The sequence below is a fragment of the Alnus glutinosa genome, chromosome 2, assembly GCF_958979055.1.
Source record: "Alnus glutinosa chromosome 2, dhAlnGlut1.1, whole genome shotgun sequence".
NCBI lineage: Eukaryota > Viridiplantae > Streptophyta > Magnoliopsida > Fagales > Betulaceae > Alnus > Alnus glutinosa.
This window is the reverse complement of record NC_084887.1, coordinates 2424855-2485802: the sequence shown is the minus strand read 5'-3', so window position 1 is coordinate 2485802 and position 60948 is coordinate 2424855. Positions and strand designations below refer to the sequence as shown.

At 36.2% G+C, this 60948-nt stretch overlaps 6 protein-coding genes, 3 non-coding genes and 1 pseudogene across 10 annotated transcripts in view; 6 read left to right on the top strand and 4 right to left on the bottom strand.

Moving 5' to 3' along the window:
• The first annotated feature begins 267 nt into the window (after positions 1–267).
• Positions 268–6318, top strand: LOC133859319 (probable plastidic glucose transporter 1). 2 transcript variants are annotated; one of them, XM_062294691.1, is made up of 12 exons: positions 268–536; positions 652–772; positions 2336–2536; positions 2712–2811; positions 3057–3169; positions 3638–3731; positions 3820–3976; positions 4225–4371; positions 4474–4547; positions 5085–5173; positions 5490–5604; positions 5768–6318. In XM_062294691.1, the coding sequence occupies exons 1-12, from the start codon at positions 323–325 to the stop codon at positions 5963–5965; spliced, it is 1623 nt and encodes a 540-aa protein (XP_062150675.1). In that variant the 5' UTR covers positions 268–322; the 3' UTR covers positions 5966–6318. The 2 variants fall into 2 exon arrangements, with proteins under 2 accessions (XP_062150675.1, XP_062150674.1); XM_062294690.1 differs by having other exon boundaries at positions 649–772.
• Positions 6319–8131: 1813 nt separating this feature from the next.
• LOC133861052 (AUGMIN subunit 2) lies at positions 8132–13668 on the bottom strand. The gene is made up of 6 exons (XM_062296748.1): positions 13410–13668; positions 12198–12323; positions 11913–12017; positions 10675–10743; positions 9481–9594; positions 8132–8627 (listed from the first exon to the last, which is right to left on the bottom strand). The coding sequence occupies exons 1-6, from the start codon at positions 13530–13532 to the stop codon at positions 8259–8261; spliced, it is 906 nt and encodes a 301-aa protein (XP_062152732.1). The 5' UTR covers positions 13533–13668; the 3' UTR covers positions 8132–8258.
• Positions 13669–19495: 5827 nt separating this feature from the next.
• LOC133862150 (small nucleolar RNA U49) lies at positions 19496–19561 on the top strand. Its single transcript, XR_009899171.1, has one exon. It is a non-coding gene; the product is annotated as a small nucleolar RNA U49 (small nucleolar RNA).
• Positions 19562–19751: 190 nt separating this feature from the next.
• LOC133862149 (small nucleolar RNA snoR2/U65) lies at positions 19752–19904 on the top strand. Its single transcript, XR_009899170.1, has one exon. It is a non-coding gene; the product is annotated as a small nucleolar RNA snoR2/U65 (small nucleolar RNA).
• An 83-nt stretch (positions 19905–19987) lies between these two features.
• Positions 19988–20075, top strand: LOC133862143 (small nucleolar RNA snoR77Y). Its single transcript, XR_009899164.1, has one exon. It is a non-coding gene; the product is annotated as a small nucleolar RNA snoR77Y (small nucleolar RNA).
• A 1733-nt stretch (positions 20076–21808) lies between these two features.
• LOC133860806 (nucleobase-ascorbate transporter 1) lies at positions 21809–27143 on the bottom strand. Its single transcript, XM_062296431.1, has 14 exons — positions 26911–27143; positions 25918–26015; positions 25482–25658; positions 24853–24953; positions 24698–24773; positions 24139–24198; positions 23863–24050; positions 23687–23783; positions 23509–23595; positions 23232–23290; positions 23036–23127; positions 22711–22788; positions 22461–22621; positions 21809–22278 (listed from the first exon to the last, which is right to left on the bottom strand). The coding sequence occupies exons 1-14, from the start codon at positions 26984–26986 to the stop codon at positions 22066–22068; spliced, it is 1563 nt and encodes a 520-aa protein (XP_062152415.1). The 5' UTR covers positions 26987–27143; the 3' UTR covers positions 21809–22065.
• An 8560-nt stretch (positions 27144–35703) lies between these two features.
• On the bottom strand, positions 35704–42399 carry LOC133859115 (probable transport protein YPL264C). The gene is made up of 10 exons (XM_062294430.1): positions 42096–42399; positions 41253–41406; positions 40890–41064; positions 39814–39929; positions 38146–38205; positions 37152–37302; positions 36763–36829; positions 36402–36473; positions 36222–36287; positions 35704–35962 (listed from the first exon to the last, which is right to left on the bottom strand). The coding sequence occupies exons 1-10, from the start codon at positions 42273–42275 to the stop codon at positions 35828–35830; spliced, it is 1176 nt and encodes a 391-aa protein (XP_062150414.1). The 5' UTR covers positions 42276–42399; the 3' UTR covers positions 35704–35827.
• Positions 42400–45587: 3188 nt separating this feature from the next.
• Positions 45588–46280, top strand: LOC133859256 (17.8 kDa class I heat shock protein-like; annotated as a pseudogene).
• Positions 46281–53178: 6898 nt separating this feature from the next.
• Positions 53179–59848, top strand: LOC133860690 (uncharacterized). The gene is made up of 10 exons (XM_062296267.1): positions 53179–53688; positions 53782–53876; positions 54470–54611; positions 54698–54979; positions 55065–55212; positions 56163–57134; positions 57243–57481; positions 57572–57645; positions 58831–58939; positions 59403–59848. Exons 2-10 carry the CDS (start codon positions 53821–53823, stop codon positions 59433–59435), a joined length of 2055 nt encoding a protein of 684 aa, XP_062152251.1. The 5' UTR covers positions 53179–53688; positions 53782–53820; the 3' UTR covers positions 59436–59848.
• Positions 59849–60051: 203 nt separating this feature from the next.
• The window catches only part of LOC133860691 (small ubiquitin-related modifier 1-like), a 2275-nt gene continuing 1378 nt past the window's right edge, over positions 60052–60948 (bottom strand). Inside the window, exons 2-3 of the mRNA XM_062296268.1 lie at positions 60418–60567; positions 60052–60329 (exon numbers count right to left, since the gene is read on the bottom strand). Coding sequence (XP_062152252.1) covers positions 60264–60329; positions 60418–60567 — 216 coding nt within the window. The 3' untranslated portion in view covers positions 60052–60263. The remainder of the gene's footprint in view (positions 60330–60417; positions 60568–60948) is intronic.

Sequence of the window (60948 nt, the reverse complement as noted above, 5' to 3'; positions counted from 1 at the left end):
ATAAAAAAAATAATTAAAAAAAAAAAATCACATACAAACACTATAGATTGCATATTTTTAAATTTATGGAAAATTTGAAAAAGCGTTGTGGATCATGAATAAGTGAAATATCTCTTAAAATCTTACCATAATTACAATGTTTTCTCTAAAATCTTAACCATAATTATTAATTACAATGTCACTCTGAAAAAAAAAAAAAAAAAAAAAAAAAAAAAAAAATGCATAAAGGCCTTACTATCACGTGCCTCCGACGTGGCACTCATATTTTAATGCCACTCGATGACGATGCCGATGATCACCAAGTCCTCGAGAAGCGAAAAATATGTCTCTCTGTGATCCGATGTGGGCGGCTACCGCACAACCCCAACCTGCCGGTCCGGTTCCGGCGATCACAACCGCTCGCCGAAACTCGAAACTTCCCGGTTCTCTTACGAAACCACCGGTAACGCTTCGTTTCGATATTCGTTTTCAGGTCGGTAAGTCGATAGTTTCGGCGGCAAAGAAGCAGCTCACCGAGTTTGAAACTGGGGAACCAGGTCATCTACACTCACCATATTCTACACTCACCATATTACAATTTCTTTGCTTTCTGGTTAATTTAATAAGATATTAAGTTCGCGTTAATTTTTTGAGTACGTGATATTGCAGAAGAGAGTGAAGAACTATTGGTAAGAGAAAAGAATGGTGAAAGTTCTGATTTTGGATGGCTACCTGCTTTTCCTCACGTTTTGATCGCTTCTATGTCCAATTTTCTATTTGGGTATCACATTGGGTTAGTCTCTCTTTCTCTCTATGTTGGGTTTTTATTTTTTTGGTGAACTTGATGGTTCAATTTTTGGTTATTTTGTGATAGAATGAAAGACTCTGTTCTTGGATGAATGAGCAGCTTTATATATCAACAACTAAACAACTACAACTACTGCAAAAAAAAACACCCGCAGAAGCCAATATTTTGTAACAGACTACAGAACCCACCAAACCAAAACTCAACAATCAAGAAGTCCGGTCCCGGATTTCAGGCAAGGGGAAGTTCAAGAAGAACAGAGAGAACATTAGAATTTGTCATTGTTGGAACTTAGATACTAACCTGCTGGTGTAATACTAGTTGGTTGTTGATTGTTTCTTTGTTGTAAGGTTGCTGGGTGTTTTCCAGCATTGTTTTGTTGTTCTCTGGTTGAGTTTCATGGGCATGTTTTTGCTCTAGTTGTAATGTTTTGTGGGACTAAGTTTGTACAGTTTTGATAGTTCTGGTTTTGTAAAGATCACTTATTCATCGAAAAAAAAAACTAAACAATCAACAGAACATGCAACAACTCAGAAAGTATACGAAAACCCTTATATAGTTATATCAATCCCCCATTTACAACAGATGGTCTCATTGCCCCTAGTTTTCTTGAATTTTCCTTTGCTAATAACCTAGGATCTAACCTCCCATTTGATCCTTTGTAGAATATGATCCTCTGACGAGGGATGAGTGTCATACTTTATCTCGTTCCTATTCTTCCACATATGATAGACAGTAGACCCGAGAGCAAGCCTACACACATAAGCTTTAAGAATTTTCTTTCTCCAATGCTGTACTCCTTCAATGACATCTTCCCAGCAGGTTGGAGGATCTTCCAGGTCGCAAAGCTTCATGATTTCCTTCCAAATTCTTTTGCTGTAACTGTAGCAAAAGAACTGGTGGTCTCTATTCTCAACTCCATAACGACAAAACATACAATTTGTATACCCTTGGTATCCCCATCTCAAGAGTCTATCGCCGGTAGTCAGAGCATTCTTCACTGCCAACCGAAGAATGAAAGAGTGCTTCGGAATAACTAAAGGAAACCATACAAGAATGAAAGACTCACCTTAGTAGAGCAAAATGTTTGTGTTTATTTCATCTGGGTGTTTTATTTGAATGTCTTTTGTGCACACTTCTCATCTGTACCATTGATTTTGAATTAAAGTCAACTTATAGGAAATGACCTAGAAGAAAGGTGCGAACAGAAGGTTTGCTAATAGCAGTATACTTTTTTTTTGGGTTATTATCCACAATCTTGTTTAGTTAGCATTTTTTGAAAGTGAAAACAGTCTTTTTGTTTTTCTTTTCCTGAAAAAACAGTGTCTAAGATAACGAAATACTCAACTTTGACAATATTGGCTCTTAGTTTAGTGCATTTTATTAAGCTTCTGGGGAACCCAAGCGACTTTGATTGAATGTTTCCAATTGTTTGAGTTGGATGTTAAAGAAAAAATTGATGGTTCTTTTGAAAATGACTGACTGACTATCATGATTATTTGGTTTTGATGCTTTTCTGAACTATATGGAGGTGTACTGTGTGTTTTGCAGAGTAATGAATGGTCCTATTGTATCTATTGCACGGGAACTTGGTTTTGAGGGAAACTCAATCCTTGAGGGACTTGTGGTTAGCATATTTATTGTTGGTGCCTTTGTTGGAAGCATTAGCGCTGGTTCGTTGGTTGATAAACTTGGTTGTCGTCGCACTTTTCAAATCGACACAATACCCTTGATTCTTGGTGCCATATTAAGGTAATATATATAACTCTTGGAATCTATTTGGTTCATGTAATCTCTTTCTTGAGGTTTGGCTGTGAACCTCATTGCTCCTTTCTTGCATTGTTTCTACCAATCATAGCTTCGTTGGTCTTAGCTTGTATTTGGTTCAAAAAGTAGTTTAATTTGTGACCCCTTCGATATGTAACAGTGCACATGCCCACTCCTTGGATGAAATACTTTGGGGAAGGTTTCTTGTTGGCCTTGGTATAGGTGTCAACACAGTGCTTGTTCCAATTTATATATCTGAGGTACCACTTTTAATCCATTATACTGTATTTTGAAAGTTCATTTGTTTCAAACACTGATTTTCTTGTAATTATTGATCTTCATCCTAGTTATAATGGGTTTTTTATTCCGATTATTGTGTTGTATTGTGAGCATACTTCTGTACTCAATATATCTTTAGTGGATCTGGACTCTGGAGTGGGGAATTTTTAGATGCATCCGTATTTAGTTCTTTTTACTCATCTTCTTTTGACTGTATTTGTTGTAGGTTGCTCCTACAAAATACAGAGGTTCACTGGGAACCTTATGTCAAATTGGAACATGCCTTGGGATTATTACATCGCTCTTTCTGGGAATTCCCTCCGACAATGATCCACATTGGTGAGGTTCTTCTCCATTTGTTTCCGGGAATTTTGTGATCCATTTGTTATATCTTACCTGCATATGTAGGCATTTTTTGTGTGATAAGAGTAATGAAAATCAATTCGTCTAAAATTTGTGAGAATTTAAAGGTTTATATTACGGCTTTGGAAAAGTAGGTCAGGAATTGCTAGGATTTGTAAGACCTTGTACAGATGATTGTTAATCCATATGCCAATGTTATGTTTGTCAGTTTATCATGTAGATGTAGATGAATGGTGTTTTATGTGCTAGTTATTTCTTACCCACATCTACAGGCATTTCCTTTTGTCATACAACGGTTGGGATGACATTTAAATTTGAAGCAGAAAGTAGTAATTTTCTATTGAAGTTGGAAGATCTTGAGTTTTTAAAGCATAGATTTTTTATCTTCTTGGAACTGTTTTTGATAAGTCTGTTGCATAAACTTTAACAAATTATGTCTTTCAGGTGGAGGATGATGTTGTACATTGCAAGTGTTCCAGGATTTATTCTTACACTTGGTATGCAGTTTGCAGTAGACAGCCCCCGCTGGCTTTGTAAAGTAGGACTCATCCATTCATTATTCCAGATTTTGTTTTTATTTCTCTGTGTGCTTTTCTTAATGCTGTCTTTTGTTTTTTTATGTCAAGGCTGGGAGATTGGATGATGCTAAAGCAGTTATTAATGATCTTTGGGGAGCATCTGAAGTTGAAAAGGCAATTACAGAATTCCAGTCAGTCAGCAAGAATGACGGAAGTGATTTGAATAGTGGATGGGTTGAACTCCTGGAAGAGCCACACTCTAGAGGTTGTATCAAGGTGGTTTTTGGAAATAAAGGAACTTCAATGTTAAGCATAAAAACTGGCCACTAATTTTTTTGAACAGAGGGTGAAGTTGTGATAAATATAAGCATGTTTAAATAGTTAGGACACAACCTAGCTTGGTAATAAAGATGTTTCTTCTTATTTTGAAGTGGTACTGGTTTGAAGCTTTACAAACTTGATATGTCAAATGAATCCTCATTTACGAACATGAATCTTCTTGTCTGGTTGCAGTTGCATTTATTGGAGGTGCCCTATTTGTACTTCAACAGTTTGCAGGCATAAATGGAGTTCTTTATTTCTCATCATTGACCTTTCAAGATGTTGGAGTTACAAATGGTTCTTTAGCAAGCTCTATCATTGGACTTACCAACCTTGCAGGTTTGAGATCTAATCTGTAGTAATATATTTTTTCTGTACTAGAATAAGTTTCTTCTAAGTATAACAGCTTCTCATTCTTTTCCAACTGGTGATCATTTCCAGGTGCACTTTGCGCTTTGTACTTGATTGATAACCAAGGAAGACAGAAGCTCTTGATTGGGAGCTACTTAGGAATGGTTAGTTTGTATGAAATTCTTATAGAAGAAAGTAAGCTAATGATGGGGGGAAGGAAAGACAATATCATTTTGGATACACACACTTGGGTGGAGAGGTTTTATTTTACATTGTTGAGAGATGAGAAAGTTTCTTTGTTTTCTTGAGGTCAGGAATTTTATTTTATTTTTATACCGGGAACCCCTCCAAGGCAGGGTCACTTCGTGTACCCACCCCTGTCAAGTAAACCCGGGACCCATGCCGCGCACCCCTCTCAGCATAGATCAGTTCAGTCGCGGGCTTTGCCCGGGGCTGGCCCCAAGAGGTAGTTTGCACTTGGTGGGTTTCGAACCTGAGACCATGAGGAGCACTCAAAGTCCCAGGCTTCCACCAACTGAGCCAACCCCCTTGGGGTTAAGAGGTCTGGGAATTGGATACATAAAATTATTCATGTTGGTAGTATCCTGATTCCTTAGTATTATCAAACTTATCTATTTTCCTCATTGGTTTTTTTCCACATGGATTATGATACCTGGTTACAATTCACTGTCTCCGTGCAGGCATTTTCAATGTTTCTTGTAGTGTATGCAATCAGTTTTCCATTGGATGAACAGCTCAGTCACAACTTATCAATACTAGGAACTGTACTGTAAGTATTTCTCACTTTGCCACCTTTAAGATTATAGGAATGCTCCTTCACTAGGCATTTTTAGCTTGCTTGGAAGAATAATAAAAGGTGGGTTTCAATGAGCATGGCCACAAATGAATCACGGTATCCTTTTTAGAAAATGAAGGATAATTCTTTGGTTCTTAAGGATGCCTTATCCCTTCATGTACTTAAACAGAGTGGAGAAATCATTTTGATAGCATCAAAATGGTTACTGAATGCTTTCTTTCTTATCTGAATAGTATGATCTGCTGAATAAAACTACATCGAAGCTATTTTATTTCATACATTCTTTTAGGTACATATTTACCTTTGCAATTGGAGCTGGGCCAGTAACTGGTCTCATTATACCAGAGCTTAGCAGCACTAGGACGCGTGGGAAGATAATGGGATTCAGTTTTACAGCTCATTGGGTAGGCATTCATGGCTGTCCAACACACTTTCAGCTGTGGTGAATTTTTTTATTCACACCACTTTCGTATTAAAATGTTGATATGCTTTATTTTGCTTTATCTGCTTCATGCTGCTGCCACTGAATTCTGACTGATTTCATCATGTTTGAGGTCTTTTATTCAGGTTTGCAATTTCTTGGTAGGATTTTTTTTCCTTGACTTGCTGGAAAAATTTGGAGTTGCTCCAATTTATGCTACCTTTGGTGGAGTTTCCTTGATAGCAGCGATGTTTGCCAAATACTTCATTGTTGAAACTAGAGGGCGCTCTCTTGAGGAAATTGAAATGTCACTGAATTCTAATTCCCAGGCTGGAGACAAGTGACAACATTCTGATCAAAGAGAACTACAAAAGATAAACCCTCATGCTTAACTGCATGCAAGCAAATTTTGATTTGTTCTATCATTTACATGTTTGAATATCTAGTGAATAGAACATAAAATTCTACATCCTTGTTTCGTTATTGTTTTCACAACCTTCCAATTTTGTACATGAGGTGCTTTTACCATTTTGGTGCTTCTTCATTCTTCAATGAAGGTATGAGGTATCAGTCCAGTTGAGGCTACCCACATGAACAAATGCTCGAAACCACTTTGTATTTCCCGAAACATGAGTGAGGTCTTTAAATTTTCCATTGGGTTAAATGCATTCTTGCCGTTTGTGGTTTGCAAATTTTATTTTTTGCCCCTTCAGTTTTACTTTTTATCATAGGTGGTACCTGTGCTATGGAAAAATATGCAAATGATACCTCCGTCTATTTTTTCATCCAAAATTAACAGAAATTCACGTCAGCGTCACGTGGTACCATTCAAAATACGACACGTGGCCATCAGTCAACATAATTAGACCATTACAGGGAATGGTTTAATTGACAGGCAAAATCAACAAACAAAATCCAATTATAAAGGATAACATGCTCACCCTTAAAACTCCTGATAATAAATAACCCAATCTCAATAAGACTTCTAATAATAAACACAACGTTCTGGCTTTTAGTATTACTCTTTTGTTATTTTATTTTATTTTTAAGGGCAATAATCATAAATTGTATGCATTCTATTATCAATTTGAGAGGTTAGGGCTTCGGCCTTAAAAAAATGGGAATAGTTTGAAGTAGTGAAATAAAAAAATTAAAATTAAAAAAAAAAAAAAAATGAAAACCAAAACCAATCAAACTTATTTGATAATTTTTTTTGCCTGTACAATCGCATATGTCAAACAGGGCTATACAAAAAAAATGCTTACCGCCTACCGGCCAACACTGCCCAGTTAGCGGTTGATAGGAAGTACTTTTTTTTTTAAAAAAAAAAAAAATTGATAGGCGAAATAGGTTTTAGAAAGCCGATATTTCGATCAACACCAACTCGACATTATCGAGATTACTGCAAATTGAAACGACGTCGTATTTATCTACCAAAATGACATCGTTTTGAGATGACTAAATAGTCATTGCATTCGAGTGAAGTTCTTGAAGTCTCTCATTTGTCAAACCCTAACCCTCTCAACCTCTCTCTGATTCTCCTACTGTTCACACTCACACTACCAGAAAAGACAAAAAAAAAAATTAGGCCCAAAACCTTATTTTTCAACCAAAGATCCAAAACCTTAATTTTGGCCTAGCTCAGACCGACATTACCGACTGCCACCATAATCGATATGTCAGTGACAAAAACTTTGATTAGTAGAAAAAGTTGGTGAAAATTCCAACATTATTAACTGAGGCGGGGCGAATGCAAAAATACTTATTCCAGTACCGATTTATTCGAGTCCTAGCCCTACCATCAACTTGGTCTCGAATGTACATGTAACATTTCTCATGACATTACGTATACTGTTAAATCTATAAAATAAAATCTTGGCTATGGAATGACTTATTTCCATTTCACTCGGAATTAAAAGAATCCTATTCCGTATAACATAGGTCCTAAAAATATTCGAATGCGAGGCAATTATTATACAGATTGTATGATGCTAGTTGTGAAATTAGTTATGGCTTTTTTAAGACCTGTTTCCAAGTAAAAAGCATGAAGGAACCTTAATATACCCCCCTGCTCATGAACCAAGGTTTGCTAGATCTACATTATAGTAAGAGGGTTGAATATTAAGTGTTTCAAGTTCGAATCTGAAGCAAGTGTGAAGAGGTAGAATAGAGGCAAAATACGAGAGAGAAAGTTCTCTTCCAATCTGAGTTGGAGGACGGGACTAAAGGAATTTCTTCAAACTCAATTTGTTAAACTAAAATGTGTCCAAAATGTATAAATGAATCACATGCTCTATTAAAAACGCATGTATGTGACTCTATGTATATGATTCACATACGTACACCTGAATGTATGTGAGAATCAGAGGAACCAGTTTTGGGATAAAACTTTATCCAAATAAGAGCCTATTTGGGAATAAAAAAAAAAAAAAAAAACAAGAAGAAGAAGAAGAAGAAAAGGCCTAACATTACCAGGGACAACACAAGACTATATACATGTCACTTCAAAATTATAGATAAAATAGAAATATGTATTACTGCACAAATGAATGGGTTTTCTTCAAGGTGAATGATGCTGCTATTGAACATATACTACAACAAGACATACAATGATATTCATCTTATGGCTTATGCTGATTAAATTCCACTCTTTTTAACTGAGGGAGGCCAAGACAATCTCCTATGGCTTGTGCCATCAACTTGATTAAAATCAGACACCTCACTGTTTTCATCCTCTGCTTCTTGCCGCTCAATTTCTTGCCTCCTTAGACTTCTACTAGCTAAGTCATCAAAGCTTGGTTCATTTCTCCAAGGAGGTGGAGTCACACAGTCGGACTCCCCTGACACTCTTTGGGAGGCATCCTTGGCAGGTGTTGTGGGCAAAGTGGAATTGGAATGACCCATTCTCAGATTTTGAAGTGTTGCAAACGATTCTCTCATTGCAGACATGGCCTCAAAAAATCGGGTGCATGATGCTAAAGCGACTGGAATAGGGCGAAGCATTTCCTGAATCAATAGAAGAAGATGAAGATCACCTTTTTGCCACAAAAACCTTTCCATTAAGGATAGGGAAATACTATTTAGTAGACTGTTATATGATTGAGATAACGTAAAATCAGATTTTGATTTTTCTTTCCTACAAGTTTTTGATGATCCAAAAGCTGATTTTCACTGTCACATCAACTTAATAGTATCATAGTCGTATAACAGCTTACAATAGTGTTATTCTTAAAGATATTTTTCCCACTAGTGCAATTATCAGAACATGTAGACACAAATCAATTTGACCCACTATACCAAAACATAAATCTAAGTTCTGTATAATGAGATCTTTAGGCTTTCCATGAAAAAACAAAAAAAGAAAAGATCATATCATTATTAACTAAACACCTCATACCTCAAATTCATAGTGGATATGGGGGAAAATCGAAAGAAACAAAAATTTTGATTTCTCAACAATTGGATACCTCCATTAAACTTTATGGCAGATCATTGATATTTCAAGAAACCCCAAGGAGATCATGGAGTTCAACCTTCAGTATTTTGGTTATCATAATCTGTCAATATGTTTTAAAAGATAAATTATCCCTTCAAGGCTATTGACAACTAAAGTGCAATAAGATACCATTCAATATTGTTTCACCTGACCCAAATTCTCCCATGATCTCTCACACTTCATCTAAAACAATACTCTATATAGGGGTGGAATTTAGTCTATACAGCATAGGCATTAAACTCTCCTAGAAAGATGTGTATATATATATATAACATCTGAATGTGGTCCAGAGCTAATAAGGGGATGAAAAATAAGCCATATTATGCACTCTGGAACTTAGAAACAAATGAAATGCATGCTTACCCCCCATACTGAAGGAGGCTCCTTAAAGTTCTGACTCCATTGAAAATCTGCAACTGATGTTGTCAAGGCACCATAGTCACTAGCAGCCTTCATCAGTAATTCAGAGAATTGTTTCTGCAAAAACCCAAGCAAAAGATCTCACAAGCATTAGAAAGTCTTTTTGAATGATGATAAAACTACTATAACCAATTATAGCCCTCTAGCATTAGATAAATTATTGAATCTGCTGTATTTTGAGCCATTTTCCAAGAGCTAGGCTTTGAGTTTACAACTTGGACTTATTTCTTAAGTGTGATTACAATTTACCATAATTCTGTCAATGTTACATTATGTTTTACTTTGAACAACATTTACACATAGAAATACCATGCAGGACTTGGTACGGGCAGTAGTAGATCTCAACTCATGCTATTAGTAGAATTTTATATATATATATATATATATATATATATATATATATATATATATATGACAATATCATTACAAAGCGTAAGGCGCCCCTAAGTACACAAAGAGTATACAAAAGGAAACACCTAACTAGAAAAAGCAAACTATTAGTAGAATTACTAGGATGAAGAAAGAACAATTCAATCTCTCATCCCCTCTCCACATTTTGTGAACCTTACGTTTGGGTGTTCGATTTTTTGAAATCTGAATTCAACTATAATTTAGTGTGCGAATTTTGAGACAAATAAAGTTGAAAAAGATGTTTGGATAGTTTGACTTTCTGAGATGAAATTAGAAAAAGTGAGATAAAATCTGATTTGTTTTTGAAAAAGTGAGATAAAATCTTGTTTTGTTCTTGTTCCCAAACATACCAATAGGATTCTTAGAAACTTCCATTACTAATTTTTTTACTTGTAACAGAGGTTCTGAAAGTATAGAGGGTTTACTGCACAGAATGAAGCCATCACCATGCATCAGGCAGACAGGCACTAACCATGCCAAAGATATATGCTTTCATTCTCATCAGATAATTTGCCACTTCAGGCAATAAGTGATAAAAGCCACTATTTTGCATTCTAACATCAACAGCCCCACGCTATATGCCCCTATGCCCGTGCCTAATTTTTTCTACCAAAAGATGTTAGTATGACCAGCAGAATGGTAACAGGACGGTGAGTGACCAGGAGGAAAATGAGTTATGAGTCTAAGAATGGGTTGAGAGAGAGAGATGCAATTCATTGGACCAACCTGATATTCTGCTTCCACTGGGATGCAATCTAGTGAATATGGCTGTTGAAGACGAGCGATGATGCGATCCTGTAAATATTAAAGATTGAGACATCTATTCACAGTTTAATTGATTCATCTAATTAACTTCAAAAAAAGATATGGTATGCTGACAAAATGGAAATAAATTTCCTCATAGCGGTCACCATAGTTCAATGTGAATTATACACAATAACCACAAAATATGTTAACATAAAATATGGTAGGATTGCATCAGCAGCAATGTTAAAACATTCCATTTCAGATTGCAAGAGAAGTAATATTTAAATATGACAGTTCATTTGCAGACACCCCGAGGCTCTGTTTGTTCTCTGGGAAGTTTTACTCTAGGATTATTTTTCATCAAACAAATAGAATTGACAATAAAAGCTGTTTTTCAAAGATAAATTATAGATCCACGAGGAAAAAAAAAATTGTCTTTTTAAGCAAAATTTTAGGATTTTTTTTTTTTGTTCCGTATAATACACAAATTACAAGAACAATATGGAATGCACACTGTATAAGAAAAAGAAAACTACAATCATAGCAAAAGACAGCCATGTAATAGTTAGACTGCTCACAAACAGGTCAGTTTTAGTCATAAGTCATTAGACGGATAGCAAAGTAAAACAAGGGCATCTCAGAGGGCTCATGGGGATGAATCCAGTTTTGTTTTCTGTAGCATTTGAATACACAAATGCTATTAGTACGATTGAGTCATCAACCTTACCCCTTCCCCTGAACACCAATCCTCACTCCCCTGCTGACCTAAGGGAGTGAGGAAAGGGAAGGAGGAACAATTGCAGAGAATTGTAGTATTAGCCAATTATCATGAAAGCAAAGGCTGATTACCCAGAGGAATCCTTAAATTAACCAATAGTAACATTAGCAACCAAACCATATATTTTGAATAACCCATTCTATTCTCAATTCCAGAGGGAGAAAACAGAGTATGAATAAATGTACACAGTTTTCATATGCGTTGCAGGCACAAGCAAGCTTGTAATTGTATACTTGGCTCATGTTCCACATATGCAAGCACATGTATAGAACGCTGGACGTGGAGATTTTCAAGGAGAAAGACAAGGAGCTTCAGCATGAAGCATACACCATTTCAGGTAACATTTCAAGAAGACACTTATCCAAAACAAAATAAAGTTTAATAAATAAATAAATAAATCAAGATGACAACGATGACAAAATGAAAGCAAAAAGGTTACCTTATTCTGAATGACATCTTTCAATATAGTAGTAATCCTCGCCAAAGTCTCAATCTTCTTTTCCATTTCACTCACATGTGTCAAATGTGCCACGTTTTTGTCATCCTAAAATTTTACCAAAAAAAAAGTTAGTTACATGAGTATTGCATACAAATTGTGATTAAGATGTGTAAAAGTGCTACCCAAAAGAATCATATAGCAATTTCATTTCCTTATGTTACAGAAATAGCCCTCATGCATATTTTGAACCATAACAGGTTACATAATAAAACTAGGATAACTCACCTTTCGACCTTGAAGTTCCACTTGCAGATCTGCTATTTTTCTTTGTACCGTGGTAAGTTCTCTTAAGACCCTTATCAAGTCATCACCCTTCTCACCAGTAGTAGTGGATAAGTTCTGGATTTCTTCCTGAGAGAGAGAGAGAGAGAGAGAGAGAGAGAGAGGAAAAAAAAATGATATTCTTGATCAAAATTACAAAGCTTCCGCATCATAATTTAATAAATGATCAATGTTTTTGTGCCACAAACGTAAATTTTGAACATAGAATCATCTCTATTCTAGTATTTTAACAAACCACCAAAGAAAGCATAAATAAAATAATTCTGTAAAAATAAAAAATAAAAAAGAAAGAAACAATAACTTCAAGAATCAGTTCATGGATTTGATGTGTTCCTGTATGCAGGAGATTTTATTAACTTTATATATTATTTAATGTAATCCTAAAAGTTCAAAAATAAAATAACTAGAAACACACAATTATTCCATAGGTGACGAAGATGGCGCTATCAATTATTCCTTTGTCAATTTTATCAACCATTGAACATAAGATCCCCATCGTACACACTCATATCTCTCTGTGTTTGGATATATCCTCGAAAATAAGATCCCCATCCTCAAAAAAACTCATCCTCATAAAACGTACCAAGTAAAGCAGTGATATGATTAATATTAGGAACCCTCTACCAGGATCCTGTCTTTTACACTTCGACATTTGACTATCAAGTTGCCATTTTCTACTCGAAGACAGTAATTAAACCAGGCAACAAAACAAGTGCCTTTAGTGCCTGCTTTCCCATACCAGCTGATTTTACTTTCACTCTACACCATTTAAGCTTTCCCATTAACAACAAAAGAAGCAACACACAATTTGAACCTCATGTATGACTGGAAGAAATTGATAATGTTCTAGATCCAAAAGAACCCATCTTCAGTTTTCAATTAAACTCCAACATTAACGACTTAACTTCTACACTAAGCGATTAATTCATGACTGGGTGTTTCAAACTGAGCTTCAATATGAAAGAGCCAGCAAACAAAAGTGTGGGTATCACTGCAAATCGAATCTATTGCGCCTAAAAGCAAAACGGGTCTAGATCAGAATCACCCAGAGTGAGCACAGAATTACAAAATAGGACATACATTATACACATAAATTCATACATGCAGAGAGAGAGAGAGAGAGAGAGAGAGAGAGAGAGAGGTGGGGCGCCCAACCTGTGTAGGAGGAGGGGGAACAGAGTAGCCGAGATCGGCAGCGATGGAGAGAGCATCGGACATGCCTCCGATGCGCCTCAGCGGTTTCTTTCCCACCCATGTTGTGTCAGTCCCCATTGACATTTCCTGCAACACCCAAACACAGCCTTCCACCGAACAAACGAATGAAAAAAATGGAGCTCTCTGTCTTCTATGGCTTTTGAGTCGGAAAAGTTGGGCCGGCAATTTGTATTTCTTTCCAAAGGTGGGGAATGTCTTCATAAATCCTAATTACTCAAATTAAATGATTGAAATTTAACTTTTGTACCTACCAACAACATTTTATTCTACAAAGAAAAACGATATTTTAGCACGAAAGATATAATTATTAATTTCTTTTATTTCTTTTAAATTTTATTTAAATTGTCTTTTTTCTTTTTTCTTTTTTTAACAGAAGCTGTATTCTATTATTGATATTGTAGATAGCCCAGAAGTTTACAAGTTGAAAATAAGGGATAAGGCCTCTATTCTCTAAACCAGAAGGATCTGATTTAATAAGACAGCTGCCTAAGCAGAAATACAAATTTTATAAAAATGATAATTGAGTCTTTCTTACATTAACGTTCACTCTCTATATAAAAGATACCTGATCTAGCAATTTAGCCAACAAATATTCCTATAAAATTTGACTCAAATACAAGCAGACTGTGACCGGAGAAACAAGAGAAAAACACAAGAACACTTAAGCAAAAAACCCCCCCCAAAACAAGCTATCGGCAGTGGAGGAGAGGACCAAGATGCCGGACGGCGGCGCGTAAAGGACATGCGCCGACACCGGTGCCACCCAGATGGAGGTCAGACGCCGTATAACCGGTTGCCACCGAGCTCGGCCTGAAAAAGTATGAGCGTGACCCACACACGCACCAAAAAGCAGAGAGCTCCTAGGTGCGTGGGCATCTCACGCCAATCTCCGGCAATCGACACGACCGGATCTTGCGACGGCAGAGGTGGAAGACGACGAAGAATGCGACTGGGTAGTCAGAAGTCGACGATGAAGTGTAGATCTGGCTTCTAAAATCAATGAAAAAATGTGAGAAAAAGAGGGCCAAAACATCCCGCTAACGACACGTTGGCTCGGCCACTCCTCCAAATAAGACATCTTGAGATGAACGATCCTGCCAAAACGAAACGAAAAAAAAAACAAGCCATCATAACCCAAAAAGGTTAGGGGAAGATCAGCCTCCACCGGATCTAGCCGGGAGGAATAAAAGCTATACAACTCTAGAGGTTAGAAGAAGAACTAACCCCACTGAACCAACACAAAAAAAAATAAAAAATAAAAAATTAATAGTTGTGTTATGCAGTGGCAACATATCATCTTCTATAAATTATTTTTCAATGTTGATGTGCCAGTCTTTTAATCGTTTACCAGCAATTTTTTTAAAAAAAAAAAAAAAAAAATCAATATTTTCTTGAGACTACCACATAAGTATTGCAAGATTTTCTCACAAAGGGTCTTTTGATGTTAGTTCTTTCTATAAGTATCTTACTTGCAAAGATGCTATTTTATTTCCCTGGAAAAGCATTTGGCAGACCAAGGCTCCATTGAAAGTGGCCTTCTTCTCTTGGACGGCAGCGCTAGGGAAAATCCTCACCTTGGACAATCTCAGAAAGAAGCGTGTCATTGTGATTGATAAATGTTGCATGTGTAAAATGACCAGGGAGACTGTGGATCACCTTCTTCTTCATTGCGAGGTTGCACGCGCTCTTTGGTATGTCATCCTCAGTCGCTTCGGTTTATCTTGGGTAATGCCTTTTTGGGTGATAGACTTATTTGCCTGTTGGTGGCCGGGGGGACGCTTCCGAAGCGCGGTCGTGTGGAAAATGGTTCTTTGTTGTCTTATGTGGTGCTTATGGACGGAACGCAACGATAGACAGTTTGAGGACAAAGAAAGAACCATAGAGGAGCTCATTTCCTTTTTTATTCATTCTTTGTACTCCTAGACGGCTGCGTATCTCGCACCTCTAGGTAGGGCTGGCAAAACGGGTACCAGACACGACCCGTTAAGACCCGCGACCCATTTAAGCTAGACCCAAACACGACCCGTTTATGTTAACGGGTCGGAGCTCCAGACACGACACGAACACGATTATTTCACGGGTCACCCGACACGACCCGTGAAACCCGTTTAACATAATGGGTCGTATCGGGTTGGCACGACCCGACACGACCCGTTTGAACATTCAAAGCTAAGGCAAGCAATTATCTCAAAACCAAATCAAAATCCACAATCAGAACCTCAAATTTCAACTAAATGTTTCACTTTCAGCAATCAAAACAAAATCAAATGATTCAAATCAACAATCAAATATTTAGATCGCAAAATCCATCAAAAATTAAAACTTTACCTACTTGTAAATATTGAAGTAGAAATTAGAATCAGTAGATATTGAAGAGGACCTAAAGGTATCCGTACTAGAGCCCAAACAGTGCCCTGAGTTCCAGCCTCCAAGCTCTTCAATTTCATGGCGCAATCGGACTCAGGCGTGGGGAGTCGGGGACTGCAGACCAAGGCCCGAGCTTGAATGAGACCACGAGTCCACGACCGGCGACTCGGCGAAGGGAGTTAGCAAAGGGCACTGGGGCTTCGAGGACGAAGAACCAGACGAGGAAGACGGCGCAGTAGAGAGACTGGGAGAAGAAGAAGAAAATGGAAGAAGAAGAAGAAGAAGAAGAGGGGGGGGGGGGGGGGGGGGGAGGGCGTTGAATGAAAAAGAAAAGAAGAAGTTAGGGTTTTTTTGTTTTCTTATTTTAGCTAATAATAATAAATTAATAAATAATAATTTAAATATATATTAAAAAATAAAATAAAAATAATCGTGTCTAGCGGGTCACCCGCGACACGACCCGTCAAGCCAAGATAAACGGGTCGACCCGTTTAGGACCCAAATCCGTTTAAGGTAAACCCAAACCTGCTAATATCGTGTCGTGTTCGTGTCGGATTATCGGATCGTGTCAAAATTGCCAGCCCTACCTCTAGGGATTAGTTATAACGATTTCCTTGTATTGCTTTCTTCTTCTTCTTAATTGTCTCTCTTGTATATCCCCTGTATACTTGATTGCGCTATGCGTTTTTTAATAAAATTCTCTTACTTATCAAAAAAAATAAGTATTGCAAGATAATTATTGAATAAAATACGGTATATAACATTATTTTTATCCAAAAAGGATACTCTTTCCATTTTTAGGTTAAGTGAGATTGAGAGGAAGTATTTCACGGTCTAAATTTTGTTTTATTGCATCTAATAATGTATATGATGTCACGTCATTTAAAAATTTTAAATGACATGACAACATTTTCATCATGTGCCAACATATACTTTATTAGATATGTTAAATCTAATCTGGATTATGAAATAGTTTATCTCTAAATTTTTATTTTATTTTTTCTTATAGACAAAGGAGAAGCCGGCCCTAGACTGCACCTCTCAGAAAACAGATCTGAAACGAGTAGGGAGCAGATCTGCTCCCTACTCCCCTCCATTTCCCTTTATACTCCCCGCTCCTACTCTTCCCCTCATATTATGGTTTTTTCTTTTGTTTATAGATATTCTTTGACCAGATCAACAATTTTGACATCTTCATTATGCATCCGTTCATATACCTCCGTGCTATACCATTCATCTCCTCCCTAGTCGCTGCTAAAATTGTGTTTTTGCTTTGAATAAAAGTTTTATTCTCTTTAAATCTGCCATCATGGACGATCTATAGGTTGAAGTTTAGTTAGGTGTAAAGAGTTATTTCTTACGGCCTGAATAGTACGATATTAGGGGTTATTTCTCGTGGCCGATTTAAATTAATTTTTCTACGAGTTTTGGCTACCCATGTCTTAGACATAGTATGCTCGGAGCAGATCTGCTCTTTATTTTTGTACATGGATTAACAAAAGATGAAAGTCATTGATAACACTTTATTATAAGAATTTTGTTTATATCTATAACTATGTAATCTCATAGCATGTAGCTATGATTTTGCAGACCTTTATGCTTTGTGATGTGAGAGCTTTATACTCGTGATCTTTGATCAATGAAATACTCAAATTTTTCGCTTAAAAAAAAAAATCTCCAATTTTTTTTTTTTTTTTTAGTGGATCTTCTCTATTTTAATTTAGATGATGAGGATAGTGATATGCATTTATCACTTTTATTTTTGAAAATGGTAAAATACAATAAAGGAAAAACTTCACTTATAACTTTTGATCTTTTATCATTTTTGAAAATAGGTACCAAAACTTTAAAAAGTGTTAATTTAGGGTATCCATATTTCTTTATTTTCTTTTTTATTTTTTTCAATTTCAACCATCGATTAGAATTTTTCGTTAAATCCTATCAAAATTCCTAAAATACCCATGTGTTTATTTTTAATTCCTTAAAAAATATGGGTATTTTGAAATTTTGACAGAATTTAACGGAAAATTTTAATGAATGGCTGAAATTGAAAAAAATTGAAAGATGGACACCTTAAATTAACCTTTTAAAAGTTTTGGTACATTTTTTTCAAAACTGATTAAAGATCATGAGTTATAAGTAAAGTTCTCTTAACAATTAAATATTGAAACCCCAAAATGCATAGTCTAACATTTTGCTGGAAATGAGATATCATATCGTTCGAGAAGCTCTAAATTGTGTGAGAGTAAAGCATCATCAATAGAAGCATTATAGTGAGGTGTAATATTTTTTTTTTAAAAAAAATAAAAAATAAAAATAAAAAATTACAAAACTTGTATATTTTGACGATGTCATGTAAATTATTAGAAGAAAAATGTTAGATTTACAACACAAATACAACAACAATACAACAACTGTACAACAATCCCTCGCATGAGGGTGGGTCCCACATACTGGGGCCCACCTTCATGTAAGGGATTGTTGTACAATTATTGTACTGGTGTTGTACAAGAATCAAATCCCTTATTAAAAACATGTAAAATGTATAGCTAAACCTTATAACAAAAGTTTTGTAAGAAAACATAGGCTACCATGAGACAAGACATTTTTGTCAAAAAGATTCAATTTGGAACTACTTTATGATAAAAATTGAATTGATAAAATTTCTAAATACTGACACATGATAAAAATAAATGGTTTAGATTTAAAGATTTTTATATGGTAGAGTACCTAGGAATTCTAGAGAATCTTAGGCTTTATTTATTTTGAAGTAAATGTTGTAAAATATTTTAAATATTTTTTTGATGTTTGGCTGGACTTGAAAAACTTGGTCAATCATAAAGTACTTTTGGTCAATCATAAAATGGCCCATTGTTTTTCCGCAAAATGGTTTGTATTTCTTTTTTTTTAATAAGTGTAGGCATAAAACATTTTTCATCCATTGCTCTTCTTCAAGTCCCCTCCCAACAAAAACCCACACCACAAAGAATTTGGATCCCCGGAGAGGAGCCGATAATTTTAAACACGAGAATAAAATTGTTAAAAAAAATATAAAATGACTATTTTATCCTTATTTTTTTAAAAACACGACTCCTTTTTCGTTCATTTGATTTGGAGAAGATTTGGTTTCAATCACAACATACTCTAGGCACTCTCTTTCTTTAACATCAATCGGGCCGAAGCTACCCGCCATCAAAAATTGTTTTAAAGAAAATATTTTTTGTATGAAGTAAATGGTAGAAAAAATGTTTTTTGAAAAAACACTTTTAAAATGACAGCCAAATAATTTGTTATAAAAAATCACGAATCTTTTCAAAATATATTTTGGGATGAAAACGTTTTACGGATATGGAATAAACGGGGTTAGTCTGGTTAGAGTTCATTCAATTAGGCCAGGCCCGGCCCGGCCCAAAATAAAATCTTAGCCCAATTGGCCCAAAAACCAAACAACCGAAAAAAAAAAAGGCCTCACGTGCGCCGCTACTCAGGAATTAGGGTTTAAAGTTCCTCTTCACTATAAAATACCCCTCCTCATCCTCAGCTCCCACATCTCCTCTTCCTCTTACTGTCTGTCTGTCTCCGTTGAAGAATTCTACCTATGCTTTGTAATTAGGGTTTCGTTTTAGGGTTTTCTGAAATCAATATTTGTTCCGAAATACTCCCGATGAGGAAGCAATCCCCTAAAATTGATAGGAAGTGCCGTATGACACTCTATCAGCGCACAGATCGGGGCGCAAGCCCCATGCGCTTCCTATCCACCAATGGGCAGCCCTTGCGGCCCGTTCCTTCCTCGGAACGATGTCGTAGGGCGCTTGCTCATCGGTCGGGATCGCGTCTGTGCGTGTGTTTGATTTGAAACGGGTCTCTGAGGGTTTCTTTTCTATTTATTTATTTATTTATTTTTGGTGATTTTAAGGTCCGATGCCACGTCGCCGATAGCTTTAACAGCTTTTACCGGCGATGCTATGATTGGACCGAAAGTGATTCCATGTTTCGCATGCTGATAGGAACCTGTGGATCTGGTTCTTACACCGTTGGTCCACGGAGCCGTTTTCTGCGATTACATTTTTATTTTTATTATTTGCTTAATTTATTTTGTTTTTGGGTAATTTATAATTGTTAGTAATATTCTCTTTTATTATGTTTACGTGAAGCCGATGATGATTTTTCTTTTTAGTTGGAATTACCGGCTGAATTTCATTTTGATGTCAAATTGAGACTGGCTGTCTGAGGCTTCATGATTAGGTTTTTAAATTCTTTTTTTGTTACTAAAGAAATATAATTAATAATTTAGGAATTTTAAGTATTTAATAAATTTTATATTCGTTTTTTCATCAAATTGATTTCTTCGATCCGGATTGATAAATTTATATTTTGTCTTTTAATATTAAATAAGATTAACATATTGTCGACATTTTCACTTCAAAATGAACATATTTATCTTTGCTTTTAAGATGTTAAAAAGAAAAATTGACAAACAATTTTAAACCCAAAAAAGAATGGGTATCAATTTTTTATCCAAGTAGTTGGATATCTAGGCTATATTTCAATATAAAGATATTGATAATTGTTAAAAATTGGGTTTAAGGAATTATTTTAATTAATGTTCTGTTTGTTTTGTTGAAAACATTTTTCGGTATTTGTTGCCTATAGAAAATCACATATATTTTTTATATTTTTATTCAATCATATTAACTTATAAAAATTAATTTTTATTCAAAACATATAAATATTAATGTAAAATAATATAAAAATTACCGGAGACAAGATTCTTCATTGATCGAAAGGATTTCAGCCACTTTTATTGGATTCTGACTATAGGATAAAGGCTGGAATCCGGACAGTCTTGTCAAAATCTGGGTTGGTCAGATTCCAGCCAAAACTGCAGGAATCCGGCCCAGAACGGCTGGGCTTCGACATACTGGCTGGAAACTGCTAGAACCGTTGGAATCCAGCCGTTCTGGCCTGGATTTTCCAGCCAGTTGGCCGTTCTGACTAGGTGGCCGGAATACGATCAGTTTGGTTGCCAGAATTTGGGCCGATTGGATTCTGACGAAGATGGCTGGATTTTGTTGCCGGATTTTGACGAAGATGGCCAGATTCCGGCGACATTGACCTGAAGCTATTGGATTTCGGTGATTTCGTCCTTACCAAACACCGGAAAATGCCGAAACCATTTTACGCTGAAACAAACGGAGCATAAGTTCATTAAACTATGTGTTTAAAATGCATATAGTTTTGAACACATGTTTTTTGACATGAATTTAAATTTAACAAGAAATTAATGGAATTATTTTAAGTTGGAGTTTAGACCAGAATATAAGATAATATTTGACATTTAGGGATAACAATTTTTGTTATTATATCCCAATATGGCCAATACGAAATTAGACTTGATTAAGTTAATAGATTTAGTTATAATTGACCCATATAACGCTAATAGATTTGGTTATAATTTATCTATATAGTTTGATCAATCTACGAACAGGTGAAAATGAATTGCCACCTAATAAAGAGAGTTGGAAAAGAAAATGCAATCCAGTGTATTGGAAAACTCTTATTTTCCCATCTAGTAAGCTATTTAATAATGCATAATACTTGGAAAGTTGGAGTCCTATCTCTCAAGTTGGATTAAGTCCCTTTGGGTTTTTAATTTCAAAAAATACAATTTAAAATAGTGATTTTTAAAATTACATATTAGCCTTTAAAATTTTACATTTAAAAAAGAAAAAACACACTTGCCTTTAGTTTTCTGCATTTTCAATTCTCAATTTTTTTAAAAATGAAATTTCCTAACGACTTATTTCTACGATTTGATTTAAAATCGCATTTTTTATCTACAGAATCGCTATCCCGAATTCAAGGGATCATACACATACTTTAAGATCTAATGGCAGCCCATCTAAGCTGAGGCATTGGCAAAATGAGGAAAATACTAATATATATATATATATTTTTTTTTGGAGAGACGATTTCCCTTCTTTCTTATTGCATCTACAAAAGAGCATGGATCAAATGATGAAACTACAATTCTAATTCTGGACCCTCCTACAACGGTTGGCCCACAAAAAAGAAACAAAAAAATTGTGATGGTGAAGAAAGGACTGGAAATTTCCTAAGATATTTGGTCAAGTGATCTTAGATTTACAAAATCTTGAGGAATAAACTAATTTATCATGTCAATTGACTTGGCCTGATTTGGTTTGCTGCTTCCTCCTCCTTGAACTTTCTAAGTTGGTGGGAAAAACCTGTTGAGGTTGAATGGCAAAGTGTAGAACTCTTCATTTCTGTTATCACCTTTAAATGATCTGAACTTCACCCACCATGGCATCCCTCTGTCTTTCTTTGACTTCTCCACTTCTATTGTATTGTCAAGAAACACGGCGACGATCAAACCCACCGTTGGCGGAGACGAGAATATCGTATTGAGGAAGGCATTAAACTGCAAAGGTGTAAGATTTGACAGTCAGGCTAATAATCTTAACCGGGGACGAAAATGAGACTTAAAAAGTAAGAAAATTATCTTCTAGGTGGGGAATTTTTACAACAGGCAGAGTTTTTAGAATTTGACAATGTCAGATTGTTAATAGGCCATTATTGGGTTATATCAATGACTGTACTCACCCATCCGGCATTCGTATGAACAAGACCACGGCGTGAAGGATTCCAATATTCATTGAAAAATTGAGGGACAGATATCCCAAGGAACAGCGAAAGCCCGGTAATAATGAGATTTCTCATTGAATTCATGTTCGTGAATTGAAGAAACGATAATCCGACCGAAGCTGAAAATCAAGAAACAGAATTATTATGCAGTGACAAGAAGAAGAAAAAAAAAGTAGAAAACTGAATTCACTTATAGCTAATGACATACCCACAAGGCCGAAGAGAACACAGTACAATGCAGCAAATATTGGGAAGGGTATAGATGCAAACACAGCTCCAAATTTTCCTGCAAAGATAGCAAAGTATTTGTTATTGCTAAAAGAAATGGAAGAGACAAAAAATGTAACCACAAAGGCTTCAATTCCAGTCTGTGAACAGATCAGTGGAAAAGGATTTTTCATCACTTGGTATGTTATCACAATTCTCAAAACAAATCCCTTATGTACCACATGAATTAAAAAGGCAAACAAGAAAGGAGGTGCTCTCCTTTTCAAACATGCACAAACTGCCTTGTCCAAAAATATAGTACCAACCTAGGGTAGCGAAGAATATCATGAATCCAGCAGAAATTTGAACAACTCTGCGACTTCCAACTCTGGTTAATCCAAGGAGTCCAACATTTTCCCTGAAAAAAGCGACCAAAGTTATCACGATTACTGTAAGGCTATATTTGTATGCAAAAGAACAGAACAAAAGCCGGCAGCTTCGGTTCATCTAAGTGTGTCTTACACAGAAACAGTAGAACCAGTGCCTGTTCCAAAAAGACCATCAAGCAAGATTCCTATTCCCTGCCAAAGTAAGAAAGCAAAACTATTCAGATCTTTCAAAGACACATGAAAGTGATGACACTATATATAACAACATGTGACCATGATAATTGTGCATGATACATGCAAATTCAACTGTGATATACAAGCAAAAGGGTGAAACAGGGAGGAAAATCTACTTGCATTTGTTAAAGCATGTGAATTTGGACTAAGGGAGAAGTGCATCTGCAACAAGGTACCTGCCAGCCAATGCCCCGGCTCAATACATAAGCAGGCGGCGGAGTGGCAATTGCCAACCTAGATGTTGCCTTGTATGCAGCAGTTGACTGCAATTGAAATATACAAGTTAGAACCACATAAGGAATGTCACAGCCAAAAGAGAGCTGTTGACTTGGGGACATATGATTGGATACGTACCTCAACCATAGAAACAAGGACTGCAGACATCATAGCAAATGAATGACCAGCTGAAAATGTTGGAGGACCCCACTGCAAAGGGTATGGGAACTTGAACCTGAAATTACACAAAAATTTAAACCAGCAAAGAAACACAGTGCAAAGTAAGTGAAGCTGAAGTTGGTTTTTGATAATACCATGGGGCAGTAGATATAAGATTCGCTCGGTCAGTACGGCAACTGATTTGAGTTCTGAAAGGCTTGTCTTCATAAGCCCCACTAGCAGTCAAGATAAGGGAATAGATCCAAATGATTGAAACACAGAACAATACTGGGAATCGTTCAAAAATAGGGACATCTCTAAATGGCCTGACATGCTTCAGATACTGCAATTCACAAAATCATACTTTACATTCAATGAAGGAAATTATTAGAATAGTGTAGACTACCCAACAATTATCCTGAACCACTTACTTGTGACAATCCAATGACCAACAACAGCATCGGTATCCCAATTTCCACACAATTGCCTAACTGAAACAGATATTCCAGTAATTAAGTTGCATAAGTCTAAAGATAATGGGTGAAACAGTAAGTTAAAAGAGGAGTATAAGGTATCCATCCAGCATAGAGAGCACAATTAAATTTGAGGTGTGGTTCTCATTAAGAAAGAGGCAGATAATTTCAGCATTCAGCAGGCTACATTGAGTTTGGCATACCATGCCCAACTTGAAATTGAAAAATTGCACAACATTTTTTTAAAAAAAAGGGTACATATTTTCAAGCATGAAGTCAAATTTTCAATTTCGCTAAAAATTGAAACTAGACACTAAAATTTAAAATTCTAGTTCCTAAGAAAGAGAAATGATGATATGATTGGTGCAGGGAACTAAAATATGAAGCCTCTGATGTTAGGACTTGGGATCATTTCGAATAAAATTTTGGCCCGAAGAAGTGCACACCACATCAAACGGAAGCTCCTCTTTGAGGATCAACCCAATGGATACCCTAAAGACTTCATAGCAAAACATACCGCAGGAAATCCTCGTTGAAACAATCCCAATCCAACCAATCCAACCACAGGTGCCATTCCAAGAGGACTAAAGAATCTGCAAACAAAACCCATATCATGGTAAATAAAGCAATTGAATAATTATCTAAGTACACTTTTGAGTGCTATCAACCTACCGTGAAAAGAGACCCCAAACTTGGCTGTAACCCAGTATTATTTGTATGCTCGAGGCTACAATTAGAGCTCCTTGGATCGCTCGCATAGTTTGTATAAATCTCTGCAAACCAATCACATGGGAAGATCTCTTTCAATACCCTACCAAATAAGAAAGTTATTAAGTAAAATTCCTGAGAAGGGAATCAAACTCAGACTCTAAGAGAGATATCTATCATGGGACTGAGGTTCATACTGAAATGAATTGCAACATTGAAGCCACAGATTTATGGGGCATTTGGGCACCACATGCAAATAAAATGATTTCATTCTTCTATTCATTGCAATTAAGAAAAACCTTTGCTTCCATTCTCTCTGGGAAGCTTGCATTCTTAATAAACAATTTGCCTAGGTACATTCATTTGAAGCAGGTCCAACAAAAAAGTAGAACTTTGGCCCTTCCAATATAGTGTCTCACAGATTGACATCTCCAATTGGAAGACATGAATTACCCCCCCAGTTTTATCAACATGAATTCATCTTTAATTAGTTTTATGTATCTGAATACTATAGAATAAACTTGACACATTTATTTCCATGTGGTTCCCAAAGACCCTGCTAATAGAGAGAAGGGGAACAATGGGTGACTTACTTCTTGAGGATCAATAATCCGTTGCAAATGGGAGTCACCTATGATGTAAGCTATAGGAATGACATAAGCAAAGGAGCCTCCAACTACCGCAGGCAACCTGGTTCCAAAAAGTGCTTGGAGAAGTGTGTTAATGCCAGCCACAAAGAGGAGAGTCTGTATAACTCGTGCTTTGTCTCCCTGGTTGTGAGCAGAGAAAATGATTGAAATAGGGAGTAAAAGACAAGAATAAGTGAAATTAAGATAAATGATCAAATTTCTAATCTACCATATAGAAATAGTTCTACCAATATCTTTAGGCCAAAACTAAATCATATAAAACTAGCACAAGCGTGCAACCTATCTGTATGGCATGCTTCCAAAATCAATTGAACTTAAATGAAAGAATAGTCCTTAAACTGAGAGGAAGTAGAGATAGTTAAGTAGAAAACCAGCTTACATCACTTCCACCCATTGCAGGGACGAGCACTGTTGGGATCATTACACTTGTTCCCAGCATTAGGATGTAGTTTTGAAATGCTAACGCGATGGTTTCAGCTGCAAGACAAATACTTTATTATGAACAAGAAACGGAAAGGTGAATCGAGCAGCTTCCCATGAATCACAATGTAATGCCACCATATCAATGGCATGATCATTAGCATGTGCATCACAATGTAACGCCACAATATCATGGGCAAAAGTGTGACTACAATACGCCATTAGGTCCATTGCTTAAGAAGTTTGTAGACTCGTGATGGCTATGAAAGTTATGTTTGATGACTGAGAAATCCTACGAAAGGAGCACAAAACATAAAAACACTTGGAATGTCGCAACGGACTTCGGACCCCAACCCACTGCTAGATTTATTAAAAAAAAAAAGATTATTTTTTATTTATTTTCTTATAGTTTCTTAGCAACCGAACAAAATGTTGAGTTTTCAAAAAAGAAAACTGATTCAGAGTCCTACTCACAGTCAATGACTCAATGCCATACAAGTTCAAATTTCAAAAAATTCTTATCAACCAATGAAGATAAAACCAACACCATAATCTTCCAAGTTCTGTCGACATTCATCCAAGAAAAAAAAAATTCTCCATCACCCGCTTGGTATCAACCATAAACTTCAAAACCAACACTAAAATTTTCTTTCGGACACTGAAAAATATATATAAATGGATCAACTTTTCTGGGTTCAAGTTGATATAACACAGTGCCTCAACTTCTATTCGCAGAAACAGCGATGATTCCCACAGTACTCTCACTCACTACTAAAGCTACACTGCTCTACTTCTAGACCCACAAGGCCATTTCTCCAAAAAAAAAAAAAAAAAACACTGGAGAGACCCACAAATCCATTTCACTCTCACGGTGCCTTGACAAAAGAAAAGAAAGGACACCCACATAAGAATGTGTCTATATATATAGATAAACAGAGAGAGAAAGGGCTACCCCAAGGAGGGTTGGAGTCTATGCAGTACTCAAGGTCTTGGAGCTGTTCCATGGGAGGGTGGCTAATGTCTGCCATTGGTGAAGCTTCTGAAAAGAGCTTCACAGAGCTCAGACTTGCCAAAGCAAGATGAACAAAGAAGAAGAAGAAGAACTAAAGCAGAAGTACAGATATAAAGTGAACAAAAAAAAGCAGCAAACAACGAAAGGAAGAAAATAAAGGGAATAATATGCAAAGCACAACAAGCCTCTCTGTGACGCCCCCTCTATGTCCTCGATAAGCCAGTTTTTTGAATCAGTGTTTAGATTCTCAAAACAACTGCCCTCTTTTCTTGATATATTTGCGATACAGCCATCACAGGTTGTTCAAAAAAAAAAGCCATCATAGGTCGGTGTGTCATCGTGGCATGGGAGAAGCAGACAATGTGATACGAAAATGTTGTACTAGGAATTGTTCTTTGGTCGTACAAAATGAAAAGTCTGGCCCTCCTATACCTATGCAGCTATGCTTTGCCACTAACATTTACTATATAATACTTATAGCATAGTAAGATTCAATGAGTGAGTTGAAGTTATTAAACTTCATTCAATAGAGGAAAGGAATGGATTCATCAACTCCTGTTCTTGAAAAGGAAAAAAAATTAAAAGTCCAACTCTCAAGGCAAATGAGATATTAATATTGTCAAAGAGTCATAAGTGTGTGTACAACAAATACATAGCTTTGACCAATAAATGTTCACTTTTTTAGGTGAGACCATCTCATGCATGCGTTCCTGTCTAATTTATTAGGGCAAAAGGGTTGAAAAAAGCATTTGCTTGTTGTAGGGGAAAAAAAAAATGTATAGTTGGTAAGCATTAAAGTCCCTTAAGATCAATATCGGAAAATTCGGCTATGTTGAGATTGAGACACGTAATTTTTTTAATTCGGCTATGTTGAGATTGAGACACGTAATTTTTTTGTTATGTTATCGTACACATATCTCAATCTTAACGGACAGATGGTTTGTAGCTGGAACTCAAAAACTCGACCCGAGCCGAATCCTATTGCATCTACTTCAACTAGGTTTTTGTATTTTGTTTTCTTTTTGTGTAAGAGAGGGAAAGAATATTTGCTGGCCAAGCTGGAAAAACAGTGGGGGGGTGCTTTTTCTGAATCTGAGAAAAAGGGCAAGCGAGTAAAGTGAGAAGGAGAAGAGGTAATGTCAATGTAGGAAGGTTGGTGACGTTGCTACGTGTGGCTAAACCCCTTATTCCCACCACGATCATGACCACTTCACCCACAAAGTCCGATTCCCATGGGAAACAGAACAAAGTCCAACAACCATATTTTTATCTCTATTTTTCAAACTTTTACAAGATAAGAATCTCACACTTTTCTCTTTTCCATGAGAGTTTGTTTGGTTATGGTTTGGATCTTGTGTTTTCCTCAAAAATAGGGTTTTCTTCTTCTTCTTTTTTTGGGTTTGTTTTGGGCCAAAATTAAGGAGAAAAAAACTAGGGGGCTTGCACCATTATGGATGGGTTGGGTCAATCAATTGGGTTTCTTAGCATTCAAACTATGAATATATTATTGAATCACGCAGAAAACTGTACAAAAAACGCTTATATAAAAAGACCGGAAAGCCTAATGTTACAATGATTAACCTAGTAGTATGATAATATAATACCTAGCAATGTAACAATAGAATGAGTACAATTCTAACACTTACAAAGTTAAAATGTAGAAAGATGGCTTGTTTTTGTTTTGTTGAGCTTTCTGCCCGAACAGATAGCCTTTTCTTACAAAAAAGCTGCAATCTCTTTATTCCCTCTTCTTTGGATATGTGATTGCAGCAAATCCCATTACTTTTGATAACTCATTGCTTGATTGAACAAATATAATGACACTGCTCAAAAAGGATTGAGATCCCGTACAATACCTCAGGTACTGCACGTAGTGCAATAACTTTAATTTGGAATGACCAGTTCAAATATTATCATGTCATTTAAAAGTTTTGCATCTCGTTTACAATATACTTGCCTCACCTCTCCGCTTACCACCGCTTTTCCTTTACTCTTCCCGCCTTCTACCACCGTCGGTATCCCATCCTAATGGCTAAAGGGATGTCATTACACTAGATCTTCATCCAAATAGAATATACTTTATTATATGCATACTCCAGTCAAAAAAGCATAATTAAGGGAGGAGCTAGCTTAGGCCAACAAGTTCTAGCTCCGCCGCCATAGTGGATTGGCATATTATTTTGATTATATATATATATATAATAAAGAAAAACCCCATGAATCCATCTATTCTCCAGAACCCACGTGCGAGAAAAAGTGAGGAATTGGGAATGCTCAGACAAAAGAATAAACTAGTCTATAAGTCTATACAAACAAATCTATTCAATTTTTTAACTAATTATTTGGAATTTGGAATAACTTCGTTAGCTTCCAAACACCCCCTCCAAATAACCGCTTTTCAATGCATTGCCCAACCCAATAACTCACAAAAGTGAAAAGTCTCACCGTCTTACAAAATCTCTTTTCCCTAAATATATAATTACAAGACAAACGTTACAAATTACACTTATATTTCAATATTATTTCACTTATTGACCATATCAATCTGCCTTTATAATAATAATAAATTTTTTTTTTTTAAAAAAAGAAAAAAGTAATGCTATAATTTTTTTTTTTTTTTTTTTCACAATGACAGACCTGAAGGTTGATTGAGACTGTTGCGTGTTATATACTATACAAACATTTTACATTTATCTGATAAAAATATAATTTTTAATATTAATCTTTAAAAAAATAAAAAATTATAATTTGATTGGCACGACCATATCAGAAAAGTTGGATATTTAGTTGGATATTACTATTACCAAAATACCCAATAATACTTGGGGGGGTGACAATTATGTAATTAAGTGTAATATTTAGGGCTTATTCAAAACCTCCAAATGGGCCAACACGATTCCATTTTCTTGTGTAGCAATTGTTCCATTATTATTCTCCTTTTACCCCTCCCAAAAAAAGAGTTGTTTATGCTTTGGGAATAAATGCCTAATGTATTAATGAACTTTTTTTTTTTTTTTTTTTGAAAAGGCCATGTATTAATGAACTGATAGTGCTAACTACACCACCAAGTGGGTGCATGGAAGCAGATACTCTCGCCTGCAGAACTACACGTGTCACTTAGGGTTCTTTTCTGAATTTAGCAGTGGCACAATATGGGAGAGTAGTTTGGTGATTATAGAGGTGCAACTACAGAATTGATTTTAGTGTTGGAATAAAGCCAGGTAGGTTTGGGGAGCAGAGGTGTGCAGATCATTTTGGCTATTCATTGTTAGCCTTTTCGTACCGGACTCGTCACCCTCTTTGTACTGATGAATTAACGAGGACACAGCAGCTCAGCCTTTGCCACAACTACCAAACTCCACCAATGATGCTTCATTTTGTTGCCATCAACACCTCAATCATTCATTCTTCTTATTAGGTGAATTTCGGCACTCTCAATGCCTTATTTATATCTCAAAGTAGAATAGCTAATCAAAATTTATTTTATTTAGTTTAGTTAATAAGTTTTAAAATGCACAATATATCCGTTTATATATTTTTAACTCTATATTATTATTTTTCATTATAGTTTTTTTTTTTCTACGTGAATCCCGCTCGATAACTCTACTATTTTACACATTTTCTCTTAAATCTCCACTATAAAGAAAGAACGTGGAGTCATGGAAAAAAAAAAAAAAAAAAAAAAAAAAAAAAAAAAAAGGAAAATGTGGAGATAAAGAATAAAAAAAAAAAAATGGATAAGTGAATAATATAACTCTACTTGTAGAGTTGCACAATTTATGGAATTAAGAAAAATCTATTCTAGAATTTGAATACATAAGCCGATAGAGTCTCTTTTTAGCACTTTTGTCATCTATTCTAGCTTAAAGTTGCAAATAGATAATCCATTGAGAGTGCTCTTAGAACAGTCTCATAGGCTTCTCTATTTCTTAATCTAAAATAGCTAACCAAAACTCACTTTATCTAGTTTAGCTAAGGGGTTTTAAGAGCATCCCCAACAGTTTATGTAAACTCAACTTTTGGCTAAAGTAGATGGCAAAAACAATAAAACCCTCCTCCAGCAGATTATGCAACCCAACGCCAGAATAGATGCATCGTCCATTTGTGAACATTGTCACGCCAGACACTGTTCACAGATGTATCTTATATTTTATTATTTTTTCCCACTTTTTCTCACTCTCTCGAAGCTTCTTGTTCTTTCTTTGCGTGCGTTTTCTTGCTTGTTCTTCGGCGTTCTCTCTCTCAGTCGGTCATGCTTGGAGGATGGGTACGGTGATGAACGAGAAAAGGACCACCAACAACCAAACGACTTGCACTTTCAAGATCAAAATCAACCCATGGTAATTCACCACACCATTACCAACCAATCAGAATCAACCAGAATTATCAGAATTATCAGAATTATCACATAGACACACCACACAGACTACACATAATCGGCAACCATCACGGCATCATCACTGCACCACCATCGCTCTAGACAACTGACAACCATAACCACCACACCAGGCAATCGGCAACCATAACCACCGCACCAGACCACCAAATACCTCCAGAAGATGGGCAACCCAAATCCAGAAACTTCTGGAAGATCGGCAACCCAAACCTATACGCCCCAACTCATAAAATTGGCAACCTGTACCCATCTTCCCAAATCTCAATCTGAAACAGCGTCGCTAGGTTTCAAGGCGAGTCTACGGATTAATTAGATCAGGCCGATGAGGACCACAATGAGGACGAAGTTCTTGGCGAAGATGAACACGGTGACCCACGGGTTCTGCTCAAGCTTGTGCGGGAGGGGCTTGATTCGACTACTGTAGGGTTGGCAATTTTTGACACAACCCGCGAACTCGATACAAACACGACACGGGAAAATAGAGTTTGGGTTTAATATAACCGGGTTTGGGTCAACCCGATTCTGACCCGGCTGTATTGAAAAAGAAAAAAAAGAAGAGAACTAACCCAGTAACCCGTCTAAGTTCTAACCGGAAAAATATGAATTTTGAAATGCCCAAATCACTGAATCTGTGAATGTGAAGTTGTGAACCCTAGCCCACTGCCCAAGTGCCCAGAAGCCCGCCGCCCGCCCGCCCGCACGCTATCCGCCCAGACGCCACCTGCCCGCACGCCCGATCGCCAACCAACCGGCGATTCCGGCCTTTTCCCCCTCTCTCTGCGCCACACTTTTTCCTCCCCCCTCGCTTACCCATCGGCCACCACCGTCAGTGTCGCCGCCCACCATTCGGCCGATCTCACTGAGCCTCACGCGGTTTGGTCATCTCCGCGGCTCCACCCCCTGAACGACGCCACAACCGGACCAACCGGTCTGTTTTACTTTCCCAGTTGAGTCAGTTTCTTTGAGCCTCATCACTCATGCAGTTTGCACTTTGCTATTTGTTATTTTTGATTTAATTGATTAATTTTTATTGTGAGCTCATTCATTAAGCAATGGATTTTGAATATGTGACTTTTGTTGAATATTAGGGGTAAACCAGTAGAGGAAGAGGACGTGTTCGAAGGTAAAAAAAGAAACCAGCAATTGAAATTTGAAGGTAAAAAGCATATGAAAATACATGCATATTATGAAATTGATGTCGAGTCGGGTCGGGTCGTGGCGGGTAAACGGGTGACACGATTATTAGTCGTGTTTATCGAGTCGTGTTTGGGTCGCGTGTCACAACCCGATTAATAATCTGGTCGGATTCGTGTCAGACCCGTTTATGTAATCGGGTCGGCCGAGTTGACACGAACCCAACCCGTGAACCCGAATTACCCACCCTCTAAAAGGTATCTATTCTTAACTTTATATCAAATTAAATATTATTATTATTATTATTATTATTATTATTTTTCTTTTCTTTTTTTGTATCTTTCTTTACCGAAACCCGAAACTCAAGCAAGGGTGCCAACGACACCGAAGTAAGAGTGAGCCCATCGCTCTTGTCATCACCAAACTAGAACCAGAACAAATTAACAACCTTCATCTTCAACGAAAATTAGACAAAATCAGAACAAATGAGAAAAATAGTAACGAGCGTTCATCTCTTCAAAGTAGCAAAAAACTATACCAACCCATTACCCATTTGAGAACAGAGTGAATAATTAAAAGGATAATATCAAAAACTTCTATTACAGCCTTCAAACTGAGACTGAAAGCACGCAGGGCTCGTGTTAGCTGATACCCATTACCCATGAACCGAAACTTGTGCACCCTGTTGCTTCAATTCAATCAGCTACCATGAATCAAGGTTTTGGTCAATGAAATATAGCAAAAGCTAGGTGGAAAAATCGGGGTATCCCAAGTGGGTAATCAACAAATCTACAGTACAATTGACGAACTTGAAGAACAGAACAGAGGACAAAATGGGAGGAAACTTCCTTTAGTTGGGTTCCCCGTCTAATCAAAGAGCCGAAGACTTCAAGGGAGTTTTCTAAAATGAAAAACTGAAAAACAAGGAATATGCTTCAATTGCAAGCTATGAGAGAAAGAAGAAGAAGAAGAGTTGTTTACAGATGGGTAAAAAAAGAAGAAGAGCTGAAAGAAAATATGAGGAAAACAGTAACGAGAGTGAGAGAGAGACCCATCCGTCCTCTTTCACCTTTTTTGCCGTGAAGAAACAATAAAAAAAACAAACCCATCTGTGAACAATGCACATGAGGCGTTGCACTGTTCACAAATGGATGAAAACACCATTTTAGATTCAGGATATATCAGCCGATGGAGTGTGTTTTTTCTGTTTTACTTATCTAAACTAGCCAAAAGTGAAAAATACATAATTCACTGTGAGTGCTCTTCGAATCCAATACGAAATTAACATATTAGAATTAATGAGTTTTTATCTATTTAATTATATAGATCAGATTAACCATATTGTGTGGCTCATTGAGAGAATTATGTCATTTGTTTGACCAATTTTCTATATTTTGTAATTATTTCAATACTGTTTTAGTTTGAATTGAGTCTATTATTGAGAAACCCACCTCTTTTTCATAATAAGATCGTCCACTTCTTTTTCCTATTAGATCAGAAGGGAGAATGATTGCCTTTTTCATATAAGGTAATGGCAAAGTCTTGGAATAGAGACTTTTTTCAATCTGTACGAGGGTTTTAGCTAAATAATTCCAAGTTAGAGATATTAACAGGGTTTATGAGATTAGGGTGGTCTTAGTTTGAGATCTTCGTAATGGAAATAAGGGGTAATTACCTTTTCCTTTATCAACTACCGGCAATTGTCAACATGCCACCACGAACTGACACATCGACCAAAAGAGAGCATGAAACTATGTTAAATCGGACATTTCCATTTTTAGAGGTTAAATTTTGTTTAAAGATAGAAATGCCCTCAAATAATAATTTAATAAAAAATATTAAACCTAATATATATATATATATATATATATATATATATATATATATAAAAGAAGGGAAGACAAAAAATGAAAAAGAAAAGGGGGTGGAGGGTGGCCCCGCGAGCCAACCCCAGAGGTGGCGCCGGCCACCCCAAGTTTTTCTGAGGTGGCTTGCGAGCCACCCTAGATGAAACCCAAGGGTGGCCGCGCGGCCACCCTGGAACCTAGGGTGGCTTGTCGCCACCCCCGCCTCATGCCACCACCCCCTTTCTTTCCTTCTTTTTTTCTTTTTTTTTGGCTCTTTTTTTTTTATTTGTTTAATTACGAGGGTATTTTATATAAATTTTAATTCTAAATTAGGGTATTTGAGTCTTTTCACGAGTTTGATTGACGGAATGAGGGTAACAGTATAAAAATGGTAGTTTCATGCTCTATTTTGGTCGATGTATCAGTTTGTGGTGGCATGTTAATAATAATCGATAGTTGATGAGGGAAAAGGTAATTAACTCTTGAAATAAATATAACAGCAAATGAAAAAAAAACAAAAAAATGAAAAAAATTGGTATACTAAAGTTTTTAGTACAATTTCCTTACAAATTAAGAAACTCATGTATCATTGATTGCCCTTTCGCCCTCTGGTAGTCTACTGATTGAGAACTATGCTAGGTAATACCATTAAGGGCAAAACCACGTTACCGTCTAGACAGTTTTTCTCTAAAATGGGTCGGACAATCCAATCTAATAAATTGATGTGTTCATAGCATGTGTTTTTGGTCGAGACGTGAACAAAGAAATGAAAATTTGGCAGTATTTGAAACTTAGCAGCAAAGACAGGTTAAAATCCTTAGGTAAACACCAAGCAGTAAATGCAAACGCATTCAGAGGCAGAGGGGAAAACTGATACCCTTTTGAATATGAATTTCAGTTTTCTCCCTTTGGCTGGTCATTTTTCTTATAATATGTGACGTCTGAATACGAACCCAATACAAAATTAGTGAGTTAAAATTGAGGGATTTGACCTGTTTGATTAAATTTGTCGAATTAAGATTGACTTATATAACCCTATTCCCATGACTCGACATGACCTGAACTCAATTCATGACGTTAGGACTGGCAATTTTCGATACGATCTGCAAACTAGACATGAACCCAACACAAAATTAACGGGATAGTGTTGAGGGATTTGACCCATTTACTTAAGTAAGTTGAATTAGAATTAACCTATATAGTCTTATACCTATGCCTTGACACGACCCAAACTCATTATGCAAACACGAATTACTTCCCCCTTATATTTTACATGTCATAATTACAAGAGTCCAAGAACCCTTTATGCTGAAACCACTAAAACTTTTAGAGCAGGAAGCTATCTAGCAAGGAAAGTGAAGAAATAAAACCAACTAGATACACTTATAAGCTAGGAAGATTAAAGAGTTGATTACAACCAAAAATCGCTGCACCAAATGGGGTGCGGGCCTACAAAGAAATGAGAAGAATATGGCATCTCTCACTCCATCTCTTTATCAGGGCCAATATACATTGTGCAAGATACTGAAATCAAAATGAGTAAACATCCAACAAGTCGCCCAAAGGATGGAGCTGTTCTTGATGAACCAATGCCCCATAATTGTGACAGGGCTGCCTGAAAAGGCAATAAAAGCATCAACATAATTAACAAGACGAGGGATCGTTTATTTCTTTTTATTGTTTAATATATTTCATTAGGATTCTTTCTATGTTCTCTAATAATTTCCTAAATCATCATCCCGATTCTGAAACACAAGATTAGGGAAGAAAATAAATCCACAAAGCAATCATCACCATATATAACTACATCCTTATTGCGGAATGTATTGACTTAAAAAGTGGGGAGGGGAGGGGGGAAGGGACAAGAAAGGTACCTCCATGTACAGGACATTTACAACTTTGCTGGTTTTCTCAAGCTGAAGTCCGCGTGCTAAAAATACCTGCAATTGAGCACACAAGTTCAGAAGCCTATACTGCAGGAACATCCTCAGCAAAACAAAAAGATATCGTGCTTTATTGATATAATCACTTCATCATAAAGTTCAGGACAGCACCTCAGCCAAAAAGGCCAGAACACCAAGTACGAGCATAAGTAAAAATGTATAAGAATCTGGCAGCACAAAATCCTGCATCGTGCAAGAAAAAAAAATTGTTGAGAAACACACAGAAAGACACAACACCTAATACGGAAGATATATACAGCATGGATGCAACTATAATACTCTCAGCCAGTACAAACTTTAAATGCTTATACAACAAAACCATGACATGCAAGGTGAACTTAAAGGGTATAAATTAGGGGTCAGTGATCAGTCCTCAGGTTATAAGTAATACATATAATTTGGGGTTTCTATGGAACCTATAAAAAAGAAAATGATTTTTTAAACAGTACTTTTTACTATGTCACGAACTTACCTCAAATGCAAATGTACATATTCCAGCAGCAGGGCCAGCCAGTATGCCAAATGAAAAGGCTGTAATCCTGAAAAAGCGCAAACAACATATTAAGGCAATCGCTTTTACATAATAATTTCTTTTTTCTTTTTAAATCGAGTAAAAGCACCAGTATATATTTTTTATTTTCTAGTTATGTATTTCATGTAGTCCTCAAATTTTCTATAGAATCTAGCAACAACCACTTTAGCTTCCATAAGACAGTTACCTTGTAAAAAGGAAAGCCATGTCATGTGTGAGCACAATAGCATGGCATGACTTTCTTTGAGCTTCAGTAGTTTGATGGCAAAGAATTGAAGAAGACTATATGTCACAGTGGTGAGTAAAGATAGGAATCTCATATCACTTACACTGGTTGATCAGATGCCTTTGCTCCCGCCCTTATGAGGCAGTAGCTTACTCCACCAGTTATTGATGAAAATAAACCAACTAAGACCACATATATATGGTGGCTCCCTCTAAGATATATATTGCTTGCTTCCCCAGCTTTAACTAAGGCTCCTGCAGAAGTCCACATTCAATAATGCACACATCTACGCAGAATTGTAGGGAATACACTCACTATTTCATTATAAGCACAAAACGATATGTCTAGATAGATTTTTAACCTGTCACACATAAAGCCAGAAATAAAGGCCACACGGGAAGATAATAAATCATAAGCAAAGGACATAATGTGTTCTCTAGTCTCTATTGCTTTCCCATTCATCCTAAAAGCATTAACTTGCTCACTTTGCAGGAATCCAGCAGGTAATTCAAGGTTCTAGTTTCACGGAATTTGCTATAAAACAGCTTACAACCAACGCAATGGATGAGGGAAGTCATTGTCAAAGATGTGGTATGACAACAAACCCCCCGCCCCTTCTTTTTCTTTATAAATTATATATACAATAAAATAGTAGAAATGAAAATATGGAACAAGAAACTCTTCCCTTTTATTACTTAAAAACTTAAAATTGAGAAGAAAAAACAATAGGATTTAGGTTATTTGAATAAAAACTAGACTACTAGCAAAAGAGAATACAACATAAAAGAACAACTAAAAGGATATGGAAACAAAGAGGAATACACAGGGTTGACTTTTTGAGTTCTTCAATGACAAGATAGGGAAACTCAAAACATTACAGAGGGTCTAAATGCCACATGTCAGAAAACAAGACTCATGCTTCCTTTTTTATATATAGTTTAACTACAATATTCCGTCAGTACAATAATGAAAATGTCTTTTGCTTATACAAGAAAATAAAGAGCAGATTGATCTTGATCAAATTCTTTACTAGAAAATATTAAAGGCATCCACATTTGGCATTGCATACAGAACGCTACTTTAACTCGCTTATGTACCTTTTGTGGTAAGTAGTTGCCTGAAAATGAAAAGCACACCAAAGAAACTGCAAGCAAGACCTGGAAAATGGTAAGATAGTTAACAAAGCAAGCACTCAGTGCCCTAACAGAAGGGTGTCCAAGTTCTGTACCAATATTGGAAGATTGAAGTCAACTTAAAATTAAAGATAAGTAGTTTTATCCTATATGATACAAAGTATTTGCAGCTATATTGGCTTCACTACCACTTCTGCAGCTTCTTGCCTAACTCTTTAAAGGGACTTTCTTTGGGGAGGTATTGGTGATGAACTTTAGTTTCATTTGGTGAACTAGTTGAAGATATGTTCTCCGATAATTTCAGGGGGGTTAGGCGTGAAAAGTATGAGTGAACTTAATAGGGCCCTTTTTGGTAAGTGGTTGTGGAGGTTTGCTACGAAATTGGATGATTTGTGAAGAAAGGTGGTGGACATTAAATATGATAGTATGAGGGGAGGTTGGTGTTCAAAGGAGGTTGAGGGACCCTATGGGGTGGGAGTGTGGAAACGTATAAGGAGGAAGTGGGACAGTTTTGCTGATCATGTGAGATATGAGGTAAAAGATGGCTCTAAAGTGTTGTTTTGGCATGATGTTTGGCGTGGGGAACAACCTTTGAAGGTCCTATTTTCCGAATTGTTCACTATTGTGGAAAGGATGCGTGGGTGGCGGAGAATATGCAATTCCATAATGGAAACATTCATTGGAATATTATATTTACTAGACCTGTACACGATTGGGAGGTGGAAGTAGTCTCTAGGTTCTGAGTTGTATTCTCGAGTAAGGCATGGTGGCGATGACACCATTTGTTGGATTCCATCTGAAAGGAAATTATTTGAAGTGAAGCCTTACTATCAAGTATTATCTAATTCTGCAATTTTCACTTTTCCTTGGAAGAGTATCTGAAAAATTAAGGCTCCTCTGAGAGTAGCGTTTTTTGCGTGGAAGGCGGCTTTAGGAAAAATATTAACTTTGGATAATTTAAAAAAGAGGATGGAGTAGTGTTGTTTGTGCAAGATATGTGGAGTCTATAGATTATTTACTCCATTGTGGGGTTGCAACAGAGTTGTGGAGTGCAATTTTTCAATTGTTTGGCGTTGCTTGAGTTATGCCTCGTAGGGTGAGCGATTTGTTGGGAAGTTGGAGGGGACAATTGGGCAACCGTAATGCTTTGAACATATGGAGGTTGGCTCATTTGTGTTTGATGTGGTGTGTTTGGAGAGAGCAGAATGCAAAGAGCTTTGACGATCGTGAGAATGGATTGTTAGAATTGAAGAAGATGATGCTACACACCCTGTATATATGGAGAGTGGCATGGAATAGTGTATCTGTTTCTAATTTTTTTGAATTCTTAGAATTATGTTCTTCTTTCTCTTTGATTTAGGGTTCTCTTGTGTACTAGGGTTGCGTCCCTCTACGCTTTGAATAAATATACATTACTCGTAAAAAAATAAAATAAAATAAAATTATCTAGGGGCCCTAAACATGATGATCCCCGTCCTATTCTATTTCATCAGATACCTAAAAGTGCTTATTGCTTCATAACTTGAACATGAACGTGGAATGTATTGTATGGGGCATATTAACATATCTTATAGTATAAAATTGAGGGAGGATTAAGAGACAAGAATGAAAAAATCTTACATACTACCATACCTCCAATGTCAGCAATTTTCAACTTCTCGTGCAAAATTATTCTGGCTGCAATTGATGCCATAATCGGTGTTGTGAAGCTTAATACAATAGCCTGAGACAAAGGTAACCTTTGAATGCTGAAATGAAAAGAAAACTAATTTCAGGTCATTACAGTGGTTACCAATACATCAACTCTTAAGGATAACCTAACAATACATTGACAAAGCTTTCCAAGCATAGTATATCAGGTTGAAGAGAGGTCAAAGGATGAGTGAAAATAAAGCATAAGCCAAAGAGTTGGAATACAGCAGCAAAGTAAAAGTGTGTACTGATAGCAGGTCATTTCCTTTATGAACACCATTACCAAAAGTTGTGTGACTCTCTTTTTGGGTAAGTGAATATTATGTAAAGCAAGCTGATAGATTTATCAATATTAGATGTCAAAGAAATCCATATTGAAAGTGCTATGTTCTAAGGCACTGTAATGTACTTTTTTTTTTTTTTTTTTTTGTCTTCTGAACATTATTATGTTTCAACAAGTTTGTACAAAGTTATACCACTACATTAGGTGGATAAATGCACTCATCCTCCTCGATCAACGCTTGGGTTCGAATTCCACTACATTCATATTAAGGTGGGCTGGTACCTAACTCTATAGAGTCAGCACTCAACACACATACCTTTCTCAGGGTTGCCTTTTTGGGGCCGTGGGTAGTGGGTGCCATCATCCCCTCCTACCCTTTTTGCCACAGCAGGAAAAAAACAGAAGAAGAAGTTCATGCAAAGTTACAAATTAAATATGTGTGTGTGTGTATATATATATATATATATATTGGTAACTTGGAGCTAATTGGCCCACATGCAGAAAATAGCACTAGTAACTACTGCCGTCTGAAGACTGAAGCCACATGATGCAATAACTATCTGATCCAGGCATTTGATCTAATATTCCTGATTTAGGAAAGTGACTTGTTGAAGAACGTATCTAATCATATGCTCCTAGCTAAACATAAATATTCCAGATGTATTACACGCACCAGTAATAGAAAGGATATAATCAATACATACAGAAAGGATAGCATTTGGATTCCTCTTACCAATAAACATAACTCATCAACGAAAGAAATCCCATTAGGGCTCTTGAAATTAACAGTTTTCTAACATGTGTCTGTCCAAGTATTGAATGCCCGCTCTTTCTCAGCCAAAAATATGACAATGTCATGATAAGTATACATCTAGCAAAAGCCGTCTCAAATAAAGGAATTGATTGAGCTGCCATTATAAGAGGGGATAATATTAATCATCGGATATACCAACATAATTCGCTAATAATAGGTCTAACTGAAAAAAACAAATGTAAATACACACTGAATATATGGAAAAATACATAATGATGAGCAATGTCCCCCTTATGCCTAAAGACTTACAAATGGTCACAAATGAGGACAGAACTTACTGACCAGAGAAAACATCGGAAAGGACTTCCATGATAAAATAGATGATAGAAGATATGGCCATACACAAGAGACCAGAGTATCTGGACCCACTCCACACCCACAAAATAAATCGAGTCACTGGAGATGTCTCCGCTTCATGTACTCTTGTCACTTGCTCCTGCAAAATGTTAAAATAGCAACTAAATTAATTTCCCAATTTCTTCCCCAGTTTTATGTATCAATTTGTAATGAAAAGAGACCACTATACAAAACCAACAAAATAAACTAAAAACCTTCTGCCGTTTATCTTCTCAAAGTTGTCCTTGCAAGTAATGATTAAGCACAGGACTAACACTGGTGCAAAACTTATAATGATTCAATCCTCAGAAACATAATGATTCGAAACTCACTGAAGAATCACAAATTTCTCGGCTATGAATCAAGCCAAAGTAGGAAAAACAAACACAAATGTTAACTGAAGCTGAGAGAACCTGATCCTTTTGTTATTTTATTCCTAACCAAGAACCATATGCATAATTCAATGTTGCAGAAATGTATTTGGATCACCTTTCTTCTGCTGCAAGGTGCTCAAATTTTCAATTTCTAGTAATTATACATTCCATTCTCAACTCTTTGGTTGATAAATTAGTTCAATCTTATTCGATCACTAGGCTCAGTGAAGCACAGCATGGTAAACTAACCAGCCTCTACACTTCTGATTTCTTTAATTTTGTCAAATAAAAAAAATAAAAATCCCACCCAGCAATCAAATTCGAACGAAGTTCCATCAAAAGTAAACGAATTCCACAACAAATTCTCAAAATTAAATTTTTGTAAACAGTAAATTAGGGTTTTGATTTCCTTTACCCTAGGTTTTCCTCGGGGATAAGAGACTGTGAAGATGTTGATCTTGGGCTTCTCGCCCTGATTCAAGAGAGGGATTATCTCATCGGAGACCACCACGGCCGCCGCAGCATCGTCCTCCAATGCTGATGCGTCGCGCACGATCAGCTCCACCGCGTCATCTCCGTCTTCAGTGGACGCCATTTTTCGCTCTCTATCAGGGCATCCAAACACCCTAGCTTTTCCGTACAGTCCAAGAAGACGAAAAAAGAAAGAGAGGAACAGTGATCGTTGAAGAGTGACGCGTCAACGGTCAAGTTGGTGTGTCCACTTGGCGAAGTTTCGGTGGGACCCAGTGGTTGGTGGGGGTGTCTATTTCATTGTCGTTAGGAATTTGATTCATGTACAACATCATCACAATAACCCATCACATGAGGGTGGACCCCAGTGTGTAGGGTCCACCCTCATGTGAGGGGTTATTGTGTGGTTGTTGTGTTGATGTTGTAAATTTAACATTTTCTTTGTCACTAACTGAATTGTAGCCCGTCCAAGTTTTGATGTGCAAATGTTGTGCACTAAAGTGTTGTGCAAATTTTTTTTTCCTGATGATAAAGGCTTTAATGGTCTATGACAAGTGTTCGGATAATCTAGACATGTTCATACAAGTAAATTTTATCAGATAAATGATTAAAACATGGGTCCCACTCCATTGTACCTTGGTGTTGTGTTATTGTTGTGTAGTGTGAGTGTTAAGGATCACTCCCCATTTTATCAAGCCTCTCACAATTAGTTGTCTGGACCGTGCCACCAGTTTTAATTCGACCAGCCAATTGCAGAGAATTCCTATAGAAAGAAAATGATTTAAAGTAATGAAGTTTTTATAGGACTCATTTGTCCAAATAAGTAGGAAGGCGGTCTCGAGATTTGTTCAAGCAAGTGGATCCTATAAAAGTTCTCTCATATTTATTATTCGAATTGCTAACAAGCCAGTCAACAAAATTATTAGGGATCTCATCAGATCTAAATGTCCAAGTGTTTATTCCTAAATGCTTACTTTTTGATATGGCAGTAAAAATCACAATTAGATTTTGAACGGGTTAATCTTTATATTATATATCAATGATAATTTTTACTGCCATATTGAAGAGTCAGAATTTTAAAAACATATAACCAGGGGCAGACACCCCCCCCGCCCCCCCCCCCCCCCCCCCTCCGGTGGCCCTCAAAAAATTTCAAAACCCTTAAAAAATTATTTTTTAAGGGTTAATCATATGATAGCTCCGACAAAAATGAAATAAAACCCTCAAAAAAAAATTACTCTACTAGTAAAAAATAGGGGAAACTTCACATAAGAGTATCAAACTATTGCGCTTTTTCAATGAAGGGTACCGATGTAGCAAAACGTTCAATTGAGTGTATGCATTTATCAAAACCGTGCAATGTCGGGTATTCTGTCAGGATTCAGTGTTAAATCCCGACGGAAGTGGAGTCACATGACTTCCACATGATATTTAAGGGCGTTCTTCCTGTTATGCCCCTTAAGAAAATGCTAAAATACACATAAATGACAAAACCTATAAAATGCTCCAGACGACGTCGTATAAATAGCCCCAAAACACCCCAGACCCCATCTTCAGCGATAACACCCCACCACTTTCCCTTCCATCTCGGTCCGAGCTTGGACACCGACAGTGAGTTCCTCTTCATCGAGGCCATCTACCACCTTCCCCGCTAGCTCAACCCCAATACCATACCCAACCGCGTCTTCGTTCGCCAAAACCACCTCTCAAATCTCCGGTAAGCTCTAGACTTGATGCTCCTTGTCGACCCATCCAAGTTGCCGGACCCAAAAAGCCTTCTTTGAGTACAACAGGTTCAAGAGCCTGCAGGGGCAGCAGCAGCACCACGGCCGCGCGGGCATAGTATAATCTGGTTAAACATGATTTGGTTTGGTTCGTTATCTAGGGTCATAACGGAAAATTAGAAAACGGGTTCAAGAAATTGGAAGGAGGAAAAATGTGGTGGGCTTTTCCGATTTTGGTGTTTTGGTTCAAAGGCAGAATCAGGTGGGTTTCGAATCCCCTTGTTGTGCTGTGTTTTTCTCTGATTCTTTCCTTGACATCAGAACAATAAAGGTAAAGCTCTGAATCATAAAACCTTAACGAAATTAACAGAGTATATACAACAAAAATTAAGAATTGGAATAATATTTCCCTGCTGAACAACTGAAATTAACAAGGTCTTCCTCGTGGTTGAAATATGTCGTTGGCCAGAGGTTTTGATGGCAAAAATCACGATCATGGTCGACTCCATGAAGACGGCAAAAATTCCTAAAAATCGCGATCATGATCACAGCAAAAATCCCTAAAAATCACGATCACGATTTCGAAAATATGATATCGAAAATCTCTCCCTCTCTGATCATTTTTTTTTTCTTATCAGTTTTTAATAGATTAATAAAAGATTAATGAATATATTTTTTTAATAAATTTAAATGAATATATTTTTTTTAATAGAGGGGTATAAATGGAAGATTTTCTTAATAGCAGAGCCTGACGGAATATCCGACATTGAACGGTTTTGATAAATGCATACACTCAATTGAACGTTTTGCTACATCGGTACCATTAATTGAAAAAACGCAATAATTTGATACCCTTATGTGAAGTTTTCCCTTTTATTACATAGAATAATGGAAGATAAGTTTCTTAGCAGGCCATTTGTTAGTTTATATTGAAAAATAAATTTATAAGGATTTCACTAAAAAAATGATAATGGATAAATTTTATTCCATGAGAGGCCGTTGCTGAGCACAATTCGAAGGAAATACAAAGTTCTTTTTTGGATTTTTTTTTTTTTTTTTTTTTGTTTGGTACATGACTATATCAAACTAGAACACTGTTGTATTCAGAAGAAAATATATTTTTAAAGATGATTTTATAGACACGTAACTTTTGTATACAATTGTGGCATATGACTTAGTATGAAGTTAAGTTTAAGACTTGTCTGTTTTTATTTTATGCGCGGGCGCATATATTTGTTTGTGTGTGTATGTGTGTTCAAACCCACCAAAAAAATCATGGCTCCTCTCCCTGCATGTACAATAACATGTCTCTAATGACATATGTGAATATGTTATTACGTCATTAAAAATTACGTGATGTTATGTGCATCGTTAAATATAACAAAATAAAATATTAGTAAAAGCATTAGCAGCAGATACCCTATAAGTAGTTCCCTTTCCTAAATATGTGAAAAATTAAAATAAAATTAAAAAAAAAAAAATAATAATCACCCACGTTAGATTCCCTACTAATTTCCTAAACCCTTGGATAGCTACAGTGCTACCCAATAGATTATTTAATCTTAAAGAAGAAAAAAATCATCTCTCCTTTCACATCTCCCTGTGCTGGTGCCACGCCCTTCCACATAACCAAGATACCTCCTTTTGCTTTGCATATCACCATCAACAATTGCATTTTATTCAACAAGCTAGCCCTTTAGTGAATTAAAGCAATGGCGCCCAGCCTTTTCTGTGGCGGCTAGCGAAGCAACGTCTTTCGACCCCTTTCTCTCTGGACGTGTGGGATCCCTTTGGGAGCATCCCTTTTGCGAGCATTGTCGCTAATGCTCCCGCCTCATCATGGGAAACCTATGCTCTTGCCAACATTTGCATCAACTAGAAAGAAACCCCGGAAGCTCACATTATCAAGGTTGATCTTCCGAGGTTGAGGAAGGTCGAGGTTGGCGAAGGTGGGGTGCTGCAGATAAGCAGGGAGAGGACCAAAAAGCAGGAGGAGAAGAACAACAAGTGGCACAGGGTTGAAAGGGTCGGACCTGGATCCGACAGGAGCCAGTTAGTTATACATAGGGGTATTTTGGTAATTTCACACAAATTACCAAAATACCCTTACTTACAACTAACCGGCTCCTCTCCAGTTGAAACTCAACTGGAGAGGATCCCATTGCGAAAGGGTCACCGGCAAGTTCGTGAGGAGGTTCAAGTTGCCGAGAATACGAAGATTGACCAGGTGTTGAAGAAGAAGATAAAGAATGGGGTGTTGGAAGGGACAAACATAGACGTTGACGAGATAGATAAATTGAAAGGAAATAAAAATATGCTTATGGAATAAATTTTAAAAAATAAATAAATAAAGTAACTATTAGTACTTAAGTTTTATGCTTTTTTAAATTTAGTACCTGAGTTAGGGGTAAAAACTCGATTGGTACCTTTATTACATTTTCCGTTTAAATATTAACGGCCTGCCACGTGTCAACCGCTGAGTTTGACACGTGACATTATATAAAAAATAAAAATCTTTAAAAATTAATTAAAATTAAAAAAAAAAATTGAAAAATTGAAAAAAAAAAAATGATGGGTTTTGGCCATTGGAGTTGGTCGAACTATCTCCATGGACAAACCCTCTAAATTTTGTTTGATGGGTTTTGGCCCTTGGGGATGGCTTTTTTTTTTTTTTTTTTTTTTTTTTCAATTTTATTTATTTATAATTAATTTTAAAAGTTTTTTATTTTTTATTTATTTTTTATATAGCCATTAATATTTGGATAGAAAATATAACAGAGGTACCAAACGGGTATTTACCCTTAACTTAGGTATCATCTATGAAATAAATGAAAATTTAGGTACTAAATTTAAAAAAGCATGAAACTCAGGTACCAATAAAGTATTTAACCCAAAATATTATTTTAATATATAGGGAAAGATAAATAGTAGTTGTTGTAAAATGTATTTGTATAGGAAAATAAAAATTGGTTTGATTCTCTAATTTTATTTTATTTTTTTCTTAAAAAAATGGTTGGGTATAATGCTCTTAACAAAATGGACTTGAAATGGAAGTCATGCTATTGATACTTTTAGCCACATACCGGCCCACTTGATAAGGTTGTCCTCATTAAGAGTGGCTGAGCCTAAGCGTACTCAGTATCCATATTTATGGGCCTTACTGTTGAACGTATGGGCCCTCAATGTCCCATGGAGGATCTAAACCTGGCCTTCTCAGATTTCATCTATCTTTTTTTTTTTTTTTTTTTTTTTTTTTTTTTTTTTTTTAAATTTATTTTTAATAAGACAGCAAGGGGAAGGACTAAGTAGAGGAAAAATGTGAATTCCAACTAATGAATTTCATTTATAAGAAATGATTGCGAGTCGATTAAACTAACCCTCGGAGTCCATATTCCATCGATTTGAGCCTTTTATGTTGGGATCGAGATCCCGTCCAATATTTAGGGTATTGCACGGGATATAATAATTTTAATTTAGGCCGTTTATTTTAAATGAATTATCCTAAAACTGTCACATTATGAAAAAAGAAAAATTATCTCATTTTCAGCCGTTACCTCACCTCACCTAACCTCTTCTATATACTCTATAAATTAATTAATTAATTAATTTAAAAAAAAAAAAAAACCCCTCTTCTATATACTTTTCTGCCACCCAAAAAGAAGTAGGAGTTTAATGCTCTAGAAAAGTCTTTGGTTCAGTTCTCAAGAAGGTGAACTAAATTTCTCTCCTTTGCCTTTCTGTAATTACAGTGACCTGTCTGGCCTGCAAAAGTCAAAGTGGAAGTTATGGCAAGCTTCACTTTCAACATAAAAACATCGTACCCCCATAAAGAAAAGAAAAAGAAGAAGAAGAAGAAGAAGGAGAAGAAGCAGCAACAACAGCTAGGGGGCTGAACTATCATTATAAAACAAATGAAAATTGTTGTGTTGTATTTTACTTTCTTTTTTGTGGGATACTAATTGGATCCTAACAGAGATTAATGGCAGCTGTCCTTAATCTGACAAGAGTCTGAAATCAGTACAATTAAGATTATTTTTTTCTTCTAGTCTCTTTCGTGGTTTTACTGTTTTAGTAAGTGGATGAACAAGTCTTTGGAAGTAAACGACCTTAGACATCCTAATAACGTAATTTATTAGCAATTAAAATAAAGTGGGATTTGGAGCACCCCCATCTATCACATCTACGTTACCTTCAAATTCTTGCCTTCTAAGCCAAGGAATGAACCTCTAGATTTCCTAGATTAAGGACAAAGTTTATTTTTTTTAGCATTTAGATATCGAATTTGAAAGCACTTTTTATAAAGCGGGGATAAAATACCCACTTTTTTCAAAGAGGTAAGAGTAAAAATGCGAGTAGATACTAACCACCCGCACCTATTTGCTATCTACAAAATATGAATGTGGATAGTAAAAATTATTATCCGTATATGCTAGGGTTTGCAGATGCGATTAATAATCGCATATGCATTTATGGTGTATCGCAGATCCGTTGCAATAACATCCACTTATAAATGTATTGTATTTTAGATTTTATGTTTGTCGAATTTGTAGTTTATGTTCTTTATATTTGCGGGATTTGTAATGTTGTTGGATTTCACTCCTAATAAACTTTTATGATTTGTTTTGATTTAATGGACTGATATATTCTTCCTTCATTATTATTATTATTTCCCTTTACCAAATATAGATAGATAATGGAAGAAGATAAATAATGTATGAGATGAAAAATTTTGTGGCAAAATGATTAACAAACTAGATATAAATATTAGTTTTCAAATATAGATAGTGCCCTTTTGTATTTACTATAAGCATAAATTACAGCTTTAATGCTCAAAATGTTTATTACCTCACATGCAGATAGCGGACAATAACCGCATTTAATAACCTCAATAAACGTGTAGATGCAAATGCCTAAAATTGTTAACAGCATTATGCGAATGCGGATATTGTTAATAATTGCATCCGCATTTGTATTTTCACCCCTACAAGTAAGGCTGTCAATTTTTCACACGACCTGCGAATCCGACACAAACCTGACACAAAGTTAAATTGTTAGGGTTAGGGTTAAGCTTAAAATAGTTCGGGTCATAAACAATTCATTAACAAGTCAACTCGTTTGACTCGCAGGTAGATCCGTTTGACCCGTATATTTAAACTTCTTTTTTTTTTCAACATTAAAAAGTAAGCCTAAACGATATGTTACCTCTCTCTTTCTCTCACCGTCTACAGAGTAAAAACTAAACTAAAAAAATCTCACAAAAGATAAAACAAGCATTTATTTATTTATTTATTATTGAGTTATAACTTGAACCAAAAAACCAAAGACTCAAAAAATTTAGCGGAGTGTTTAAATTTTTAAATTTTAGAAGTTGAAGTTGAACCAAAACAAGTAAACAATAAAACAATTAAACGTTTCATACTTTTAACTGTGGAGTAATATGATTTTTTTAGTTTATATTTGTGCTTTTAATTTTAATTTTATAGATTTTATTATATAATGGGTCAAACGGGTCGTATCGTGTCAACCCGTTGTTTAAGTAGGTCATGTTAGAGTTGAAGGGTCTGACCCTTTTAGTTAAATGGGTAGTGTCATGGTTGACCCAACGGGTTGACCCGAACCCAACACATGAACCCGTTTTGCCAGCCCTACCTACAACTAGTGAGAAGCTGAAAGAATTTATAATATTATAAAAAATTAAATATAAAAGTGGAATCGATAGATAAATTGAGATGAGATTTTACGGGGTGGTTTGGTGTTAGACATCTACCTCTATATACATTTTGCAAGAGGTCATTTTTGTGTTTATCAAAAAATGGGATGGCTTTTAAAATTACAATTTGATTAAAATTCAATAGTAATCAATCACAAGTTCAATGGTGATTTTAAAAACCACATCATTATATATATAAGAGTAAAAGCCACATCATTATTGGAATGATACAATAAGGACTTTTAGCATTACTCTATTTCTTGATGATAAATTACAATACAAATTATTCATATTTATTAAAAAAAAAGTGTGATAGATAGAGATAATATCAAATCATATTCTAACCGAAGTTGCTTGGGATAAATAATGGTCCGTTTGAGTGTTGAATTTTTTTGAATCAGAATATTATTCTAATTTATTGTGCGAATTACGATATTTGACTTTGTGAGATAAAATTTTAAAAAATTAAATAAAATATAATTTACTTTTATTAAAAATAAAATATTATTCTATATTTTATTCAAACCAAACACACCATAAATGGGAGACAAGTTGGCTCGCCACTTATTTTTTTGATGGGTCAACCCGAGTGACTAGCTATTCGGGTTCGAATCCAGGGTTGTCCCCAACCTCTCACAAATTCACAATCATACAAACGTAAAGAAGATTAGAAGCCACTCACATCCCAACAGTCAACACGGTGCTCGATGACCTAAAGTAAAGCTACCATAAAAGCTCATGTGCCAAGGGGCATAGCTTCTCATAAAAGCTCATGTGCCAAGGGGCACCACCTAGCTTAAATTAAAGCTTGATATGCTTTTATTATATAGTTTATTGCCCATAGTTTTGTTGCATGCCCCACGAGACACTCTAGAAAATACCTAAAACCATCATCATCCAACCAAGTTACATGCATCATGCATAGGATGTTGGGGATTGAGGTTTCGTTTATTTAAAATGAACGGCTCAGATTGTGAGAGTAGATTAAAAAAATAATAATAAAAAATAAAAAATCTAAGGCTAATTTATTGAGATGGCCGAATCATTCCATTTGATCTTAGAGGTGATTCAAGACATTGGAAGTGAGCAAACCACCCACAAGACCAAAGGAAATGATGATTTCGCCACCCTCAAATCAACTATTAAGAGTGGTCAAATCACTTAATGATAAAAAAAAAAAAAAAGGGTTAAACACTTTTTTAGTCCATGAGTTTTGGAAACTTTATTTTTTAGTCCTTGAGTTTCAATTTGCATCACAGATGATACCTCAGTTTTGAGAAATGATCGAATAAGTACCTCGGTTAACTTCTCTGTCCAAAAACTAACGGACCGCCATGTGTCAACCTCAGAGATTGACACGTGACACTCTATAAAAAAAATTAAAAATCTTTAAAAATGAATTAAAAAATAATAATATTAAAAAAAATTTGGAAAAAAAAAAAAAAACAAGGGGTGGCTGCCACCACCCTTGGCCGGTCTAGGGTGGTCGAACCACCACAGGGGGTGGTTCGACCACCCCTTGACAAATAAAAAAAAATAAAAAAATTCAAGATCGGTTTTGGCCCTTGGGCCACCCATTTTTTTTTTAATATTATTTTTTTAATTAATTTTTAAAGATTTTTAATTTTTTTTATATAGTGCCACGTGTCAATCTCTAAGGTTGACACGTGGCGGTCTGTTAGTTTTTGGACGGAGAAGTTAACCGAGATACTTATTCGATCATTTCTCAAAACTGAGGTATTATCTGTGATGCAAATTAAAACTCAGGGACTAAAAAATAAAGTTTCCAAAACTCAAGGACTAGATGAATATTTAACCCAAAAAAAAAAGTTCGACTACCCTCAGACTTCAAGGGGTAGTTCGGTACCCCAACAACCATCCCTTACACTGCAAATAATTATTTCTTTATCTTTATTGTGTGCAATCATGACCTAAACCTTCAGATAAAATGATTAAGACTTTTGGCAATTTGCTACTCAAATTGCTATCCAAAAAGCAAATATGAAAGATGAATTATGATTTTCTCAAATTATCTACTCAAATTTGATAGAATTTAGACAGGTAACTGTGAGAGATCACTTATAAAACTTATCTGACCGAATAAGTGATTGAGCAGTCTAATTTTTATTTACTAATGTGAGATAATTTAAGAAGATCATAATCCGTGAAAGAGCTTCTATAAGTCACATTTGCTCAAGCAAGGGGTGAATTATCTAAGACTCCTTCACACTCGTTTATATTTATTACTTCAAATTACTAAAAATTCCAACAACAAAATTTATTTTGTTCTCTATTGAACGGGTCTAATTCCTACACCGCATCTTAACCCGGATAAAGGAATTGGGTGACCCGGCCCACTTGCCTGCCCCTATCTAAAATGCGAAGCCACGATGAGACCGAACCTAATCATGCCATCCACGATACGCTACATACGTTCTATTCTATTACTTTATGCACGCTTATTGCATTACCATGGGTCCTACCACAGATCAGAGATCAGATGCGTCCAAATTCATCACCGGTCCCACTCCGATGATTGAATTTCCTTAGCGTGGTGGGGTCCAGTCCCGAACCATGAAGCCCAAAGTGGGCGTGGTTTGCCCTTTTTAAGCGCTTCTTTATGGCGCGGCCTTCACAAATCACAATCACTCCGCGTGCTTCCCATGAAGGCGTGGAAGGATCCATACGTGTTTCCGTGTTCGGATAAAGATTCTTTTTGAATTATAGGAATATGCTCTTTATATTCTTTTTTTTTGTCTCAATTTATATATTTTGATATAATTATTAATAAAAAATTCTAAAGATATGTTAATTTCTTTTAAAAAGTTGAAATTTCTAACAAAAGAAAAAAAAAACAGAAAAAAGATTGGAATTAGTAGGTATATCGTAAATGTGGTAGATAAATAATCTATTTTTTTTTTAACAAAAGATTTGAATATTTTATTGATAAAAAATCACTAGTATAAAATTTTTACATCATAAAGCATAAAGTTCTACAAAATCATAATTACATGCTTACAATAAAGTACTGTTTATGACTTTAAATAGTTAAATAACAGATCTGCTCCAAACAAACTAAAATATAAAATAATGATAGCCAAATATCTTATACAAGCGAGCCATTTGTGTGTGTTTAAACTTATTATGTATTTATTTGAGAAATTAATAATTGTCTTTTTCTTGCCTCACGGAGTGTTTATTTCCTTTTTTTTTTTTTTTTGTTAAAAAAAAATATAATAATTTTAAATAATATATCCTTTAAATGGTTGAATTTATAAAATAAATGAGGACGACCATGCGAGTTCCAAGAAAGGCAATGACAACTGGACAGTTTCATAAATTCGTCTTTAAGTTGATGTAGCAACTACTTCTGTTTCATCTTTATCTCCCAAAAAAGGGTTTGAACTTTCAACTTGAGTATATTCTTAAAAAAAAAAAAAAAAAAAAAATGCTAGAAACTATTTTTATTTTATTTTTATCTTATCGGGCTTACGTGGTGATCAGAAAAATAATAATAATAACTAGCATTATTATTTTAAAAAAATCTGTATAATTTAAGAATACGGTTCAGATGTTATCATCACAACATACGGTCACAGATTTACGTACACCGAACCACACATTAGAGCTCTCCCCAGGCGGATGTCGCGGTTATTTCCCAGGTTTCCTTGGCCATCCGACCTCTCTCTCTCCCCCTCCTCTGTCCTTCTGTGTGCAAACGAAAACGACGATCCTGGCGGGAAGTTACCAGATCCCGAGGCTGAAATTACCATTCTATCCTCATCCCGTCGCTTCCCTTCTCAGACGTGTCCCGAACCTGACCACCTCAACTCCAAACTCGAACCTCTTCTCGACACGACACCACACGCCTTCCAACCCAAGCAACCGAAAAACAAAACAAACAGACAAACCGAAAAAGAAAAGAAAAAAGAAAAAAATTCAAAATAATTGCGATTTAATTAATTGCCTCTCAATAAAATTTACTTCTGTGATTGAATTCTCTACCTGCCCGCCGTCAGATTCTCAAGCGTGGAGTTCCCTCTCTCTTATGAAGTTATTCTTCTTTAGCCTCTGTTCTTCTCCTTGGTTCTCACGGACTCCAGGTATATATGTGTGTGCATGTATATGGATGTGTGTGAATGTGTTGAAGTGTGTGTATAATAATGGTGTGCTAATGGTTTGTGTGGGATGTGAAGCGGTGGATGGTGCTGAATTGGGCTTAGAGAGCGGTTTCGATGGGGAATGGTGACGATATGCGATGCGTTTTCCCTCTAACAAGTTTGCAAATTGGGTAAGGCTTTGTTTTCATTTCTTTCTTTTGTATTTGCATGCTTAATGCATTTTTTTTTTTGGCTCTTTTTTGTTTGAATCTGTGATAATTTGAATGTGAATGTTGATTACAGGAATGAAAAACGAGTAAAAATTAGGACTTTGTTTGGTAATTTTTCATGCTTCTTTGCTCATTATGAAGTCATTGACTCGAAGTGCTTAATTTGATTCTGCCTTTTAGTTAAGGAGTTGAACTTGGTTGAGCATCCACTAAAGTTGGTTAATTTTGAGTGATTAAAGGTTACATGGAACAAATTTCAACTGGGCTTGATGCACAATCAAGTGAATCATATGAGTCTTGGGTTAATTTTGGAATAGTTGAGACAATATACGAAAAAATTGGATTTTTGCTAGAAGGTATTTGTGGGATAGTATTTTAGGGTTTGGACAAAATTAGTAAAATGTATGTTAGGTCAAAAGTAGAACCAGAGTATATGATCACTATGTTCATTAGCTAAGTATCTGATATGGTGGTGCTGTAAATTTTGTGGGTTATGGTCTTCTTCTTTTTTCGTATGGTTTCTAATATAATGTATTTTGTATATACGGTTGCAGAGACTTGCAGTCTTATCTTTCGGATCTTAGTCTTTTCCTTGCCAGTGAAAGCAAGAAATTGTACATCTTGGTGGACAATCGGCCATGGTTGAGAGACCTAGGTTCAAGGCGAGCTCAGTTGTGGCAGTTAATGGTTACGAAGGTTGCTAAGAGCACCTTTTTGCATTTGAATTGTTGCATGTGCTTAATTTTGAGAATGAAGTTGATTTATTTATTCTTTAAATTCAGTCGAGATTGTCTCCGTTTGCAAACACTAAAGCACAGAGGGAGAGAAAGGAAGGAAAGAAGTCTTGTTGCAGATCCAACAATAGAAAATCAGAGAAGCTCAAGAAATGGTTCTCATTGATTGATGCGACAACATTGTCTCGTAAGAGGGTTCTGCTACCTGTAAAAAAACTTCGCAATTCTTTGCTTTTTAGCAGTGAGGTGCATAGGACCTTGTATGGCTTTATTGTCTTCGAAGTTTCATGGAGTGATGTTCGAGGCATTAACTACTTGAATGAGCTTCAGGTACTATTGCTTCTAAATGCTCCATATTCTTTATGTAGTTCATTTGAATGTCGTGTCTGTTCTACAGTTTGAATGTCTCTTGCAGACTGATACAAGTCTGGCTATTGAGGCCAAAGTAATGCAAAGGTGGGAATTTGATAGTATAGCTCAAGCTGCAAGCTCTATATCTTCATGGTTCTTGGGAACGCTTTCTGAACAGCTACTCTTGAAAGAGTATCTGGATTCTGCCATAGGTACTCTTTTGCCCTCGGGATTCCTGATTTGAATTAGAGGAAAACTAACTTTAATGAAATTTAGACACATGCAAGGGAGTGTTGTTCCACATCATTGTTATGATATTAGACATGGAAACATTTTGGTTTGAGGTGTCTGGCATGGGATTGTGTGTTCTGCTGTAACTTCTTGTGATTGCGTGTGTGTGTGCACGTGTGTAAGAACCATAGTGCTGTTGTTGATAGTCACGTTTTGGAATAGTTATTTTATTTTATTATCTTTCTTATTTTGTTAGGCACAATTTTAGGCATTAGGTGAGCCTCAAGGATGCCTCATGCCCTGTGAAGTTTAATACAACCAGCAATTTCCATACATCCAGAACAAGTTTAATAGAAAATCAGTGTAGATGTAATCTTAGTCGATTAATGGGCTATAACAACCTGGAAAATGTTTTGCTTCTTGTATGTCACGGGGCTTTAGATTTATATGCCTCATTCTAAAATCATGTGCCTTGTACATTAATATCTATATGCTTTACCTTGAGTTTGCGCCTTAAAACATTATGAGACATGTAAGCAAATAAGAATGAAAGCATCTGAACTCGTGTTCACACGGGTGCTGTCAACATGGCTCCTACATGCATATTATCAATAGGTTACATATTACATACATCAGCTCTTGTTATGCAAGAGTGATAAGCAACAGACCTCCCTCATTATGCTTCCAAGGCATATATCTTTAAGGACAGGGCTCCTTTTTGTGTATTTCTTTTTTTTTTTTTTTTTTTTTCTAACCTTATTTTGAATCATCAAAGTTGATGCTACCTTGTCATTTGTAACAATGTTTACATATACATAAATTGAAAAGTTCCCTCATACTACTGTATGCCACTTGATGGCTGTTGGAACTACAGTATATATCACTGACTGAGCATTGACTTTTAAATTTCAATTTATCTGGAACCTTCCAGGAGAAGAATTCTATGATGCTGAAGAAAATTTCTCGAAAACTATCCCTATTGATGATGACGAAAATGTCTGCAATGATGATCTGTCTGCTGGGGATAATTCATTCCACAGCCTCGGTGGCAATTTTAGTGTATATTCTCCTACAGATGAAAACAGTACAAGTGTGCTACACACGCCACCTCCACCCACCGGGCCTTACAAGAGAAGAAAAGTAATGAAGTCCATTAGTACAGCAGTTGAAGTTGACACCTTTTCTGAGAAAATACAAAGAGCAATTGATGACTCATTAGATACCTCTGAAACCTGTTCCAGTGATTATGAAGATGCAGTTGAAGCTACTCAGTACAAGGATGTCTTAATTTTATTTAGGTTCAACGACCGCAATCTTCCTTTCAGATTACGGCAAATAATAATGTCTGATTTGCGGCTACTTACCTTGTTAGAGGCTGGGCTTCCATCTTGGGTTATCTTTCTTCAGTCATACCCAGGGTTTTGTCATCTTTATCGCCCATGGATGTGCCCTTTGGCAAGAGCTTTGTATGTTCTGATCTCAGTCGTCACTGTTCTCATTGGATTTTATGATTTATACAAAAATGTCCCGGTTCTCAAGGCAACTGCTTCTCGTTTGTGTGGACCTCTTTTTGATTGGATAGAGACTTGGGAAATGGTATCAAGGATCAAATACTTGGGAACTATGCTATTTCTACATAATTTTCAGAAGGCTGTTGAGTGGTTTCTTACAATTACACGTGCCACTCGATCCTTTCTTTCAGTTTTTGCCCAGCCACTAGCACAGCCACTTCTGGATTTTTTTGGGTTTTTCCTTCCAATCTGGAATGTGCTTATTGAAGTAGTACAGAGCTTCTGTTCAGTCATTTGGATTATGATTGGGTCTTCTTTTAGTTTAGTGGAGAATCTAGTAGAGATCTTACTATTGCCAATATGGTTTGGCCTCTCAGTTATCTGGAGCATTGGTAGGTCATCAGCTCTTTTGCATTAAGCATTCTTGTGAGTTCAAAATGAGGTCATATAATTAACAAATATGCTACTGATTGTATCTGCTCGTTTGTACTATACTGCAGCAACATCCATTTTATATCCTATATTTTGGATCCTTTGGGAATTGCTTTATGTGCCTATTCGCATGGTCTTCGCATTAGCCAGTCTTGTGGCTTTCATTTGTACTAGCATACATGAGATGCTTGGAGAAATATGGCAGTTTGTCTGCGGCATTTTCCAGCTTGCTTCAGCTTCTGAGGTTGCAGTGAGCACATATGAAGTTTCCATGTGGCGTTCACTTTGGAATGATCTCTTTTCCCAGGTTGTAAGGAAGTATATAATTGCATCTGATAATATGTACATGCGTGAGTAAATGGTTTACTCATCATGATAATTTTTTTGTTGCTTTCAGGTATTCCGAGCTTTAAGGAGTATATTGAATGGTTTTGTTGCCTTCTTCACAGCCTGCAACCGGCATCGCCTTAGGTATGCTTGATAAATTATTCTAGTTACTTTTTGAATCACATGGAATTCTTTGTTTCCTCCCAATCTCCTTCATATTCATAATGCACTTAGACATTTGTATGGATTTCTTTGGCAGCTACAATGTTTGGGTAATGACTACATTTTGTGGTTGCGCCCCCCCAACCCACCCCCCCCACCCCCTCCCCCCTTTCATCCTCCTTCCCCACCTGGGTGCCCCTTCCCCTTAGAAGCCAGATTTCTATTGCTGTTTGGGAATCTTGAGGTATAGAGAGAAACGGAGAGACCTTGAGAAATCAAGAGGCATGATTTAACTATTGCCTTTTGGACATGAGGGCAGAAGTTATTGAGGATATTAAAATTTTTAGCTTGGACAAATGGAGGTCAAGGAATGGTCCGGACCTGCTCACCCTCTTTTAGCATATAAATGATTTAGATGGTGGGTGTTCTGATATTATCAAATGGCTTAATGGAGGAGATGATGGCATTGGACATACTCTTTACCTTGAAGGTATTATCTGGCATCTTCACAGGGCGGGATCATTTGTTACTGTGGAGTCACAAGGGTCAGAAGTGTTGAATCAGATGGATGTGTTATAGCAACTGGCTACAAGGGAGTTTTTGTGGGATGATGTGCCATATTGGTAATGTTTTTCAGGGAAAAAGAACCTGTCGTTGGTCATGGAATTCTAGGATAGGATCTGTATGAACGCAGTGTAGTACTGTAGTCTGCTTCTGTAAAAGATGAAGAGAAATTTTATAATATTGACTTGAGTACGCTGTTGAAACGGAATTAATAATCATTAGTTCACATTAAAATTGGAACAGTGAGAATTTCCTTGCCAAAAGAATAGTGGAGTTAAAAAAATAATTCTTGTGTAGACATTTAGGCTTTTTTGCACTTACTTTTTGTTAGTTCTTTACTGTGTTCCCGATTTTGACTGAAGTCCTCAGGAAGTAGTTTCGACCTGCTTTGTTTGAATAGATTAAAGTGACATTGATGGAATTGCGAGATTTCGGTCTGAGGCTTAGAAAAATTATGAATTAGCTATTTCATCAGGGCCAACCTGAATTTTTCCTTCGTTTTTTAAGATTGTAAATTAATGTTCTTGAAAATTTTCGGTTCTTTTTATCTTTAGATCTCAGCCAACCTCTTGCTAATGTTCATTTTGATGTGATGCTATACAGCATTTATAATCATATACAGGAGTTTTTCCCAAGATTATTTGGTCAAGCGCAGAGATCACAATGTGCAGATTCAAGACGAAGTAGATCGACATCTGGGACTCGGAATCCGGTAAGTAATCTTATTTTACTATTTGTGAAGATCATGGTTGTCACTTCTGTACTCAAGATTCTAGCAAACAAAACAGAGTGGTTTGGTGCATGGGGCTTTTATGTTTGTGTTGTAGTAACAATGCTCTTGCTTTCTGTTTCTGCTTGCTGCATATTGCCTGCCTAAGGGCTGTTGATCATTAATTTTATGGTATCAGACTGGTCAGATGAGAAGAAAGGACTGAATGCTGATTTGATGTGTAGGATTTTGTTACAATGAAATAGGGCAGCGGCATTTATAGGATGTTGTTTAGGTTGCACATATCAACATATCCGTCCCAAAAATATAAATACATTTATTAGTCGATGTTACGATCTTTAAATGTCCCACATGGTTCAAGTGCAATATTAACCATGTATAAAAGTTTGACTACCAGCTTATATGCATATCCTTATGCTGATTTTGTTGGTTGTGGTTTTTGCAGTTGGAAGAAAGAAGAAAAGTTCACATTAGCTGAAGCTCCATCATTTTGTTAAATTACACAGAAGAGAGGATACCTCCATGGCTCCATCCAACTGGTGCCTGTCTGCATAAAATGCCTCTGACACGGTACTGAAGTATATCATAGGAAGTGCTCATTCTTTTATTCTTTGCTGTGTTGCTTTCACATTTTGGACTTGGTGATTGTCATCTCCTCTAATTGTAGTCTGTTTCTCTACTTTTTTTCCCAAGTAACTTTTTAGTGTATACAGTGATAGGGTTTTTTTTTTTACAATTGTATCTGACTAGTCAATTCGGAGAATGTAAATGTAAATAGTATGTGCAGGCGGCCTGTATATTTTCATATGAATATTTTTCTTACATATTTGTATTACAAAATTCACAAATCTTTTGAGAACCAATAGCTTTGAGAAGCCTTATTCAGTCCAATGTTATGAGTTGTGCCATGGAGTATACAAAATTCTTCCACCTTCCAACAATTGCTAGGCAAGTTTCGTTTTTCTGGAATCTCAAACACTGATTAAATAAGCATTGCCATGCAAATTCCCCAACACAGAACAAATGAAAAGCAAGATGATGCTGCAAACTGCACCTCGAAAGGAAAACAGAAAGGAAATTGAAACTGACCCAAGTTGAGCAAAGTTCAATAAGAAAAACTAATGTACTATTCAAGTTTTGAATCCCGTCTCGAGTCCAATAACCAGTTACTGCCAAAGCTCTAAGAGAAAGATACACTGCACAAGGCAAGACTTAAGCTTAAAGAAGTCTACTACAAATCCAAAAACCTAATCATCCAGGCTAACCTACATGCTTAATAGCTTTGACAGGAACAAGCAGCACACATCTAAGCGGTTGTTCCACCAGTTTGGTGCAACATTGCATCGATCTCATCACCATCCTCCATTTCCAGCTGAAAATAAGAAAAAGAAAGAATGTCAGATACATTATTGCATGCACCAAATACCCATGATGAGAGAGGGAGAGAGAGAGAGAGCTACCTCATCAGGAGTCTGCTCTGCTCGGAGGCGACGGCCATCAAACAAGAAAGCAATTGAGTTGAACTCCACAGATTGTCGATCACAATATGCATTCATAAGCTTTTTCAGCTGAGTGCTTCTTTTGATCCTGAAAAAGACTTCATTCCCATCCTGCAATTCAACAAAAATTATATTCATTAAAAAAAAAACAATTCAACACAAATTAGTCATTCACTCCCACCATGCACTCAAACAGTTACACGACCATATGCTCAGTGGCAGACTCTTGGCCAAGGAAACCAATCAATCTGTATGAACTATTTAAAAATAAATAAAAATACAAGAATTTGTATAACCCACTCAGCATAAATAGAAATAAAAAGGGTCTAAATATACAAATATGGTCCTTGGAAAAATAAACAATGATGGTGGCAATTAACAAGAGCATTCAGCCAAAATTAGGTACAATAGATGCATCATGACATACCCGGATTATGAAGTGCAACCTCTCAAATTGACAGATTCCAACATTAACAATTCATTCTTAATGAA

What these genes read in the sequence shown, in the direction of transcription:
- LOC133859319 (XM_062294690.1), top strand. Translation starts at nt 323, where the DNA reads ATGTCTCTCTGTGATCCGATGTGGGCGGCTACCGCACAACCCCAACCT. An exon ending in TTGGGAGCTACTTAGGAATG is followed by an intron (nt 4,548 to 5,084) that starts GTTAGTTTGTAT and finishes GTCTCCGTGCAG; the next exon opens with GCATTTTCAATGTTTCTTGT. An exon ending in TCAGTTTTACAGCTCATTGG is followed by an intron (nt 5,605 to 5,767) that starts GTAGGCATTCAT and finishes TCTTTTATTCAG; the next exon opens with GTTTGCAATTTCTTGGTAGG.
- LOC133861052 (XM_062296748.1), bottom strand. Translation starts at nt 13,532, where the DNA reads ATGTCAATGGGGACTGACACAACATGGGTGGGAAAGAAACCGCTGAGG. An exon ending in TGGAACTTCAAGGTCGAAAG is followed by an intron (nt 12,018 to 12,197) that starts GTGAGTTATCCT and finishes GTAAAATTTTAG; the next exon opens with GATGACAAAAACGTGGCACA. An exon ending in AAGATGTCATTCAGAATAAG is followed by an intron (nt 10,744 to 11,912) that starts GTAACCTTTTTG and finishes TAATATTTACAG; the next exon opens with GATCGCATCATCGCTCGTCT.
- LOC133860806 (XM_062296431.1), bottom strand. Translation starts at nt 26,986, where the DNA reads ATGGCAGACATTAGCCACCCTCCCATGGAACAGCTCCAAGACCTTGAG. An exon ending in AGACTCCAACCCTCCTTGGG is followed by an intron (nt 26,016 to 26,910) that starts GTAGCCCTTTCT and finishes TTTGTCTTGCAG; the next exon opens with CTGAAACCATCGCGTTAGCA. An exon ending in ACTGGTTCTACTGTTTCTGT is followed by an intron (nt 23,128 to 23,231) that starts GTAAGACACACT and finishes CGCTTTTTTCAG; the next exon opens with GGAAAATGTTGGACTCCTTG.
- LOC133859115 (XM_062294430.1), bottom strand. Translation starts at nt 42,275, where the DNA reads ATGGCGTCCACTGAAGACGGAGATGACGCGGTGGAGCTGATCGTGCGC. An exon ending in ATCCCCGAGGAAAACCTAGG is followed by an intron (nt 41,407 to 42,095) that starts GTAAAGGAAATC and finishes AACATTTTGCAG; the next exon opens with GAGCAAGTGACAAGAGTACA. An exon ending in AAGGCATCTGATCAACCAGT is followed by an intron (nt 36,830 to 37,151) that starts GTAAGTGATATG and finishes GCGCTTTTTCAG; the next exon opens with GATTACAGCCTTTTCATTTG.
- LOC133860690 (XM_062296267.1), top strand. Translation starts at nt 53,821, where the DNA reads ATGGGGAATGGTGACGATATGCGATGCGTTTTCCCTCTAACAAGTTTG. An exon ending in GTATCTGGATTCTGCCATAG is followed by an intron (nt 55,213 to 56,162) that starts GTACTCTTTTGC and finishes GGAACCTTCCAG; the next exon opens with GAGAAGAATTCTATGATGCT. An exon ending in CTCAGTTATCTGGAGCATTG is followed by an intron (nt 57,135 to 57,242) that starts GTAGGTCATCAG and finishes ACTATACTGCAG; the next exon opens with CAACATCCATTTTATATCCT.